Raw genomic sequence first — 72,089 nt, forward strand, 5'->3', positions numbered from 1 at the left:
TCCCGTGAAAGATTAATAAAAAACCCTCCACTACTGTTGGAGGTGGATTCCTCCATCCTCTCCACTGTTATGGAGAGTGTGTGTGGCTCGTCTGCCAGTACCTTGCAAAGGTGCAGCTGTACCTCAACCATTCTCATTCCCAACAATAGCCCCCAGGGTTCAGCACCTGCGTCCAGCTCAGCAGAGCCTGGAGAGGAGAGCGCCCACCAATGCGGACTCTCCACAGCTGCCCCTGCCAACAGTGTCTATTCGTGCTCACATGTGACTTGTGAATCACCAGGTAAAACCTGTATAAGTGGACCCAATGAAGTGTGTGTTTTTGGGCTGGTGCATGGTTGTATGTCCTGTGACGGTGTACCCTCAGAAGGAATGAGGTCCTCTGTGGAACCATCATCAGGCATGTCCACAGACTGTTGCTCTGTGGATGAAGGCCCTGGAAGACAAAAGGAAAGAATTAGTCCTGGCAAAATAACAATCTTGACAATCACCATACTCAGGTTTCTCATAGTTCAGTCATTGATGAAATAAAGGCAGCCTGTGTGTCAGAGATATTTTTGATTCTGTCACCAGACATCTGCAAGTTCCCAGTCTCTCCATCTCTGATTGAGAGGGAAGCAGATGTGCCACTTATCTCCATGGCCTCCTCCTCTGCATCAGTGAGCTGCATAATTGGTGGTGGGTCACCTCCACTCCTCTCCATCTCCCTTACATTTTGCGTTCTCTTCTCCTACAAGGAGTGAAAGAACAGTCCTGATTGAAGGCCGTGTATTCACGTGATGGATGCAGTGCATTCAGTGAGGGTGACTATCAGATCGATGCATCAAACTTCATAAGGACTGGGGAGAGTGGCAGTGGTGGATGGATACATGGGGAGGTGAGGATGTGAAGGATGGGTGCTGCTGAAACTTAAGTGGGTGTGAGGAGTGATGTGATGGAGTAGGCTTGGCAAGACAGAGTGTGGGGGGGTGGGGGGTGGGTGTTGTACACCACAGGATGTGGGTGAATCAGCAACTCTACTCACCTTTCCTGACCTGGTTAGGTCATTAAAACCCTTCTTGCTCTGCATCCAATACAATGCTCCTGCTACCTCCAACCACGCCTTCTTGGTGAGAGCAGTGGGTTTCCTCCTCCCGTTCCTGGGGAAAATTATCTCCCTCCTGCTCCTGACTGCACCCAGCAGTATGTTGAGGGAAGCATTGTTAAATCTGGGTGCTGGCCTTGCTCGTCCTGAATCCACGTTCACTCACTCTCACCCTCTCCCTCCAAAACCTCCTCGCTCCTCAAAATTCCATTTTTAAATTGGCCCTTTAAATAGTAGAGTTGAGATCATGACATGTGGGTGTGCATCACACTTGCTGTCGCAGCTTTGAGACCCGAAAGCCGGAAAGAAAAATTTATTTAGGCGATCACGTTAAAATTGGACAGTCCCAGCTGCTAAATGTTCTTCCACGTTTCACGCACGCAATTCCTCGCCCCTCGCTCGGAACCCGTCTTCGCATTAATATCGGGGCCCGCGTGTCCCTCCTGAATTTACACTGCATGGATTGATATTTCTCATTATTATTGAATGGCCATTTCTGAACCTGCTGTTTTCTAGGGTCTAGAGATTGTGCAGAAAGCAGAGGAACTGGCTGAGGCTGTGGGAAATAAGGTAAGAGATATTGTGGAAATCAGACAGTGAAGATTGTGATTAATGATTGTACACTGCTCATTCAAATATCCCATTCCAGTATTATGGCAGCAAGAATCTGTTACTGATTCAAGAGAGGAAGAGAGAAGAGACTTGGATTGGTCCAAAATCATCACAAAAGCTGTCTGCAATGTCGAATATGATTCAGACTGAACATCATCTCAACATCTAGGAGTAACACACAATCTACATCTAGGACTACCATATACTTTAGACCTAGGAGTAACACGCACTCTAGACCTAGGCATAACATCAACTCTACATCTAGGAATAATACACACTCTACATATTGGAGTAACATTAACTTGACAACTAGGAATAACATCAACTCAACATCTAGGAGTAACACACACTCTACATCTAGAAATAACACTCACTCTACATCTAGGAGTAACGTTCACTCTAAATCACGGTGTAACATCATCTCGATATCTCAGAGTGACATCAACACTACACCTAGGATTAACATGAATTTTACATCTAGGATTAATATCTCTACACTCTGGACTAACAACAACTCTTCATCTAGGAGTAAAGTCAACTCTATATCTAGGAGTATCTACATCTAAGAGTAACATCTACTCTGCATCTTGGAGTAAAGACAACTCTATATCTAGGAGTAACTCAATCTCTACATTTAGAAGTAATATTAAATCTACATCTAGGAGTAACATCAAATCTATATTTAGGAGTAACACCAACCCTACATCCAGGAGTAATGTCAAATTGACATCTAGGTGTAACAGCAACTCTACATCTAAGAGTAACAACAACTCTACATCTAAGACTAGCTTCACCTTTATACCTTAGAGTAACATCAACCCTCCATCTAGGAGTAACATCAATTCTACACTGAGGAGTAACACACACTCTACATCTAGGAGTAGCACACATGCTACATCTAAGATTAACATGAACTCTACATCTAGGAGTAACATCAACTCTACAACTAGGAGCAACATCAAATTTACATATAGGAGTAACGTCAAATCTACATCTAGGATTAACATCAGCTCTATATCTAGGAGTAACTCCAAATCTACATCCAGGAGTATCATTAAATCAATATCTTGGAGTAACTTCAATCCTCCATCTAAGAGTAACATCAACTTTACATCTAAGAGTAACATCAACTCTACATATAGGAGTATCATCAGCTCTACACGTAGATGTAACATCAAATCTACATCTAGGAGTAGCATCAACTTTACATCCAGGAGTAACATTTAATCAGCATTTAGGAGTAACATCAACTCTACATCCAAGAGTAACATCAACTCTACATCTAGGAGTAACAAACACTCTACACCTAGGAGTAACATCAACTCTACATCTAGGATTGACATGAACTCTACATCAAGGATTAATACCTCTACACTCGGGAGTAACATTAACTCTACATATAAAAATAGAAACATAGAAAATAGGAGCAAGAGTAGGCCATTCGGCCCTTCGGGCCTGCTCCGCCATTCAAAATGATCATGGCTGATCGTCTAACTCAGTAGCCTGTTCCCACTTTTTCCCCATATCCCTTGATCCATTTAGCATTAAGAAATATATCGATCTCCTTGAATACATCTAATGACTTGGCCTCCACTGCCTTCTGTGGTAGAGAATTCCACAGGTTCACCACCCTCTGAGTGAAGAAATTTCTCCTCATCTCGGTTCTAAATGCCATACCCCGTATCCTGAGACTGTGACCCCTGGTTCTGGACTCCCCATCCATCGGGAACATCCCCCCTGCTTCTAGTCTGTCTAGTCCTGTTAGAATTTTATATGTTTCAATGAGATCACCTCTCATTCTTCTAAACTCTAGTGAATATAGGCCTAGTCGACCCAATCTCTCCTCATACGTCAGTCCTGCCATCCCAGGAATCAGTCTGGTAAACCTTTGTTGCGCTCCCTCCATGGCAAGGACATCCTTCCTCAGATAAGGAGACCAAAACTGCACACAATACTCCAGGTGTGGTCTCACCAAGGCCCCATACAACTGCAGTAAGACATCCCTGCTCCTGTACTCAAATCCTCTTGCAATGAAGGCCAACATACCATTCGCCTTCCTAACTGCTTGCTGCACCTGAATGCTCGCTTTCAGCGACTGGTGTACAAGGACACCCAGGTCTCGTTGCACCTCCCCTTTTCCCAATCTGTCACCATTCAGATAATCTGTCTTTCTGTTTTTACAACCAAAGTGGATAACCTCACATTTATCCACGTTATACTGCATCTGTCATGTTCTTGCCCACTCACCCTCTCGGAGTAACATCATTTCACCATGTAGGAGTAGCATCAACTTTACATCTAGGAGTAATAACAAATCCACATCTAGCAGTAACATCAACTTTACATGGAGGAGTAACATCAACTCACCATCTAGGAGTAACATCAAATTGACTTCTAGGATTAAAATCAACTCTACATCTCGGAATTACATCATCTCTACATCAAGGAATCGCATCAACGTTCACATCTAGGAGTAACAGCAAATCAAGGTCTAGGATTAACAACAACTCTACATCTCGGTGTAACATCATCTCCACATCTACACTCAGGAGTAACATCAACTCTACATCCAGGAATGACATCAATTCCACATCTCGGTGTAACATCAAAGCTACATCTAGGAGTAACATACAATCTACTTCTAGGAGTATCATCAACTTCACATCTAAAAGTAACATCAACTCGACATCTTAGAGAAACGTCAACTCTACATCTTAGAGAAACGTCAACTCTACATCTTAGAGAAACGTCAACTCTACATCTAAGAGTAACATCATCTCTACATCTTAGAGTAACATCAACTCTACATCCAAGAGTAACATCAACTCTATATCTAGGAGTAACATCAACCCTACATTTAGGAGTAATGCACACTCTACATCTTAGAATAATATCAAATCTACATCTCAGACGAACAACATCTCGACATCTAGGAGTAACATAAACCCTACATCTAGGAGTAACATCCACTCTACTTCGAGGAGGAACATCAAATCCACATGTAGGAGAAATACCAGCTCTACATCTAGGAGTAACACACGCTTTACCTATAGCAGTAACATCCAATCTACATCTAGGAGTAACATACACTCTATGTCTAGGAGTAACATCATATCTCCATCTAGGAGTAACATCAAATCTACATCTGGGAGTAACAACAAATTGACATCAAGGAGCAGCATCAAATTTACATCTGGTCTAACATCATCTCTACATCTACGGGTAATGCACACATTACACCCAGGATTAACATGATCTCTACATCTGGGGGTAACATCAACCCAACACCAAAGAGTAACATCAACTCTACATCTAGGAGTAAAATCAACTCTACATCTAGGTGGATGATCAACTCTACATCTAGGAGTAACACACACACTACATCTAAGAGTAACATCAACTCTACATCTAGGAGTAAAATCAACTCTACACCTAGGAGTAACACACGCTCTACATCTAAGAGTAACATCAGCTCTACATCTAGGAGTATCAACAAATCTACATCTAGGTGTAAGATCAACACTACGTCTAGGAGTAACACACACTCTACATCCAAGAGTAACACACACTCTACATCTTGGAGTAACGTCAACTCTACATCTAAGAGTAACATTAACCCTACAACTAGGATTATCATGAACTCTACATCTGGAATTAATACCTCTGCACTCTGGAGTAACATCAACCCTACATCTAGGAGTAGCACACAATCTACCTCTAGGAATAACATCAACCCTACATCTCAGAGTTACATCATCTCTACATCAAGGAATCACATCAACATTCAAATCTAGGAGTAACAGCAATTCAAGGTCTAGGATTAACAACTCTACATCTCAGTGTAACATCATCTCCACATCTACACTCAGGAGTAACATCAACTCTACATCTAGGAATGATATCAATTCTACATCTCGGTGTAACATCAAAGCTACATCTAGGAGTAACATACAATCTACTTCTAGGAGTATCATCAACTTTACATCTAAAAGTAACATCAACTCTACATCTAAAAGTAACATCAACTCTACATCTTAGAGTAACATCAACTCTACATCTTAGAGTAACATCAACTCGACATCTAAAGTAACATCAACTCGACATCTAAAGTAACATCAACTCGACATCTAAAGTAACATCAACTTTACATCTAAAGTAACATCAACTTTACATCTAAAAGTAACATCAACTCTACATCTTAGAGTAACATCAACTCTACATCTAAGAGTAACATCAACTCTACATCTAAAAGTACATCAATTCTACATCTGGGAGTAACATCAATTCTACATCTTAGAATAACATCAAATCTACATCTCAGACTAACAACATCTCGACATTTAGGAGTAACATAAACCCTACATCTAGAAGTAACATCCACTCTACTTCTCGGAGAAACATCAAATCCACATGTAGGAGAAATATCAGCTCTACATCTAGGAGTAACACACACTTTACCTATAACAGTAACATCAAATCTACATCTCAGAGTAACATCGTATCTACATCTAGGAGTAACATCGATTCTGCATCTAGGAGTAATATCAAATCTATATCTAGGAGTAACATGCACTCTATGTCGAGGAGTAACATAATATCTACATTGAGGAGTAACACACACTCTACATCTTGGAGTAACTTTATCTCTGCATCGAAGAGTAACATCAACCCTACAACTAGGTTTATCATGAACTCTACATCTGGAATTAATGCCTCTACACTCTGGAGTAACATCAACACTACATCTAGGAGTAACACACCATCTACTTCAAGAATAACATCAACCCTACATCTCGGAGTTACATCATCTCTACATCAAGGAATCATATCAACATTCACATCTAGGAGTAACAGCAAATCAAGGCCTAGGATTAACAACAAATCTATATCTCGGTGTAACATCATCTCCACATCTACACTCAGGAGTAACATCAACTCTACCTCAAGGAATTACATCAATTCTACATCTCGTGTAACATCAAAGCTACATCTAGGAGTAACACACACTCTACTTTTAGGAGTATCATCAACTTTACATCTAAAAGTAATGTCAATTCTACAGGTTAGAGTAACATCAACTCTACATCTAAAAGTAACATCAATTCTACATCTTAGAGTAACATCAAATCTGCATCTCAGGCGAACAACATCTTGACATCTAGGAGTAACATAAAACCCTACATCTAGAAGTAACATCCACTCTACTTCTAGGAGAAACATCAAATCCACATGTAGGAGTAACACCAGCTCTTCATCTAGGAGTAACACACACTTTACCTATAGCAGTAACACCAAATCTACATCTGGGAGTAACACACACTCTACATCTAGGAGTAATATCTTATCTACATCTAGGTGTAACTTTTAGTCTACATCTAGGAGTTACATCAAATCTACATCTAGGAGTAATGTTTAGGCTAAATCTAGGAGTAACATCATATCTACATCTAGGAGTAACATTTAGTCTACATCTAGGAGTAACATCAAATCTACATCTAGGAGTAACATACTCTCTACATCTAGGAATGGCATCGAGTCTACATCTAAGAGTAACAACAAATCTTCATCTGGGAGTAACAGCAAATCGACATCATGGAGTAGCATCAACTTTACATCTGGATCTAACATCAACTCTACATCTAAAAGTAACATCAACTCTACATCTAAGAATAACATCAACTCTACATCTAAGAATAACATCAACTCTACATCTAAGAGTAATGTCAACTCTACATCTAAAAGTAACATCAACTCTACATCTTAGAGTAACATCAACTCTACATCGAAATATAACATCAACTCTACATCTAAGAGTAACGTCAACTCTACATCTAAGAGTAACGTCAACTCTACATCTAAGAGTAACATCAACTCTACATCTAAAAGTAACATCAACTCTACATCTAAGAGTAACATCAACTCTACATCTAAAAGTAACATCAACTCTACATCTAAAAGTAACATCAACTCTACATCTAAAGTAACATCAACTCTACATCTAAAAGTAACATCAACTCTACATCTAAGAGTAACGTCATCTCTACATATTAGAGTAACAGCAACTGAACATCTAAGAGTAACATCAACTCTACATCTTAGAGTAACATCAAATTTACAACTGAAAGTAACATCAACTCTACATCTCACAGTAACATCAACTCTACATCTAAGAGTAATATCAACTCTACATCTTAGAGTAACATCAACTCTACATCTAAGAGTAACATCAACTCTACATCTTTGAGTAACATCAACTCGACATCCAAGAGTAACATCAACTCTATATCTAGGAGTAACATCAACTCGACATCCAAGAGTAACATCAACCCTACATTTAGGATAAACACACACTCTACATCTTCTACATCAAGGAATCACATCAACATTCAAATCTAGGAGTAACAGCAAATCAAGGTCTAGGATTAACAACAACTCTACATCTCGGTGTAACAGCATCTCTACGTCTACACTCAGGAGTAACATCAATTCTACATCCAGGAATGACATCAACTCTACATCGCGGTGTAACATCAAAGCAATATCTTGGAGTAACACACACTCTACTTTCATCAAATTCACATCTAAAGGTAACGTCAACTCTACATGTTAGAGTAACATCAACTCCACATCTTAGAGTAACATCGACTCTACATCTAGAAGTAACATGCACTCTACATCTTAGAGTAACATTAACTCTACATCTTAGAGTAAAATCAACTTTACAACTATAAGTAACATCAACTCTACATCTAAGAGTAACATGAACTCTACATCTAAAAGTAACATCAACCCTACATATAAGAGTAACATCAACTCTACATCTTAGAGTAACAGCAACAATACATCTAAGAGTAACATCAACTTTACATCTAAAAGTAACATGAACTCTATATCTTAGAGTAACATCAAATTTACAACTAAAAGTAACTTCAACTCTACATCTTAGAGTAACATCAACTCGACATCTAAGAGTAACATCAAATTTACAACTAAAAGTAACATCAACTCTAGATCTTAGAGTAACATCATATTTACAACTAAAAGTAACATCAACTCTGCATCTCAGAGTAACATCAACACTAAATCTTAGAGTGACATCCACTATACATCTAGGAGTAACATCAACGCAACATCCAAGAGTAACAAAAACTCTACATCTTACAGTAGCATCAACTCCACTTCTAAGAGTAACATTCACTTTATATCTTAGAGTAACTTCAACTCTACATCTTAGAGTAACATCAACTCTACATCTAAAGTAACATCAACTCTACATCTAAGAATAACATCAACTCTACATCTAAGAATAACATCAACTCTACATCTAAGAGTAACGTCAACTCTCCATCTAAAAGTAACATCAACTCTACATCTTAGAGTAACATCAACTCTACATCTAAAGTAACATCAACTCTACATCTAAGAGTAACGTCAACTCTACATCTAAGAGTAACGTCAACTCTACATCTAAGAGTAACATCAACTCTACATCTAAGAGTAACATCAACTCTACATCTAAAAGTAACATCAACTCTACATCTTAGAGTAACATCAACTCTACATCTAAAGTAACATCAAATCTACATCTGGGAGTAACAAAAAATTGACATCAAGGAGCAGCATCAAATTTACATCTGGTCTAACATCATCTCTACATCTACGGGTAATGCACACATTACACCCAGGATTAACATGATCTCTACATCTGGGGCTAACATCAACCCTACATCTAGGTGTAACATCAAAGCTACATCTAGGAGTAACACACACTCTACTTCTAGGAGTATCATCAACTGGACATCTAAAAGGAACATCAACTCTACATCTAAGAGTAACATCAACTCTACATCTAAGAGTATCAACAATTCGACATCTAAGAGTAACATCAACTCTAAATCTGAGAGTAACATCAACTCTATATCTAAAAGTAACATCAACTCTACATCTTAGAGTAACATCAACTCTAAATCTGAGAGTAACATCAACTCTAAATCTTAGAGTAACATCAACTCTACATCTAAAAGTAACATCAACTCTACATCTAAGAGTATCAACAATTCTACATCTAAGAGTAACATCAACTCTAAATCTTAGAGTAACATCAACTCTACATCTTAGAGTAACATCAGCTCCACATCTAGGAGTAACATTAACTCTACATCCAAGAGTAACACCAACTCTCTATTTAGGAGTAACATCAACCCTACATTTAGCAGCAACACACACTATACATCTTAGAATAACATCAAATCTACATCTCAGACTAACAACATCTCGACATCTAGGAGTAACATCCACTCTACTTCTCAGAGAAACATCAAATCCACATGTAGGAGAAATACCAGCTCTACATCTAGGAGTAACACACACTTTACCTATAGCAGTAACATCCAATCTACATCTAGGAGTAACATCATATCTACATCTAAGAGTAACATCTAGTCTACATCTAGGAGTAACATCAAATCTACAACTAGGAGTAACATCTTATCTACATCTAGGAGTAACATCTTATCTACATCTAGGAGTAACATCAAATCTACATCTGGGAGTAACAACAAATTGACATCAAGGAGCAGCATCAACTTAACATCTAGGTCTAACATCATCTCTACATCGATGGGTAATGCACACATTACACCCAGGATTAACATGATCTCTACATCTGGGGGTAACATCAACCCAACACCAAGGAGTAACATCAACTCCACATCTAGGTGTAGGGTCAACACTACATCTAGGTGTAGGGTCAACACTACATCTAGGAGTAACACGCACTTTACATCTGGGAGTAACTTCATCTCTACATCTAAGAGTAATACCAGCTCTGCATCTAGGAGTAACACACGCTTTACCTATAGCAGTAACATCAAATCTACATCTAGGAGTAGCATACACTCTACATCTAGGAGTAACATCATATCTACATCTAGGAATAAAATCAACTCTACATCTAGGTGCAAGACCAACTCTACACCTAGGAGTAACAGACACTCTACATCTAAGAGTAACACCAGCTCGACAACTAGGAGTATTATCAACTCTACATCTAAGAGTAACATCAACCCTACAACTAGGATTATCATGAACTCTACATCTGGAATTAATGCCTCTACACTCTGGAGTAACATCAACCCTACATCTAGGAGTAACACACATTCTACTTCTCAGAATAACATCAACCCTGCATCTCGGAGTTACATCATCTCTACATCAAGAAATCGCATCAACATGGACATCTAGGAGTAACAGCAAATCAAGGCCTAGGGTTAACAACAACTCTACATCTCAGTGTAACATCATCTCTACATCTACACTCAGGAGTAACGTCAACTCTACATCTAAGAGTAACATCAACTCTACATCTGAAAGTAACATCAACTCTACTTCTAAGAGTAACATCAACTCTACATCTAAGATTAACAATAACTCTACATCTAAAAGTAACAACAACTCTACATCTAAATGTAACATCAACTCTACATAGGAACAGGAGTAGGCCATTCAGCCCCTCGTGTCTGCTCTGCCATTTGATAAGATCATGGCTGATCTGTGATCTGACTCCATATACCTGCCCATATCCCTTAATACCTTTGGTTGCCGAAAAGCTATCTATCTCAGATTTAAATTTAGAAATTGAGCTAGTATCAATTGCCATTTGCGGAAGAGAGTTCCAAACTTCTACCACCCTTTGTGTGTAGAAATGTTTTCAAACTCGCTCCTGAAAGGTCTGGCTCTAATTTTTAGACTGTGCCCCCTACTCCTAAAATCCCCAACCAGCGGAAATAGTTTCTCTCTATCCACCCTATCTGTTCCCCTTAATATCTTATAAACTTCGATCAGATCACCCCTTAACCTTCGAAACTCCAGAGAATACAACCCAATTTGTGTAATCTCTCCTCGTAACTTAACCCTTGAAGTCCGGGTATCATTCTAGTAAACCTATGCTGCACTCCCTCCAAGGCCAGTATGTCCTTCCGAAGGTGCGGTGCCCAGAACTGCTCACAGTACTCCAGGTGCGGTCTAACCATGGTTTTGTATAGCTGCAGCATAACTTCTGCCCCCTTGTACTCCAGTCCTCTAGATATAAAGGCTAGCATTCCATTTGCCTTATTGATTATTTTCTGCACCTGTTCATGACACTTCAATGATCTATGTACCTGTACCCCAAAGTCCCTTTGGACATCCACTGTTTTTAACTTTTTACCATTTAGAAAGTACCCTGTTCTATCCTTTTTGATCCAAAGTGGATGACCTCACATTTGTCTACATTGAATTCCATTTGCCACAGTTTTGCCCATTCACCTAATCTATCAATATCGCTTTGTAATTTTATGTTTTCATATACACTGCTTACAATGCCACCAATCTTTGTGTCATCGGCAAACTTAGGTATGAGACTTTCTATGCCTTCATCGTTAATAAATATTGTGAATAATTGAGGCCCCAAGACAGATCCCTGCGGGACTCCACTAGTCACATCCTGCCAATGTGAGCACCTACCCATTATCCCTACTCTCTCTGTCGCCTTTCGCTCAGTCAACTTCCTAACCAAGTCCGTACTTTTCCCTCGATTCCATGGGCTTCTATCTTAGCTAACAGTCTCTTATGTGGGACCTTATCAAATGCCTTCTGGAAGTCCATATAAATAACATCCATTGACATTCCCCTGTCCACTACTTTAGTCACCTCTTCAAAAAATCCAATCAGGTTTGTCAGGCACGACCTACCTTTCACAAATCCATGCTGGCTCTCTCTGATTAACTGAAAATTCTCGAGGTGTTCAGTCACCCTATCCTTAAATAGACTCCAGCATTTTCCCCACAACAGATGTTAGGCTAACTGGTTTATAATTCCTTGGTTTCCCTCTCTCTCCTATCTTAAAAAGCGGAGTGACATGTGCCATCTCAGAGTAACATCAACTCTACATCTAAGAGAGAGTCTAACCACCTCCCCTTGACATTCAACGGCATTACCATCGCCGAATCCCCCACCATCAACATCCTGGGGGTCACCATTGACCAGAAACACACACAAGTTGTTGTTACTTTTAGATGTAGAGTTATTGTTAATCTTAGATGTAGAGTTGATGTTACTCTTAGAAGTAGAGTTGATGTTACTTTCAGATGTAGAGTTGATGTTACTCTTAGATGTAGAGTTGATGTTACTCTTAGATGTAGAGTTGATGTTACTCTTAGATGTAGAGTTGATGTTACTCTTAGATGTAGAGTTGACGTTACTCCTGAGTGTAGATGTAGAGATGATGTTACACTGAGATGTAGAGTTGTTGTTAACCCTAGGCCTTGATTTGCTGTTACTCCTAGATGTCCATGTTGATGCGATTTCTTGATGTTGACCAGAAACTTAACTGGACCAGCCATATAAATACTGTGGCTACGAGAGCAGGTCAGAGGCTGGGTATTCTGCAGCGAGTGACTCACCTTCTGACTCCCCAAAGCCTTTCCACCATCTACAAGGCACAAGTCAGGAGTGTGATGGAATACTCTCCACTTGCCTGGATGAGTGCAGCTCCAACAACACTCAAGAAGCTCGACACCATCCAGGACAAAGCAGCCCGCTTGATTGACACCCCATCCACCACCCTAAACATTCACTCCCTTCACCACCGGCGCACTGTGGCTGCAGTACCATCCACAGGATGCACTGCAGCAACTCGCCAAGGCTTCTTCGACAGCACCTCCCAAACCCGCGACCTCTACCACCTAGAAGGACAAGGGCAGCAGGCGCATGGGAACAACACCACCTGCACGTTCCCCTCCAATTCACGCTCCATCCCGACTTGGAAATATATCGCCGTTCCTTCATTGTCGCTGGGTCAAAATCCTGGAATTCCCTTCCTAACAGCACTGTGGGAGAACCTTCACCACACGGACTGCAGTGGTTCAAGAAGGCGGCTCACCACCACCTTCTCAAGGGCAATTAGGGATGGGCAATAAATTCTGCCCTCGCCAGCGACGCCCACATCCCGTGAACGAATTTAAAAAAGTAACATCAGCTCTACATCTAAGAGTAATATCAACTCTACATCTAAGAGTAAAATCAGCTCTACATCTAAGAGTAACATCAACTCTACATCTAAGAGTAACATCAACTCTACATCTTAGAGTAAAATCAACTCTACGTCTCAGAGTAACATCAACTCTGTGTCTGTGTGTATGCCTGTCTGTTTTTCTCTGTATATGTCAGTGTGTCTATATGTGTGTCTATGTATATGTATCTGTGTCTAGGTGTCTGTGTGCGTGTCTGTGTGTATGTATGTGTGTCTAGGTGTGTGTCTGTGTGTGTGTCTGTGTGTATGTATGTGTGTCTAGGTGTCTGTGTGCGTGTCTGTGTGTATGTATGTGTGTCTAGGTGTGTGTGTGTGTGTGTATGTACGTGTGTCTAGGTGTGTGTGTCTGTGTGTATGTACGTGTGTCTAGGTGTCTGTGTGTGTGTCTGTGTGTATGTACGTGTGTCTAGTGTCTGTGTGTGTGTCTGTGTGTATGTACGTGTGTCTAGGTGTCTGTGTGTGTCTGTGTGTATGTATGTGTGTCTAGGTGTCTGTGTGTGTGTCTGTGTGTATACATGTGTGTCTAGGTGTCTGTGTGCGTGTCTGTGTGTATGTACGTGTGTCTGGGTGTCTGTGTGTGTGTATGTATGTGTGTCTAGGTGTCTGGGTGTCTGTGTGTGTGTCTGTGTGTATGTACGTGTGTCTGGGTGTCTGTGTGTGTGTATGTATGTGTGTCTAGGTGTCTGTGTGTGTGTCTGTGTCTAGGTGTCTGTGTGTGTGTCTGTGTGTATGTACGTGTGTCTAGGTGTCTGTGTGCATGTCTGTGTGTGTGTGTGTGTCTGTGTGTATGTATGTGTGTCTAGGTGTGTGTGTGTGTCTGTGTGTATGTACGTGTGTCTAGGTGTGTGTGTGTGTCTGTGTGTATGTATGTGTGTCTAGGTGTGTGTGTGTGTCTGTGTGTATGTACGTGTGTCTAGGTGTGTGTGTGTGTGTCTGTGTGTATGTATGTGTGTCTAGGTGTGTGTGTGTGTGTGTCTGTGTGTATGTACGTGTGTCGAGGTGTCTGTGTGTGTGTATCTGTGTGTCTGTATGTGTGTCTAGGTGTCTGTGTGCGTGTCTGTGTGTATGTACGTGTGTCTAGGTGTCTGTGTGTGTGTCTGTGTCTAGGTGTCTGTGTGTGTGTGTGCCTGTGTGTATGTACGTAGGGTAATAATAGTGGGGGATTTCAACTTCCCCAATATTAACTGGGATACTCAGAGTGTAAAAGGCTTAGAGGGTACAAAATTCTTAACGTGCATCCAGGAGAGCTTTTTGAGCCAGCATGTAGAAAGTCCTACAAGAGATGGGGCGGTACTGGACCTAATTCTAGGGAATGTGGCCGGCCAAGTGGAAGAAGTGCTAGTAGGTGAGCACTTTGGTGACAGTGACCATAATTCGGTGAGATTTAAGGTGGTCATGGAAAAGGACAGGGAGGGGCCGGAAATAAAGGTTCTAAATTGGGGGAAGGCCGATTTTAATAGGATAAGGCAGGATCTGGCCAAAATGGACTGGGATCAGCTGCTTGTAGGAAAATCCGCATCGGAGCAATGGGAGTCTTTCAGAAGGGAGATTGAGACCATACAATGGCAACATGTTCCCGTAAAGGTCAAGGGTGGTTCCAAGAACTCCAGGGAACCTTGGATGTCAGGGGATATACGAGAATGGATTCGGAAAAAAAGGAGGGCTTTTGGCAGATACAAAAGGCTAAAGACGGAGGAAGCCCTAGAGGAGTACAAAAAGTGCAGGGGGATACTTAAAAAAGAAATTAGGAGATCAAGGAGGGGCCATGAAATAACACTGGCGAGCAAAATAAAGGAAAATCCTAAGATGTTTTATAAGTATATTAAGGGTAAGAGGATAACTAGGGAAAAAATAGGGCCCATTAGGGACAAAAATGGCAATCTGTGTGTGGAGCCGGCAGATGTAGGAGGGGTTCTAAATGAATTTTTTGCATCTGTTTTCACTGTGGAGAAGGACGATGTAGACATAGAAATACGGCAGGGGGACTGTGATATACTCGAACATATTAACATTGAGCGCGAGGAGGTATTGGCGGTTTTAGCAGGCCTAAAAATGGATAAATCCCCAGGCCCGGACGAAATGTATCCCAGGCTACTGTGTGAGGCAAAGGAGGAGATTGCGGGGGCTCTAACACATATATTCAGAACCTCTCTGGCCACAGGGGATGTGCCAGAGGACTGGAGAACTGCTAATGTAGTACCATTATTCAAGAAGGGGAGTAGGGAAAAACCGGGGAACTACAGGCCAGTGAGCCTAACATCAGTGGTAGGAAAATTATTGGAAAAAATTCTGAAGGACAAAATTAGTCTCCACTTGGAGAAGCAAGGATTAATCAGGGATAGTCAACATGGCTTTGTCAAGGGAAGATCATGTCTGACTAATTTGATTGAATTTTTTGAGGGGGTGACTAGGCGTGTGGATGAGGGTAACGCAGTGGATGTGGTATACATGGATTTCAGTAAGGCCTTCGATAAAGTCCTGCACAGGAGACTGGTCAAGAAGGTACGAGCCCATGGAATCCAGGGTGCCTTGGCACTTTGGATACAAAACTGGCTTAGTGGCAGAAGGCAGAGGGTGATGGTCGAAGGTTGTTTTTGTGACTGGAAGCCTGTGGCCAGTGGGGTACCACAGGGATCGGTGCTGGGTCCCTTGCTGTTTGTGGTCTACATTAATGACTTGGATATGAATGTAAAAGGTATGATCAGTAAGTTCGCTGATGATACAAAAATTGGTAGGGTGGTAAATAGCGAGGAGGATAGCCTCAGTCTGCAGGACGATATAGATGGGTTGGTCAGATGGGCGGAACAGTGGCAAATGGAATTTAACCCGGAAAAGTGCGAGGTGATGCACTTTGGAGGGACTAACAAGGCACGGGAATACACAATGAATGGGAGGACCCTGGGCAAGACAGAGGGTCAGAGGGATCTTGGTGTGCAAGTTCACAGATCCCTGAAGGCGGCGGAACAGGTTGATAAGGTGGTAAAGAAGGCATATGGGATACTTGCCTTTATTAGCCGAGGCATAGAATATAAGAGCAAGGAGGTTATGATGGAGCTGTATAAAACACTGGTTAGGCCACAGCTGGAGTACTGTGTGCAGTTCTGGTCGCCACACTACAGGAAGGATGTGATCGCTTTGGAGAGGGTGCAGAGGAGATTCACCAGGATGTTACCAGGGCTGGAGCGCTTCAGCTATGAAGAGAGACTGGGAAGATTGGGTTTGTTTTCCTTGGAGCAGAGGAGGCTGAGGGGGGACATGATTGAGGTGTACAAAATTATGAGGGGCACAGATAGGATGGATACTAAGGAGCTTTTTCCCTTCATTGAAGGTTCTATAACAAGGGGACATAGATTCAAGGTAAAATGCGGGAGGTTTAGAGGGGATTTGAGAAGGAACTTTTTCACCCAGAGGGTGGTTGGAGTCTGGAACTCACTGCCTGAAAGGGTTGTGGAGGCAGGAACCCTCACAACATTCAAGAAGCATTTGGATGAGCACTTGAAATGCCATAGCATACAAGGCTACGGACCAAATGCTGGAATATGGGATTAGAGTAGACTGGGCTTGATGGCCGGCGCGGACACGATGGGCCGAAGGGCCTCTATCCGTGCTGTATAACTCTATGACTCTCTATGACGTGTGTCTAGGTGTCTGTGTGTATGCCTTTATCTGTGTGTCTGGTTGTGTGTATCTATGTATCGGTGTGCACCTATGTGTGTCCATGACTGTGTGTGTCTGAGTATGTGTGTATGTGGGTGGGTATGTTGGGCTGTGTTTGTCTCTGTGTGTATCTGTATGTGTGTTTCTGTGTATCCGTGTGTCTGTGTGTGTGTCTCTCTATGTGTATGTGTCAGTGTGTATGTGTGTGTATCTGTGTATGTCTGTCTGTGTGTTTCTGTTTGATTGTGTGTATTTGTGTGATAATGTGTGTGTCTGTGTGTGCCTGTCTGAGTGTCTGAGCATCTGTGTGTGACTGTCTGAGTGTCTGTGTGTGACTGTCTGAGTGTCTGTGTGTGCCTGTTTGAGTGTCTGTGTGTGACTGTCTGAGTGTCTGTGTGTGCCTGTCTGAGTGTCTGTGTGTGACTGTCTGAGTGTCTGTGTGTGCCTGTCTGAGTGTCTGTGTGTGCCTGTCTGAGTGTCTGTGTGTGACTGTCTGAGTGTCTGTGTGTGCCTGTCTGAGTGTCTGTGTGTGCCTGTCTGAGTGTCTGTGTGTGACTGTCTGAGTGTCTGTGTGTGCCTGTCTGAGTGTCTGTGTGTGCCTGTCTGTGTGTCTGAGCATCTGTTTGTGTCTGTCTGAGTGTCTGTGTGTGCCTGTCTGAGTGTCTGTGTGTGCCTGTCTGAGTGTCTGTGTGTGCCTGTCTGAGTGTCTGTGTGTGCCTGTCTGAGTGTCTGTGTGTGCCTGTCTGTGTGTCTGAGCATCTGTTTGTGTCTGTCTGAGTGTCTGTGTGTGTCAGTCTGAGCATCTGTGCGTCTCTATGTGTTAGCCTGAGTGTCTGTGTGTGTCAGTCTGAGTGTCTTTGTATGTGCCTGTCTGAGTGTCTGTCTGTGTCAGTCTGAGTGTCTGTGTGTCTGTGTGTGCCTGTCTCGGTGTCCGTGTGTGTGCCTGTCTGAGTGTCTTTGTGTGTGCCTGTCTCAGTGTCTGTTTGTACCTGTCTGTGTGTCTGTGTGTGTCAGTCTGAGTGTCTGTGTGTCTGTGTGTGCCTGTCTGAGTGTCTGTACCTGTCTGTGTGTCTGTACCTGTCTGTGTGTCTGTGTGTGTCAGTCTGAGTGTCTGTGTGTGCCTGTCTGAGTGTCTGTTTGTACCTGTCTGTGTATCTGTGTGTGTCAGTCTGAGTGTCTGTGTGTCTGTGTGTGTCAGTCTGAGTGTCTGTGTGTCTGTGTGTGTCAGTCTGTGTGTCTGTGTGTCTGTGTGTGTCAGTCTGTGTATCTGTGTGTGTCAGTCTGAGTGTCTGTGTGTCTGTGTGTGTCAGTCTGTGTGTCTGTGTGTGCCTGTCTGAGTGTCTGAGTGTCTGTGTGTGCCTGTCTGAGTGTTTGAGTGTCTGTGTGTCTGTGTGTGCCTGTCTGAGTGTTTGAGTGTCCGTGTGTGTATCTGTGTGTGTCAGTCTGAGTGTCTGTGTGTCTGTGTGTGCCTGTCTGAGTGTTTGAGTGTCTGTGTGTGCCTGTCTGAGTGTCTGTGTGTCTGTGTGTGCCTGTCTGAGTGTCTGTGTGTCTGTGTGTGCCTGTCTGAGTGTTTGAGTGTCCGTGTGTGTATCTGTGTGTGTCAGTCTGAGTGTCTGTGTGTCTGTGTGTGCCTGTCTGAGTGTTTGAGTGTCTGTGTGTGCCTGTCTGAGTGTCTGTGTGTCTGTGTGTGCCTGTCTGAGTGTCTGTGTGTCTGTGTGTGCCTGTCTGAGTGTTTGAGTGTCCGTGTGTGTATCTGTGTGTGTCAGTCTGAGTGTCTGTGTGTCTGTGTGTGCCTGTCTGAGTGTCTGTGTGTCTGTGTGTGCCTGTCTGAGTGTTTGAGTGTCTGTGTGTGCCTGTCTGAGTGTCTGTGTGTCTGTGTGTGCCTGTCTGAGTGTCTGTGTGTCTGTGTGTGCCTGTCTGAGTGTTTGAGTGTCCGTGTGTGTATCTGTGTGTGTCAGTCTGAGTGTCTGTGTGTCTGTGTGTGCCTGTCTGAGTGTTTGTGTGTCTGTGTGTGTGTTTTCAGCCTGCTCTCTGTTCCTGTTGATGCCTGTGTGTTCTGTGCCCTCTCTCCAGCTCCACATGTTGAAGGCACACTGTTTGAGTGAGACCATTTATCGAGTGAAGGGCTGCCAGCAGCTCCTCCGAGAGCACGTGGTGAAGTTCCATGAGTGTATGGAAGACATGGAGTTATACTGCGGGATGTGTGGAGAGTCGATTGGAGATAAGAACTCGCAGCTCCAGGCACTGCCGTGTTCCCACCTTTTCCATCTAAAGTAAGTGGACGAGGAGGTTGAGAAGGTGAAACGTGGGAATAGAGTCTCTGATCAGAGTGTTTAGAATGGGCCCTTTATTGTCCAACAAGATTAATATCAGCTCAGGCAATGGATGTATCAGATTCAGGCTGTGTGACCGAGACAGAGGGTCAGGACTGAGGGAGCGCTGCACTGTCGGAGGGTCAGTACTGAGGGAGAGCTGCACTGTCGGAGGGTCAGTACTGAGGGAGAGCTGCACTGTCGGAGGGTCAGGACTGAGGGAGCGCTGCACTGTCGGAGGGTCAGTACTGAGGGAGAGCTGCACTGTCGGAGGGTCAGTACTGAGGGAGTGCTGCACTGTCGGAGGGGCAGTACTGAGGGAGCGCCGCACTGTCGGAGGGTCAGTACTGAGGGAGCGCTGCACTGTCGGAGGGTCAGTACTGAGGGAGCGCCGCACTGTCGGAGGGTCAGTACTGAGGGAGCGCTGCACTGTCGGAGGGTCAGTACTGAGGGAGCGCTGCACTGTCGGAGGGGCAGTACTGAGGGAGCACTGCACTGTCGGAGGGTCAGTACTGAGGGAGCGCTGCACTGTCGGAGGGTCAGTACTGAGGGAGCACTGCACTGTCGGAGGGTCAGGACTGAGGGAGCACCGCACTGTCGGAGGGTCAGTACTGAGGGAGCGCTGTACTGTCGGAGGGTCAGTACTGAGGGAGCGCCGCACTGTCGGAGGGTCAGTACTGAGGGAGTGCTGCACTGTCGGAGGGTCAGTACTGAGGGAGCGCTGTACTGTCGGAGGGTCAGTACTGAGGGAGAGCTGCACTGTCGGAGGGTCAGTACTGAGGGAGAGCTGCACTGTCGGAGGGTCAGGACTGAGGGAGCGCTGCACTGTCGGAGGGTCAGTACTGAGGGAGAGCTGCACTGTCGGAGGGTCAGTACTGAGGGAGTGCTGCACTGTCGGAGGGGCAGTACTGAGGGAGCGCCGCACTGTCGGAGGGTCAGTACTGAGGGAGCGCTGCACTGTCGGAGGGTCAGTACTGAGGGAGCGCCGCACTGTCGGAGGGTCAGTACTGAGGGAGCGCTGCACTGTCGGAGGGTCAGTACTGAGGGAGCGCTGCACTGTCGGAGGGGCAGTACTGAGGGAGCACTGCACTGTCGGAGGGTCAGTACTGAGGGAGCGCTGCACTGTCGGAGGGTCAGTACTGAGGGAGCACTGCACTGTCGGAGGGTCAGGACTGAGGGAGCACCGCACTGTCGGAGGGTCAGTACTGAGGGAGCGCTGTACTGTCGGAGGGTCAGTACTGAGGGAGCGCCGCACTGTCGGAGGGTCAGTACTGAGGGAGTGCTGCACTGTCGGAGGGTCAGTACTGAGAGAGTCCTGCACTGTCGGAGGGTCAGTACTGAGGGAGCGCTGCACTGTCGGAGGGACAGTACTGAGGGAGTGCTGCACTGTCGGAGGGTCAGTACTGAGAGAGTCCTGCACTGTCGGAGGGTCAGTACTGAGAGAGTCCTGCACTGTCGGAGGGTCAGTACTGAGGGAGCGCTGCACTGTCGGAGGATCAGTACTGAGGGAGTGCTGCACTGTCGGAGGGTCAGTACTGAGGGAGAGCTGCACTGTCGGAGGGTCAGTACTGAGGGAGAGCTGCACTGTCGGAGGGTCAGTACTGAGGGAGCGCTGCACTGTCGGAGGGTCAGTACTGAGGGAGCGCTGCCCTGTCGGAGGGTCAGTACTGAGGGAGCGCTGCACTGTCGGAGGGACAGTACTGAGGGAGCGCTGCACTGTCGGAGGGTCAGTACTGAGGGAGCGCTGCACTGTCGGAGGGTCAGTACTGAGGGAGTGCTGCACTGTCGGAGGGTCAGTACTGAGGGAGCGCTGCACTGTCGGAGGGTCAGTACTGAGGGAGCGCTGCACTGTCGGAGGGTCAGTACTGAGGGAGCGCTGCACTGTCGGAGGGTCAGTACTGAGGGAGCGCTGCACTGTCGGAGGGGCAGTACTGAGGGAGTGCTGCACTGTCGGAGGGTCAGTACTGAGGGAGTGCTGCACTGTCGGAGGGTCAGTAGTGAGGGAGTGCTGAATAATTCCAGTAATAACAGGCCAATCAGTCCACTGTCAGTGGTGAGAAAACTGGTAGTAACAATTTCAAGAAAAAAATTAATTCTCACTTGGAGAAGCACAGGTTAATAAGGGTCAGCTCATCACAGGTTAATAAGGGTCAGCTCATCACAGGTTAATAAGGGTCAGCTCATCACAGGTTAATAAGGGTCAGCTCATCACAGGTTAATAAGGGTCAGCTCAGGACGGGTTAATAAGGGTCAGCTCATCACAGGTTAATAAGGGTCAGCTCAGGACGGGTTAATAAGGGTCAGCTCAGGACGGGGTTAATAAGGGTCAGCTCAGGACGGGTTAATAAGGGTCAGCTCAGCACGGGGTTAATAAGGGTCAGCTCAGGACGGGTTAATAAGGGTCAGCTCAGGACGGGGTTAATAACGGTCAGCTCAGGACGGGTTAATAAGGGTCAGCTCAGGAAAGGTTAATAAGGGTCAGCTCAGGACGGATTAATAAGGGTCAGCTCAGGACGGGGTTAATAAGGGTCAGGTCAGCACGGGGTTAATAAGTGTCAGCTCAGCACGGGGTTAATAAGGGGCAGCTCAGGACGGGGTTAATAATGGTCAGCTCAGGACGGGGTTAATAAGGGTCAGGTCAGCACGGGGTTAATAAGTGTCAGCTCAGCACGGGGTTAATAAGGGGCAGCTCAGGACGGGTTAATAAGGGTCAGCTCAGCACGGGGTTAATAAGGGGCAGCTCAGGACGGGTTAATAAGGGTCAGGTCAGCATGGGTTAATAAGGGTCAGGTCAGCACGGGGTTAATAAGGGTCAGCTCAGTACGGGGTTAATAAGGGTCAGCTCAGGACGGGTTAATAAGGGTCAGGTCAGCATGGGTTAATAAGGGTCAGGTCAGCACGGGGTTAATAAGGGTCAGCTCAGTACGGGGTTAATAAGGGTCAGCTCAGGACGGGTTAATAAGGGTCAGGTCAGCACGGGGTTAATAAGGGTCAGGTCAGCACGGGGTTAATAAGGGTCCGGTCAGCACGGGGTTAATAAGGGTCAGGTCAGCACGGGGTTAATAAGGGTCAGGTCAGCACGGGGTTAATAAGGGTCAGCTCAGTACGGGGTTAATAAGGGTCAGCTCAGGACGGGGTTAATAAGAGTCAGGTCAGCATGGGATTAATAAGGGTCAGCTCAGCACGGGGTTAATAAGGGTCAGCTCAGTACGGGGTTAATAAGGGTCAGCTCAGGACGGGGTTAATAAGAGTCAGGTCAGCACGGGGTTAATAAGGGTCAGCTCAGGACGGGGTTAATAAGAGTCAGGTCAGCACGGGGTTAATAAGGGTCAGCTCAGGACGGGTTAATGAGGGTCAGCTCAGCACGGGGTTAATAAGGGTCAGCTCAGGACGGGGTTAATAAGAGTCAGGTCAGCACGGGGTTAATAAGGGTCAGCTCAGGACGGGGTTAATAAGGGTCAGCTCAGCACGGGGTTAATAAGAGTCAGCTCAGGACGGGGTTAATAAGGGTCAGCTCAGGACGGGTTAATAAGGGTCAGCTCAGGACGGGGTTAATAAGGGTCAGCTCTGGACGGGGTTAATAAGAGTCAGCTCAGGACGGGTTAATAAGAGTCAGCTCAGGACGGGTTAATAAGGGTCAGCTCAGGACAGGTTAATAAGGGTCAGCTCAGGACGGGTTAATAAGGGTCAGCTCAGGACAGGTTAATAAGGGTCAGCTCAGGACGGGTTAATAACGGTCAGCTCAGGACGGGTTAATAAGGGTCAGTTCAGGACGGTTTAATAACGGTCAGCTCAGGACGGGTTAATAAGGGTCAGCTCAGGACAGGTTAATAAGGGTCAGCTCAGGACGGATTAATAAGGGTCAGCTCAGGACGGGGTTAATAATGGTCAGCTCAGGACAGGTTAATAAGGGTCAGCTCAGGACGGATTAATAAGGGTCAGCTCAGCACGGGGTTAATAAGGGTCAGCTCAGCACGGGGTTAATAAGCGTCAACTCAGGACGGGGTTTATAAGAGTCAGGTCAGCACGGGGTTAATAAGCGTCAGCTCAGGACGGGTTAATAAGGGTCAGCTCAGCACCGGGTTAATAAGGGTCAGCTCAGGACGGGTTAATAAGGGTCAGCTCAGGACGGGGTTAATAAGGGTCAGCTCAGGACGGGGTTAATAAGGGTCAGCTCAGGACGGGTTAATAAGGGTCAGCTCAGGACGGGGTTAATAAGGGTCAGCTCAGGACGGGTTAATAAGGGTCAGCTCAGGACGGGGTTAATAAGGGTCAGCTCAGGACGGGTTAATAAGGGTCAGCTCAGGACGGGGTTAATAAGGGTCAGCTCAGGACGGGTTAATAAGGGTCAGCTCAGGACGGGGATAATAAGGGTCAGCTCAGCACAGGTTAATAAGGGTCAGCTCAGGACGGGTTAATAAGGGTCAGCTCAGGACGGGGTTAATAAGGGTCAGCTCAGGACGGGTTAATAAGGGTCAGCTCAGCACAGGTTAATAAGGGTCAGCTCAGGACGGGTTAATAAGGGTCAGCTCAGGACGGGGTTAATAAGGGTCAGCTCAGGACGGGGTTAATAAGGGTCAGCTCAGGACGGGTTAATAAGGGTCAGCTCAGGACGGGGTTAATAAGGATCAGCTCAGGACAGGTTAATAAGGGTCAGCTCAGGACGGGTTAATAAGGGTCAGCTCAGGACAGGTTAATAAGGGTCAGCTCAGGACGGGTTAATAACGGTCAGCTCAGGACGGGTTAATAAGGGTCAGTTCAGGACGGGTTAATAACGGTCAGCTCAGGACGGGTTAATAAGGGTCAGCTCAGGACAGGTTAATAAGGGTCAGCTCAGGACGGATTAATAAGGGTCAGCTCAGGACGGGGTTAATAATGGTCAGCTCAGGACAGGTTAATAAGGGTCAGCTCAGGACGGATTAATAAGGGTCAGCTCAGCACGGGGTTAATAAGGGTCAGCTCAGCACGGGGTTAATAAGCGTCAACTCAGGACGGGGTTAATAAGAGTCAGGTCAGCACGGGGCTAATAAGCGTCAGCTCAGGACGGGTTAATAAGGGTCAGCTCAGCACCGGGTTAATAAGGGTAAGCTCAGGACGGGTTAATAAGGGTCAGCTCATGACGGGGTTAATAAGGGTCAGCTCAGGACGGGGTTAATAAGGGTCAGCTCAGGACGGGTTAATAAGGGTCAGCTCAGGACGGGGTTAATAAGGGTCAGCTCAGCACAGGTTAATAAGGGTCAGCTCAGGACGGGTTAATAAGGGTCAGCTCAGGACGGGGTTAATAAGGGTCAGCTCAGGACGGGTTAATAAGGGTCAGCTCAGCACAGGTTAATAAGGGTCAGCTCAGGACGGGTTAATAAGGGTCAGCTCAGGACGGGGTTAATAAGGGTCAGCTCAGGACGGGGTTAATAATGGTCAGCTCAGGACGGGTTAATAAGGGTCAGCTCAGGACGGGGTTAATAAGGGTCAGCTCAGGACGGGTTAATAAGGGTCAGCTCAGGACGGGTTAATAAGGATCAGCTCAGGACGGGGTTAATAAGGGTCAGCTCAGCACAGGTTAATAAGGGTCAGCTCAGGACGGGTTAATAAGGGTCAGCTCAGGACGGGGTTAATAAGGGTCAGCTCAGGACGGGTTAATAAGGGTCAGCTCAGGACGGGGTTAATAAGGGTCAGCTCAGGACGGGGTTAATAAGGGTCAGCTCAGGACGGGTTAATAAGGGTCAGCTCAGGACGGGGTTAATAAGGGTCAGCTCAGGACGGGTTAATAAGGGTCAGCTCAGGACGGGGTTAATAAGGGTCAGCTCAGGACGGGTTAATAAGGGTCAGCTCAGGACGGGGTTAATAAGGGTCAGCTCAGGACGGGTTAATAAGGGTCAGCTCAGGACGGGGATAATAAGGGTCAGCTCATCACAGGTTAATAAGGGTCAGCTCAGGACGGGTTAATAAGGGTCAGCTCAGGACGGGGTTAATAAGGGTCAGCTCAGGACGGGTTAATAAGGGTCAGCTCAGCACAGGTTAATAAGGGTCAGCTCAGGACGGGTTAATAAGGGTCAGCTCAGGACGGGGTTAATAAGGGTCAGCTCAGGACGGGGTTAATAAGGGTCAGCTCAGGACGGGTTAATAAGGGTCAGCTCAGGACGGGGTTAATAAGGATCAGCTCAGGACAGGTTAATAAGGGTCAGCTCAGGACGGGTTAATAAGGGTCAGCTCAGGACAGGTTAATAAGGGTCAGCTCAGGACGGGTTAATAACGGTCAGCTCAGGACGGGTTAATAAGGGTCAGTTCAGGACGGGTTAATAACGGTCAGCTCAGGACGGGTTAATAAGGGTCAGCTCAGGACAGGTTAATAAGGGTCAGCTCAGGACGGATTAATAAGGGTCAGCTCAGGACGGGGTTAATAATGGTCAGCTCAGGACAGGTTAATAAGGGTCAGCTCAGGACGGATTAATAAGGGTCAGCTCAGCACGGGGTTAATAAGGGTCAGCTCAGCACGGGGTTAATAAGCGTCAACTCAGGACGGGGTTAATAAGAGTCAGGTCAGCACGGGGTTAATAAGCGTCAGCTCAGGACGGGTTAATAAGGGTCAGCTCAGCACCGGGTTAATAAGGGTAAGCTCAGGACGGGTTAATAAGGGTCAGCTCAGGACGGGGTTAATAAGGGTCAGCTCAGGACGGGGTTAATAAGGGTCAGCTCAGGACGGGTTAATAAGGGTCAGCTCAGGACGGGGTTAATAAGGGTCAGCTCAGGACGGGTTAATAAGGGTCAGCTCAGGACGGGGTTAATAAGGGTCAGCTCAGGACGGGTTAATAAGGGTCAGCTCAGGACGGGGTTAATAAGGGTCAGCTCAGGATGGGTTAATAAGGGTCAGCTCAGGACGGGGTTAATAAGGGTCAGCTCAGCACAGGTTAATAAGGGTCAGCTCAGGACGGGTTAATAAGGGTCAGCTCAGGACGGGGTTAATAAGGGTCAGCTCAGGACGGGTTAATAAGGGTCAGCTCAGCACAGGTTAATAAGGGTCAGCTCAGGACGGGTTAATAAGGGTCAGCTCAGGACGGGGTTAATAAGGGTCAGCTCAGGACGGGGTTAATAATGGTCAGCTCAGGACGGGTTAATAAGGGTCAGCTCAGGACGGGGTTAATAAGGGTCAGCTCAGGACGGGTTAATAAGGGTCAGCTCAGGACGGGTTAATAAGGATCAGCTCAGGACGGGGTTAATAAGGGTCAGCTCAGCACAGGTTAATAAGGGTCAGCTCAGGACGGGTTAATAAGGGTCAGCTCAGGACGGGGTTAATAAGGGTCAGCTCAGGACGGGTTAATAAGGGTCAGCTCAGGACGGGGTTAATAAGGGTCAGCTCAGCACGGGGTTAATAAGGGTCAGCTGAGGACGGGGTTAATAAGGGTCAGCTGAGGACGGGATTAATAAGGGTCAGCTCAGCACGGGGTTAATAAGGGTCAGCTCAGGACGGGTTAATAAGGGTCAGCTCAGGACGGGGTTAATAAGGGTCAGCTCAGGACGGGGTTAATAAGGGTCAGCTCAGGACGGGTTAATAAGGGTCAGCTCAGGACGGGGTTAATAAGGGTCAGCTCAGGACGGGTTAATAAGGGTCAGCTGAGGACGGGGTTAATAAGGGTCAGCTCAGGACGGGGTTAATAAGGGTCAGCTCAGGACGGGGTTAATAAGTGTCAGCTCAGGACGGGTTAATAAGGGTCAGCTCAGGACGGGTTAATAAGGGTCAGCTCAGGACGGGGTTAATAAGGGTCAGCTCAGGACGGGGTTAATAAGGGTCAGCTCAGGACGGGGTTAATAAGGGTCAGCTCAGGACGGGGTTAATAAGGGTCAGCTCAGGACGGGTTAATAACGGTCAGCTCAGGACGGGTTAATAAGGGTCAGTTCAGGACGGGTTAATAACGGTCAGCTCAGGACGGGTTAATAAGGGTCAGCTCAGGACAGGTTAATAAGGGTCAGCTCAGGACGGATTAATAAGGGTCAGCTCAGGACGGGGTTAATAATGGTCAGCTCAGGACAGGTTAATAAGGGTCAGCTCAGGACGGATTAATAAGGGTCAGCTCAGCACGGGGTTAATAAGGGTCAGCTCAGCACGGGGTTAATAAGCGTCAACTCAGGACGGGGTTAATAAGAGTCAGGTCAGCACGGGGCTAATAAGCGTCAGCTCAGGACGGGTTAATAAGGGTCAGCTCAGCACCGGGTTAATAAGGGTAAGCTCAGGACGGGTTAATAAGGGTCAGCTCATGACGGGGTTAATAAGGGTCAGCTCAGGACGGGGTTAATAAGGGTCAGCTCAGGACGGGTTAATAAGGGTCAGCTCAGGACGGGGTTAATAAGGGTCAGCTCAGCACAGGTTAATAAGGGTCAGCTCAGGACGGGTTAATAAGGGTCAGCTCAGGACGGGGTTAATAAGGGTCAGCTCAGGACGGGTTAATAAGGGTCAGCTCAGCACAGGTTAATAAGGGTCAGCTCAGGACGGGTTAATAAGGGTCAGCTCAGGACGGGGTTAATAAGGGTCAGCTCAGGACGGGGTTAATAATGGTCAGCTCAGGACGGGTTAATAAGGGTCAGCTCAGGACGGGGTTAATAAGGGTCAGCTCAGGACGGGTTAATAAGGGTCAGCTCAGGACGGGTTAATAAGGATCAGCACAGGACGGGGTTAATAAGGGTCAGCTCAGGACGGGTTAATAAGGGTCAGCTCAGGACGGGGTTAATAAGGGTCAGCTCAGGACGGGTTAATAAGGGTCAGCTCAGGACGGGGATAATAAGGGTCAGCTCATCACAGGTTAATAAGGGTCAGCTCAGGACGGGTTAATAAGGGTCAGCTCAGGACGGGGTTAATAAGGGTCAGCTCAGGACGGGTTAATAAGGGTCAGCTCAGCACAGGTTAATAAGGGTCAGCTCAGGACGGGTTAATAAGGGTCAGCTCAGGACGGGGTTAATAAGGGTCAGCTCAGGACGGGGTTAATAAGGGTCAGCTCAGGACGGGTTAATAAGGGTCAGCTCAGGACGGGGTTAATAAGGATCAGCTCAGGACAGGTTAATAAGGGTCAGCTCAGGACGGGTTAATAAGGGTCAGCTCAGGACAGGTTAATAAGGGTCAGCTCAGGACGGGTTAATAACGGTCAGCTCAGGACGGGTTAATAAGGGTCAGTTCAGGACGGGTTAATAACGGTCAGCTCAGGACGGGTTAATAAGGGTCAGCTCAGGACAGGTTAATAAGGGTCAGCTCAGGACGGATTAATAAGGGTCAGCTCAGGACGGGGTTAATAATGGTCAGCTCAGGACAGGTTAATAAGGGTCAGCTCAGGACGGATTAATAAGGGTCAGCTCAGCACGGGGTTAATAAGGGTCAGCTCAGCACGGGGTTAATAAGCGTCAACTCAGGACGGGGTTAATAAGAGTCAGGTCAGCACGGGGTTAATAAGCGTCAGCTCAGGACGGGTTAATAAGGGTCAGCTCAGCACCGGGTTAATAAGGGTAAGCTCAGGACGGGTTAATAAGGGTCAGCTCAGGACGGGGTTAATAAGGGTCAGCTCAGGACGGGGTTAATAAGGGTCAGCTCAGGACGGGTTAATAAGGGTCAGCTCAGGACGGGGTTAATAAGGGTCAGCTCAGGACGGGTTAATAAGGGTCAGCTCAGGACGGGGTTAATAAGGGTCAGCTCAGGACGGGTTAATAAGGGTCAGCTCAGGACGGGGTTAATAAGGGTCAGCTCAGGATGGGTTAATAAGGGTCAGCTCAGGACGGGGTTAATAAGGGTCAGCTCAGCACAGGTTAATAAGGGTCAGCTCAGGACGGGTTAATAAGGGTCAGCTCAGGACGGGGTTAATAAGGGTCAGCTCAGGACGGGTTAATAAGGGTCAGCTCAGCACCGGGTTAATAAGGGTAAGCTCAGGACGGGTTAATAAGGGTCAGCTCAGGACGGGGTTAATAAGGGTCAGCTCAGGACGGGGTTAATAAGGGTCAGCTCAGGACGGGTTAATAAGGGTCAGCTCAGGACGGGGTTAATAAGGGTCAGCTCAGGACGGGTTAATAAGGGTCAGCTCAGGACGGGGTTAATAAGGGTCAGCTCAGGACGGGTTAATAAGGGTCAGCTCAGGACGGGGTTAATAAGGGTCAGCTCAGGATGGGTTAATAAGGGTCAGCTCAGGACGGGGTTAATAAGGGTCAGCTCAGCACAGGTTAATAAGGGTCAGCTCAGGACGGGTTAATAAGGGTCAGCTCAGGACGGGGTTAATAAGGGTCAGCTCAGGACGGGTTAATAAGGGTCAGCTCAGCACAGGTTAATAAGGGTCAGCTCAGGACGGGTTAATAAGGGTCAGCTCAGGACGGGGTTAATAAGGGTCAGCTCAGGACGGGGTTAATAATGGTCAGCTCAGGACGGGTTAATAAGGGTCAGCTCAGGACGGGGTTAATAAGGGTCAGCTCAGGACGGGTTAATAAGGGTCAGCTCAGGACGGGTTAATAAGGATCAGCTCAGGACGGGGTTAATAAGGGTCAGCTCAGCACAGGTTAATAAGGGTCAGCTCAGGACGGGTTAATAAGGGTCAGCTCAGGACGGGGTTAATAAGGGTCAGCTCAGGACGGGTTAATAAGGGTCAGCTCAGGACGGGGTTAATAAGGGTCAGCTCAGCACGGGGTTAATAAGGGTCAGCTGAGGACGGGGTTAATAAGGGTCAGCTGAGGACGGGGTTAATAAGGGTCAGCTCAGCACGGGGTTAATAAGGGTCAGCTCAGGACGGGTTAATAAGGGTCAGCTCAGGACGGGGTTAATAAGGGTCAGCTCAGGACGGGGTTAATAAGGGTCAGCTCAGGACGGGTTAATAAGGGTCAGCTCAGGACGGGGTTAATAAGGGTCAGCTCAGGACGGGTTAATAAGGGTCAGCTGAGGACGGGGTTAATAAGGGTCAGCTCAGGACGGGGTTAATAAGGGTCAGCTCAGGACAGGGTTAATAAGTGTCAGCTCAGGACGGGTTAATAAGGGTCAGCTCAGGACGGGTTAATAAGGGTCAGCTCAGGACGGGGTTAATAAGGGTCAGCTCAGGACGGGGTTAATAAGGGTCAGCTCAGGACGGGGTTAATAAGGGTCAGCTCAGGACGGGGTTAATAAGGGTCAGCTCAGGACGGGGTTAATAAGGGTCAGCTCAGGACGGGTTAATAAGGGTCAGCTCAGGACGGGGTTAATAAGGGTCAGCTCAGGACGGGTTAATAAGGGTCAGCTCAGCACGGGGTTAATAAGGGTCAGCTCAGGACGGGGTTAATAAGGGTCAGCTCAGGACGGGTTAATAAGGGTCAGCACAGGACGGGGTTAATAAGGGTCAGCTCAGGACGGGTTAATAAGGGTCAGCTCAGGACGGGGTTAATAAGGGTCAGCTCAGGACGGGGTTAATAAGGGTCAGCTGTCCTCAGGACGGGGTTAATAAGGGTCAGCTCAGGACGGGTTAATAAGGGTCAGCTCAGGACGGGTTAATAAGGGTCAGCTCAGGACGGGTTAATAAGGGTCAGCTGTCCTCAGGACGGGGTTAATAAGGGTCAGCTCAGGACGGGGTTAATAAGGGTCAGCTCAGGACGGGGTTAATAAGGGTCAGCACAGGACGGGTTAATAAGGGTCAGCACAGGACGGGTTAATAAGGGTCAGCACAGGACGGGTTAATAAGGGTCAGGTCAGGACGGGGTTAATAAGGGTCAGCTCAGGACGGGTTAATAAGGGTCAGCTCAGGACGGGTTAATAAGGGTCAGCTCAGGACGGGGTTAATAAGGGTCAGCTCAGGACGGGGTTAATAAGGGTCAGCTCAGGACGGGGTTATTAAGGGTCAGCTCAGGACGGGGTTAATAAGGGTCAGCTCAGGACGGGGTTAATAAGGGTCAGCTCAGGACGGGGTTAATAAGGGTCAGCTGTCCTCAGGACGGGGTTAATAAGGGTCAGCTGTCCTCAGGACGGGTTTGTGTGGGGAGGATGGACATGGACTTCAGGAGGCCAGAGACAGACTGGTGAAATGGGCAGACACATGGTCGATGCAATTCCATGGGTATAAGTGTGATGTGATGCACCTTGGGGGCAACAACATGGAGAGGCAGGATCGTCTCAATGGGACTATTTTGAGAGAGGTGCAAGAGCAGAGTGACCTGGGGGGGCAGATTCACAAATCTCTGACGGTGGCAGGGCAAGTTGATAAGACGTTTAAGAAAGTGTATGGGATACTTGTCTTTGTAAATAGGGGCATTGAATACAAAAACAAGGACGTCATACTGAACCTTTCCAAACCACTGGTTCGGCCCCAGCTGGAGTATTGTGTCCAATTCTGGGCACCACACTTTAGGAAGGACGTCAGGGTCAAGGGGAGGGTACTGGGGAGGTTTACCAGGATGATACAGGGACGAGGGACTTCAGTTATGTGGAGAGACTGGAGAAGCTGGGATTGTTCTCCTTTGAGCAGAGAAGGTTAAGGGGAGATTTGATAGAGGTGTTCAAAATCATGAAGGGTTTCGATAGAGTAAATAAGAAGAAACTGGGTCAGTAACCAGAGGACCCAGATATAAAATAATTCACACAAGAACTAGAGGGGAAATGAGAAGACATTTTTTCACACAGAGGGTTGTTAAGATCTGGAACGCACTCCCTGAAAGGGGAGCAGATTCGATGGGAACTTTCAAAAGGCAATTAGAACCATAGAACCATAGAAAAGATACAGCACAGAAGGGGCCATTCAGCCCATCGTGTCCGTGCCGGCTCGATGAACAACGCGGTGCCCATTCTAATCCCACCTTCCAGCACCCGGTCCGTAGCCCTGCAGCTTACAGCACTTTAGGTGCAGGTCCAGGTACTTTTTAAAAGAGTTGAGGGTCCCTGCCTCTACCACCAATTCGGGCAGTGAATTCCATACACCCACCACCCTCTGGGTAAAAAAGTTTTTCCTCATGTCCCCTCTAATCCTTCCACCAATCAGCTTAAATCTATGTCCTCTAGTTCTTGAACTCTCCGCTAGGGGAAACAGGTACTTCCTGTCTACTCTATCTGGGCCCCTCATAATTTTGTACACCTCAATCAAGTCTCCCCTCAGCCTCCTCTGCTCCAAGGAAAACAACCCCAGCCTATCCAATCTCTCCTCGTAGCTGCAATTTTCAAGCCCTGGCAACATTCTTGTAAATCTTCTCTGCACTCTCTCCAGAGCAATTACATCCTTCCTGTAATGTGGTGACCAGAACTGCACACAATACTCCAGCTGTGGCCTTACCAGCGTTTTATACAGTTCCATCATTACATCCCTGCTTTTGTATTCTTTGCCTCGGCTAATAATGGAGAGCATTCCGTATGCCTTCTTCACAACCTTATCTACCTGTACTGCCACCTTCAGGGACCTGTGCACATGCACTCCAAGGTCTCTCACTTCCTCTACCCCTCTCAATATATTCCCGTTCACTGCGTGTTCCCTTTTACTGTTTGCCCTCCCTAAGTGCATTACCTCACACTTCTGCGGGTTGAACTCCATTTGTCACTTTTCCGCCCACTCCACCAACCCATTGATATCTTCTTGGACTCTACAACTATCCTCTTCACTATCAACTACACGGCCAATTTTTGTGTCGTCTGCAAATTTGTCAATCATGCCCCCTACATTCAAGTCCAAATCATTAATATATACCACAAACAGCAAGGGACCCAACACTGAGCCCTGTGGCACACCACTGGAAACAGATTTCCATTCGCAAAGACATCCATTGACCTTTACCCTTTGTTTCCTGTTACTGAGCCAATTTTGGATCCAATTCACCACATTTCCCTGTATCCCATAGGCTTTTACCTTTCTGACCAGTCTGCCATGTGGGACCTTGTCAAATGTCTTACTAAAATCCATGTAGACAACATTCACTGCACTACCCTCATCAAACCTCCTCGTCACTTCCTCAAGAATTTAATCAGATTTGTGAGGCATGAAACAAATCCTTGCTGACTATCCCTGATTAAACCATGCCTTTCCAAGTGACAGTTTATCCTATCTCTCAGTATTGATTCTAATAGTTTGCCCACCACCGAGGTAAGACTGACCGGCCTATAACTGTTCGGCCTTTCCCTCGTACCCTTTTTAAACAATGGTACTACGTTTTCAGTCTTCCAGTCCTCCGGTACCTCCCCTGTATCTAGTGAGGATTGGAAAATGATCCTCAGAGCATCCGCTATTTCCTCCCTGGCTTCCTTCAATAGCCTAGGAAACAATCCATCCGGCCCTGGTGACTTATCAACTTTCAAGGATTCCAGTCCCTCTAGTACTTCCTCTCTCGTTATGTTTACCTTATCCAATATTTCACACCTCTCCTCTTTAACTACTACTTCTGGATCATCCCTTTCCGGAGACAAAATATTCATTTAAAACCCTACCCACATCCTCTGCTTCAACACACAAGTTACCTTTATCATCCCTGATAGGTCCCACCTTTTCCTTAGCTATCCTCTTGTTCTTAATGTACTGATAAAACATCTTTGGGTTTTCTTTAATCTTTCTAGCTAATATTTTTTCATGCCGTCTCTTTGCTTTCCTTATTTCCTTTTTTACATCATCCCTGTACTTTCTATAATCCTCTTGGCTTTCTGCAGTATTTCGTTTTCTGTGACAGTCATGAGCTTTCTTTTTCTGCTTTATCTTGCCCCGTATACTTCTAGACAACCAGGGGGCTCTAAATTTGGCAGTGCCACTCTTTATCTTTGAGGGGACGTGTCTGCATTGTACCCGTAGAATTTCACTTTTTATGCCTCCCACTGGCTTGCCACTGATTTCTCCTCAAGTAGTTGTGTCCAGTCCACTTCTGCCAAATCACCTTAGTTCTGTAAAATTTGCCTTCCCCCAATTTAAAATGTTTACTCCTGATTTAACTCTGTCCTTTTCTATAATAATACTAAAACTAACTGAATTGTGGTCACTATCCCACTAACAATTGGACGTGTAGAGGTGACTTGTGAAGAGGACCAATTTGCAGGGTTATGGGTAAAAGCAGGGGGTGTTGGACTAAATTGGACAGCTTTCAAAGAGCCAGCACAGGCACGACAGGCCGAATGGCCTCGTTCTGTGCTGTAAGATTCTATGACTCGACGGTACTGGTTGTTCCACTCCCTCTGGCGGTTGGTCAAGTGTTGCCCCGGTAACTGGTCTGAGAGCGATTTTGACCCAGGCCATTCCCACATTTGGGGGTCAGTGCAGCACGCAGGGAGACCGAAGGAGGAGGAGATCGGACTGAAATCCAGAGACTGTCACCTGAGAGAGGGGCAGGGGGTGGGGGGAGTGCTGGGAAAGAGAATGCTTCTAATGATCTGCACTTCTGTTCCAGATGTTTACAAACCAATGGAACCAGGGGTTGTCCGAACTGCAGGCGATCATCTGTAAAACCGGGCTACGTGTGAGAGGGGAGCCCAGCAGGGACAACGTGTGAAAGTCATTCTTTATTCAATCACTAACCAAGAGTCATGGATTCAGATGGTGGAATGACTGGAACCCAGAAAAATAGACACTTGTAGGAGAATCGGCCTGACTGTACCTCCTGACTCCACGGAGGATCAGAGGGACAGCTCACTCCCAGTGGGTGACCAAAGACCCAGCTGAAGATAATGGTGGAGGTGGTAATCACAGGACCCATTGATGGACTTTGAGTGTTGGCCTTGTACAGAGAGGGGCCCACTCAGTGCTAGTTGAGATCACGTGTGTCAGATAGTAGTGTATGTGACTGTGTAGTTTATTGGGGACACTGTCTGACCATCTATTGCCTGTTGTACTCTTCCTAGTGGCTGTGTTAACCTGGGCTCAGCATGAAATCAGGGAGCAAGTCTTCCAGTCCCAGCCCAACTTGTGTTGTTAAAATATCCTTTTTCTTATTTTACCTTGAGTTTCAAATTCTTTTAGTCCCTGGGGGGAAAATGCCAGAAGCTCCTCAGAGAGGAGTCGAATTCCGTGAAAGAAATCTCAGAGCGGGTGGGAAAGCAGAGTGCTTGGGACAGCTCCATTCTAACCCCTGACCCCGTCGCGAGCCTAACCTCCTGCTAACCCCTGACCCCGTCCCGAGCCTAACCTCCTGCTAACCCCTGACCCCGTCCCGAGCCTAACTTCCTGCTAATCCCTGACCCCGTCCCGAGCCTAACCTCCTGCTAACCCCTGACCCTGTCTCGAGCCTAACCTCCTGCTAACCCCTGACCCCGTCGCGAGCCTAACCTCCTGCTAACCCCTGACCCCGTCCCGAGCCTAACCTCCTGCTAACCCCTGACCCCGTCCCGAGCCTAACTTCCTGCTAATCCCTGACCCCGTCCCGAGCCTAACCTCCTGCTAACCCCTGACCCTGTCTCGAGCCTAACCTCCTGCTAACCCCTGACCCCGTCCCGAGCCTAACCTCCTGCTAACCCCTGACCCCGTCCCGAGCCTAACCTCCTGCTAACCCCTGACCCCGTCCCGAGCCTAACCTCCTGCTAACCCCTGACCCCGTCCCGAGCCTAACCTCCTGCTAACCCCTGACCCCGTCCCGAGCCTAACCTCGTGTTAACCCCTGACCCCTTCCCGAGCCTAACCTCGTGCTAACCCCTGACCCCGTCCCGAGCCTAACCTCGTGCTAACCCCTGACCCCGTCCCGAGCCTAACCTCCTGCTAACCCCTGACCCTGTCTCGAGCCTAACCTCCTGCTAACCCCTGACCCCGTCGCGAGCCTAACCTCCTGCTAACCCCTGACCCCGTCCCGAGCCTAACCTCCTGCTAACCCCTGACCCCGTCCCGAGCCTAACTTCCTGCTAATCCCTGACCCCGTCCCGAGCCTAACCTCCTGCTAACCCCTGACCCTGTCTCGAGCCTAACCTCCTGCTAACCCCTGACCCCGTCCCGAGCCTAACCTCCTGCTAACCCCTGACCCCGTCCCGAGCCTAACCTCCTGCTAACCCCTGACCCCGTCCCGAGCCTAACCTCCTGCTAACCCCTGACCCCGTCCCGAGCCTAACCTCCTGCTAACCCCTGACCCCGTCCCGAGCCTAACCTCGTGTTAACCCCTGACCCCTTCCCGAGCCTAACCTCGTGCTAACCCCTGACCCCGTCCCGAGCCTAACCTCGTGCTAACCCCTGACCCCGTCCCGAGCCTAACCTCCTGCTAACCCCTGACCCCGACCCGAGCCTAACCTCCTGCTAACCTCTGACCCCGTCCCGCGCCTAACCTCGTGTTAACCCCTGACCCCTTCCCGAGCCTAACCTCGTGTTAACCCCTGACCCCATCCCGAGCCTAACCTCGTGCTAACCCCTGACCCCGTCCCGAGCCTAACCTCGTGCTAACTCCTGACCCTGTTCTGAGCCTAACCTCGTGCTAACCCCTGACCCCGTCCCGAGCCTAACCTCGTGTTAACCCCTGACCCCGTCCCGAGCCTAACCTTGTGCTAAACCCTGACCCCGTCCTAATGCTCTGACCTCATTTTAACCACCCTCTCCATCCTATCCCCAACCCTATCCTAAGATATGACCCCATCCTAACCATCGCAACCATCAACCCCATCATAAATTCGACCCCATCGTAACCCCTGACCCCATCCCAACCCTGGCATCCTGAATCACGGGCCAATCATTACCCCTGACCTCACCTTAAACCCCCGACCCCATCCTAAATCCCACCCTGTCCTACCCCCAACCTCATCCTAAAATCTGATCCCATCGTAGACTCTTTCCTGATCTAAACCACCGACCGCATCCAAAATCCAAACCCCCAACTCCTTTTAATTTACGACCCCATCTGGACCCCTGACCTCATTCTAACCCCGACCCCGTTCTAATCTGGACTCCATCAAAACCCATGACCCCATTCCAACCCCAGACCTCATCCTAGCCTGATCTGTCCCGACCCCCGATCCATGACCAACTCTGACCTCTTCCCATTTCCTGACCTTATTCTAACCCTGACATCTCCCTCAATTTTTATCCATACCACAATCTCATACTCACTCCCTCCACACAGCACTGACCTCAACCTCAGCCCCAACTTCATCGTTACTCCAACTTAAACCCCTGACTTCATCCTCATTCCACTCATCCTCATCACCCACTTAACCCAAACTCTTGTCCTCACCTCATCTCAACCCAACCTCATCTTCACCCTGATTTAATCACCAACTTCACTCTCACCCCAACTTAACACCGGGCTCATCCTCAACCAACTCATCCCCAACTTTACTTCTACCTCAACTGTATCCTCAAACTGATCCCCACCCCTAAAGGACCAACTACAAAATCACCCCAACTCACCCCCAAATCACCCTCACCCCCAAATCACCCTCACCCCCAAATCACCCCAAATCACCCTCACCCCCAAATCACCCTCACCCCCAAATCACTCCCAAATCATCCCCAAATCACCCCCAAATCACCCTCACCCCCAAATCACCTCCAAATCACCCCCAAATCACCCTCACCTCCAAATCACCCCCAAATCACCCTCACCTCCAAATCACCCCCAAATCACCCTCACCTCCAAATCACCCCCAAATCACCCTCACCTCCAAATCACCCCCAAATCACCCTCACCCCCAAATCACCCCAAATCACCCTCACCTCCAAATCACCCCAAATCACCCTCACCCCCAAATCACCCCAAATCACCCTCACCTCCAAATCACCCCAAATCACCCTCCCCCCAAATCACCCTCCCCTCCAAATCACCCCAAATCACCATCACCCCCAAATCACCCTCACCCCCAAATCAACCCCAACCTCACCCTCACCCCCAAATCACCCTGACCCCCAAATCAACCCCAACTTCACCCACAAAGCAACCCCAATCCTGACCTCAACCCTGACCTTATCCTGACCCTTGACCTCACCCTGAGCTCTGAGCACATTGTAATCACCTGGACTCAATCCCTGGTCTTATTCTCGCTCCCAACTCAACTCTGACTTCATCCTCACCATGATTCAGCCCCAATCTCATCCTCAATCTAATTCAAGCCCCAATCTCATCCTCATCCCCTCACTCAGTAGTAACTTCATCCTCACCTCCAATCTAGGGCCTTATCCTTACCCCCAAATCATACTGATGTCATACTCACCCTGATTCAAGTCCCTGACCTCACCGTCAACCCCTGACCCCACCCTTAAACCCTGATCCCACCCTCAACCTCTGAACCAACCCTCAACCTCTGACCCCCAACCCCTGACCCCACCCTCCCCAATTTCTCGCATTCTCTCCACATTCTATGTGTGGCTGATTGTTGTGGTAATGTTGCTGTACTTTGTATTATTATATGATTTGCTGTAGAAAGCTCAAAGTTAACCCATGCTGTGTATGTACGGTGGGAATTGTGTGCCTTGTCCAGACTGAATAAATCAGTGAGCATGATGTGAGTGTTTTCAATAACTCTATGCGGATAGTCTTAACATACTCCATGAATCAGGATGGTCCTCCAACTCGGGCACCCAGCAACACCCAGGACCGATCTGAAACTCGGGACTTAACACTAACGGCTCCAAGTCTTACATGGGAACAGGACGAGGCCATTCAGCCCCTCAAGCCTGTTCCACCATTCAATGAGATCACAGCTGATCTGTATCCTAATTCCATTTACCCTCCTTGGCTCTGTGCCCCTTAACACCCTTGGCTAACAAAAATCTATTGATCTCAGATTTAAGATTATTAATTGAGCATCTACTGCTTTTTGTGGGAGAGAGTTCCACACTTCAACCACCCTTTGTGTGAAGACGTGTTTCCTAACTTCACTCCTCAACGGCCTGGCTCTGATTTTAAGGTTATTTCCCCTTGTCCTAGACTCCCCCACCAGCGGAAAAAGTTTCTCTCTGTCTATTCCTTTCAAAATCATAAAAACCTCCATCAATTCACCCCTCAACCTTCTATATTCCAGGGAATACAAACCAAGTTTATGTAATCTCTCCTCATAATCTAACCCTTGGAACCCAGTGAATCTGTGCTACACTCCCTCCAATGGCCTTTATATCCTTTGTAGGATGCGGCGCCCACAACTCTACAAAGTGCTCCAGATGTGGTCTAACCAGGTCTTTGTACAGCTGTAGCAAAACTTCCTCCCCTTTATATTCTAGCCCTCTAGTTATAAAGGCTAACATTCCCTTAGCCTTTTTGATTATTTTTTGTACCTGACCACTGCATTTTAGTGATCTGTGTCCATGGACCTCGAAATCTCTTTGGGCCTCATCTGTTCCGAGCTTTTCATACGTGTCAAACTTATCCTCAACTTGTTTACATTAAAATCATCTTCAGTTTGGGTCTGCCTGAGAGGTTTCAGCCTGTTACTTTTTTGGTTTTAAGCCGACTTTGAATGGTTGAAGTCTGTGCCCTCGGCCCGAAGGGGTCTCAGTGGGCTTGTTCTGTCCAAGGGGTCCCAAAGGTTGGGGGGGGGTGGAGAGTTGGGCAGGGTGAGCAGTCCAGGTGGACTACAGAGGGGGCTCTTTGCTTTTTCAAATATTTTTCTGCAGAAAATGGGAGAGAATTAAGAATCACCATCAAATCATAGAATGATACAGCACATAGGAGGCCACTCGGCCCACCCTGCCTGTCCTGGCTCTTCGGAAGAGCTATCCAATTAGCCCCATTCCCCTGCTCTTTCCCCAGAGCCCTGTAGATTTCTCTCCCCCCCCCAAGTATTTATCCAATTCCATTTTGAAAGTTATTATTGAACCTGCTTCCACCGCCCTTTCAGGCAGTGAATTCCAGATCATCACAACTCACAATGAATGAGGACTAATTCAATGCAAATGTTCTGCAACAGGATGAGATAGTGACTGCAGTGTGAGGGCCATCTCCCACCCTGCTATAGGGACAAGCACAGCCAGCCTGGGGCTTAGTGCAATGGGGAACCGACACTCCCTTTGGCCTGTTTGATACATGCTGGTGAATTTGTTGAAGAACTTTCATTATACTGGTGGTGCTGAACCATGAAGTGAGATGCTGCCCCTCGGGCCCTCACCTGCTGGGCTGAAAGTGCTCCCTGTGCTGTTCGACCCGAGTTATTAACTCAATCTTCTCAGGGGATTGACTCCTCTGTGGTTATCAGAGCTTGGAAAAGGTGTTCAGTGTTGGTCATCAGTGTGTCACAGTGTTGGTCACTAGTGTGTCACAGTGTGTCACAGTGTTGGTTACAGTGTTGGTCACCAGTGCGTCACAGTGTTGGTCACTAGTGTGTCACAGTGTGTCACAGTGTTGGTTACAGTGTTGGTCACCAGTGTGTCACAGTGTTGGTCACTAGTGTGTCACAGTGTGTCACAGTGTTGGTTACAGTGTGTCACAGTGTTGGTCACAGTGTTGGTCACTAGTGTGTCACAGTGTTGGTCACCAGTGTGTCACAGTGTGTCACAGTGTTGGTCACCAGTGTGTCACAGTGTGTCACAGTGTTGGTCACCAGTGTGTCACAGTGTGTCACAGTGTTGGTCACTAGTGTGTCACAGTGTTGGTCACCAGTGTGTCACAGTGTGTCACAGTGTTGGTCACCAGCGTGTCACAGTGTTGGTCACTAGTGTGTCACAGTGTTGGTCACCAGTGTGTCACAGTGTGTCACAGTGTTGGTCACCAGTGTGTCACAGTGTTGGTCACCAGTGTGTCACAGTGTTGGTCACAGTGTGTCACAATGTGTCACAGTGTTGGTCACAGTGTGTCACAGTGTTGGTCACCAGTGTGTCACAGTGTTGGTCACCAGTGTGTCACAGTGTGTCACAGTGTTGGTCACAGTGTTGGTCACTAGTGTGTCACAGTGTTGGTCACCAGTGTGTCACAGTGTGTCACAGTGTTGGTCACTAGTGTGTCACAGTGTTGGTCACCAGTGTGTCACAGTGTGTCACAGTGTTGGTCACCAGCGTGTCACAGTGTTGGTCACTAGTGTGTCACAGTGTTGGTCACCAGTGTGTCACAGTGTGTCACAGTGTTGGTCACCAGTGTGTCACAGTGTTGGTCACTAGTGTGTCACAGTGTTGGTCACCAGTGTGTTACAGTGTGTCACAGTGTTGGTCACCAGTGTGTCACAGTGTTGGTCACCAGTGTGTCACAGTGTTGGTCACCAGTGTGTCACAGTGTGTCACAGCGTGATAAAGGTATTCAGTGTTGGTCACCAGTGTGTCACAGTGTTGGTCACAGTGTGTCACAATGTGTCACAGTGTTGGTCACCAGTGTGTCACAGTGTTGGTCACCAGTGTGTCACAGTGTTGGTCACCAGTGTGTCACAGTGTGTCACAGTGTTGGTCACAGTGTTGGTCACCAGTGTGTCACAGTGTTGGTCACCAGTGTGTCACAGTGTGTCACAGTGTTGGTCACCAGTGTGTCACAGTGTGTCACAGTGTTGGTCACTAGTGTGTCACAGTGTTGGTCACCAGTGTGTCACAGTGTGTCACAGTGTTGGTCACCAGTGTGTCACAGTGTTGGTCACTAGTGTGTCACAGTGTTGGTCACCAGTGTGTTACAGTGTGTCACAGTGTTGGTCACCAGTGTGTCACAGTGTTGGTCACCAGTGTGTCACAGTGTTGGTCACCAGTGTGTCACAGTGTGTCACAGCGTGATAAAGGTATTCAGTGTTGGTCACCAGTGTGTCACATTGTTGGTCACAGTGTGTCACAGTGTTGGTCACTAGTGTGTCACAGTGTGTCACAGTGTTGGTCACTAGTGTGTCACAGTTTATCACCGTGTTGGTCACCAGTGTGTCACAGTGTTGGTCACAGTGTTGGTCACTAGTGTGTCACAGTGTGTCACAGTGTTGGTCACCAGTGTGTCACAGTGTTGGTCACTAGTGTGTCACAGTGTGTCACAGTGTTGGTCACCAGTGTGTCACAGTGTTGGTCACTAGTGTGTCACAGTGTTGGTCACCAGTGTGTCACAGTGTGTCACAGCATGATAAAGGTATTCAGTGTTGGTCACCAGTGTGTCACAGTGTTGGTCACAGTGTGTCACAATGTGTCACAGTGTTGGTCACAGTGTGTCACAGTGTTGGTCACTAGTGTGTCACAGTGTGTCACAGTGTTGCTCACTAGTGTGTCACGGTGTTGGTCACCAGTGTGTCACAGTGTGTGTCACAGTGTTGGTCACCAGTGTGTCACAGTGTTGGTCACCAATGTGTCACAGTATGTCACGGTGTTGGTCACCAGTGTGTCACGGTGTTGGTCACTAGTGTGTCACAGTGTGTCACAGTGTTGGTCACCAGTGTGTCACAGTGTTGGTCACAGTGTTGGTCACCAATGTGTCACAGTATGTCACGGTGTTGGTCACCAGTGTGTCACGGTGTTGGTCACTAGTGTGTCACAGTGTGTCACAGTGTTGGTCACCAGTGTGTCACAGTGTTGGTCACAGTGTTGGTCACCAGTGTGTCACAGTGTGTCACTAGTGTGTCACAGTGTGTCACGGTGTTGGTCACCAGTGTGTCACAGTGTTGGTCACAGTGTTGGTCACCAGTGTGTCACAGTGTGTCACAGTGTGTCACAGTGTTGGTCACTAGTGTGTCACAGTGTGTCACAGTGTTGGTCACCAGTGTGTCACAGTGTTGGTCACTAGTGTGTCACAGTGTTGGTCACCAGTGTGTCACAGTGTGTCACAGCATGATAAAGGTATTCAGTATTGGTCACCAGTGTGTCACAGTGTTGGTCACCAGTGTGTCACAGTGTTGGTCACTAGTGTGTCACAGTGTTGGTCACCAGTGTGTCACAGTGTGTCACAGCATGATAAAGGTATTCAGTGTTGGTCACCAGTGTGTCACAGTGTTGGTCACAGTGTGTCACAATGTGTCACAGTGTTGGTCACAGTGTGTCACAGTGTTGGTCACTAGTGTGTCACAGTGTGTCACGATGTCGGTTACCAGTGTGTCACAGTGTGTCACAGTGCCGGTCACCAGTGTGTCACAGTGTGTCACGATGTCGGTTACCAGTGTGTCACAGTGTGTCACAGTGCCGGTCACCAGTGTGTCACAGTGTGTCACAGTGTCGGTTACCAGTGTGTCACAGTGTTGGTCACAGTGTGTCACAATGTGTCACAGTGTTGGTCACAGTGTGTCACAGTGTTGGTCACCAGTGTGTCACAGTGTTGGTCACAGTGTTGGTCACCAGTGTGTCACAGTGTGTCACAGTGTGTCACAGTGTTGGTCACTAGTGTGTCACAGTGTGTCACAGTGTTGGTCACCAGTGTGTCACAGTGTTGGTCACTAGTGTGTCACAGTGTTGGTCACCAGTGTGTCACAGTGTGTCACAGCATGATAAAGGTATTCAGTGTTGGTCACCAGTGTGTCACAGTGTTGGTCACAGTGTGTCACAATGTGTCACAGTGTTGGTCACAGTGTGTCACAGTGTTGGTCACTAGTGTGTCACAGTGTGTCACGATGTCGGTTACCATTGTGTCACAGTGTGTCACAGTGTTGCTCACCAGTGTGTCACAGTGTGTCACGATGTCGGTTACCATTGTGTCACAGTGTGTCACAGTGCCGGTCACCAGTGTGTCACAGTGTGTCACGATGTCGGTTACCAGTGTGTCACAGTGTTGGTCACAGTGTGTCACAATGTGTCACAGTGTTGGTCACAGTGTGTCACAGTGTTGGTCACTAGTGTGTCACAGTGTGTCACAGTGTTGCTCACCAGTGTGTCACAGTGTGTCACGATGTCGGTTACCAGTGTGTCACAGTGTGTCACAGTGTCGGTTACCAGTGTGTCACAGTGTGTCACGATGTCGGTTACCAGTGTGTCACAGTGTGTCACGATGTCGGTTACCAGTGTGTCACAGTGTGTCACAGTGCCGGTCACCAGTGTGTCACAGTGTGTCACAGTGTTGGTCACCAGTGTGTCACAGTGTGTCACGATGTCGGTTACCAGTGTGTCACAGTGTGTCACAGTGTCGGTCACCAGTGTGTCACAGTGTGTCACAGTGCCGGTCACCAGTGTGTCACAGTGTGTCACAGTGTTGCTCACCAGTGTGTCACAGTGTGCCACGATGTCGGTTACCAGTGTGTCACAGTGTGTCACAGTGTTGCTCACCAGTGTGTCACAGTGTGTCACAGTGTTGCTCACCAGTGTGTCACAGTGTGCCACGATGTCGGTCACCAGTGTGTCACAGTGTGTCACAGTGTTGCTCACCAGTGTGTCACAGTGTGTCACGATGTCGGTTACCAGTGTGTCACAGTGTGTCACAGTGCCGGTCACCAGTGTGTCACAGTGTGTCACAGTGTCGGTCACCAGTGTGTCACAGTGTGTCACGATGTCGGTTACCAGTGTGTCAGTGTGTCACAGTGTTGCTCACCAGTGTGTCACAGTGTGTCACGATGTCGGTTACCAGTGTGTCAGTGTGTCACAGTGTTGCTCACCAGTGTGTCACAGTGTGTCACGATGTCGGTTACCAGTGTGTCACAGTGTGTCACAGTGCCGGTCACCAGTGTGTCACAGTGTGTCACAGTGTCGGTCACCAGTGTGTCACAGTGTGTCACGATGTCGGTTACCAGTGTGTCAGTGTGTCACAGTGTCGTTCACCAGTGTGTCAGTGTGTCAAAGTGTAATCTCAGGAGCAGGAGTAACGAGGGACAGCAAAAAGGTCACTCAGCACAACAAACCCGTCCTTACTCCTTCTCTCACCTTCACCCCATATCCCCACCCACCTTCACCCCATATCCCCCCACTCACCTTCACCCCATATCCCCACCCACCGTCACCCCATATCCCCACCCACCTTCACCCCATATCCCCACCCACCGTCACCCCATATCCCCACCCACCTTCACCCCATATCCCCCCACTCACCTTCACCCCATATCCCCACCCACCGTCACCCCATATCCCCCACACCCACCCATCCTCAGCCCATATGTCCACCCACTCACCTTCACCCCATACCCCCACCCACCTTTTCACTATACTCCTCAACCCCACCTACCCACCTTCTCCCTAATTGCCCCTTGACCACATTCACACTGTTCCCTTTCTGTAGCTCATTCCACAATGTGATTATCTCGGCGTGTAAAGGATGCCAATGACATATCGTCTTACTTCGAACATCCTCAGATTTCTCGCAGGCTCAGCATCACCGCTCTCTCTCATAAGGTGACGGAAGGTCCTTTCAAATCAGAAGCACACGTTCATTGTCTAATATCTAGTAGACTGTACTGTCCCCAGACCTGTACTGTACTGTCCCCAGACCTGTACTGTACTGTCCCCAGACCTGTACTGTACTGTCCCCAGGACCTGTACTGTACTGTCCCCAGGACCTGTACTGTCCCCAGGACCTGTACTGTACTGTCCCCAGGACCTGTACTGTACTGTCCCCAGGACCTGTACTGTCCCCAGGACCTGTACTGTACTGTCCCCAGGACCTGTACTGTACTGTCCCCAGGACCTGTACTGTACTGTCCCCAGGACCTGTACTGTACTGTCCCCAGGACCTGTACTGTACTGTCCCCAGGACCTGTACTGTCCCCAGGACCTGTACTGTACTGTCCCCAGGACCTGTACTGTACTGTCCCCAGGACCTGTACTGTACTGTCCACAGGACCTGTACTGTCCCCAGGATCTGTACTGTACTGTCCCCAGGACCTGTACTGTACTGTCCACAGGACCTGTACTGTCCGCAGGACCTGTACTGTCCCCAGTACCTGTACTGTCCCCAGACGTGTACTGTCCCCAGGACCTGTACTGTCCCCAGGACCTGTACTGTACTGTCCCCAGGACCTGTACTGTACTGTCCCCAGACCTGTACTGTACTGTCCCCAGGACCTGTACTGTACTGTCCCGAGGACCTGTACTGTCCCCAGGACCTGTACTGTACTGTCCCCAGGACCTGTACTGTACTGTACCCAGGACCTGTACTGTACTGTCCCCAGGACCTGTACTGTCCCCAGGACCTGTACTGTACTGTCCCCAGGACCTGTACTGTCCCCAGGACCTGTACTGTACTGTCCCCAGGACCTGTACTGGACTGTCCCCAGGACCTGTACTGGACTGTCCCCAGGACGTGTACTGTCCCCAGGACCTGTACTGTACTGTCCCCAGGACCTGTACTGTACTGTCCCCAGGACCTGTACTGTACTGTCCCCAGGACCTGTACTGTACTGTCCCCAGGACCTGTACTGTCCCCAGGACCTGTACTGTCCCCAGGACCTGTACTGTACTGTCCCCAGGACCTGTACTGTCAGCAGGACCTGTACTGTACTGTCCCCAGGACCTGTACTGTACTGTCCCCAGGACCTGTACTGTCCCCAGGACCTGTACTGTCCCCAGGACCTGTACTGTCCCCAGGACCTGTACTGTGCTGTCCCCAGGACCTGTACTGTACTGTCCCCAGGACCTGTATTGTCCCCAGGACCTGTACTGTCCCCAGGACCTGTACTGTACTGTCCCCAGCACCTGTACTGTCCCCAGGACCTGTACTGTCCCCAGGACCTGTACTGTACTGTCCCCAGGACCTGTACTGTACTGTCCCCAGGACCTGTTCTGTGCTGTCCCCAGGACCTGTACTGTCCCCAGTACCTGTACTGTCCCCAGGACCTGTGCTGTCCCCAGGACCTGTTCTGTGCTGTCCCCAGGACCTGTACTGTACTGTCCCCAGACCTGTACTGTACTGTCCCCAGACCTGTACTGTACTGTCCCCAGACCTGTACTGTACTGTCCCCAGGACCTGTACTGTCCCCAGGACCTGTACTGTACTGTCCCCAGGACCTGTACTGTACTGTCCCCAGGACCTGTACTGTCCCCAGGACCTGTACTGTACTGTCCCCAGGACCTGTACTGTACTGTCCCCAGGACCTGTACTGTACTGTCCCCAGGACCTGTACTGTACTGTCCCCAGGACCTGTACTGTACTGTCCCCAGGACCTGTACTGTCCCCAGGACCTGTACTGTACTGTCCCCAGGACCTGTACTGTACTGTCCCCAGGACCTGTACTGTACTGTCCACAGGACCTGTACTGTCCCCAGGATCTGTACTGTACTGTCCCCAGGACCTGTACTGTACTGTCCACAGGACCTGTACTGTCCGCAGGACCTGTACTGTCCCCAGTACCTGTACTGTCCCCAGACGTGTACTGTCCCCAGGACCTGTACTGTCCCCAGGACCTGTACTGTACTGTCCCCAGGACCTGTACTGTACTGTCCCCAGACCTGTACTGTACTGTCCCCAGGACCTGTACTGTACTGTCCCGAGGACCTGTACTGTCCCCAGGACCTGTACTGTACTGTCCCCAGGACCTGTACTGTACTGTACCCAGGACCTGTACTGTACTGTCCCCAGGACCTGTACTGTCCCCAGGACCTGTACTGTACTGTCCCCAGGACCTGTACTGTCCCCAGGACCTGTACTGTCCCCAGGACCTGTACTGTACTGTCCCCAGGACCTGTACTGGACTGTCCCCAGGACCTGTACTGGACTGTCCCCAGGACGTGTACTGTCCCCAGGACCTGTACTGTACTGTCCCCAGGACCTGTACTGTACTGTCCCCAGGACCTGTACTGTACTGTCCCCAGGACCTGTACTGTACTGTCCCCAGGACCTGTACTGTACTGTCCCCAGGACCTGTACTGTCCCCAGGACCTGTACTGTCCCCAGGACCTGTACTGTACTGTCCCCAGGACCTGTACTGTCCCCAGGACCTGTACTGTACTGTCCCCAGGACCTGTACTGTACTGTCCCCAGGACCTGTACTGTCCCCAGGACCTGTACTGTCCCCAGGACCTGTACTGTCCCCAGGACCTGTACTGTGCTGTCCCCAGGACCTGTACTGTACTGTCCCCAGGACCTGTACTGTCCCCAGGACCTGTACTGTACTGTCCCCAGCACCTGTACTGTCCCCAGGACCTGTACTGTCCCCAGGACCTGTACTGTACTGTCCCCAGGACCTGTACTGTACTGTCCCCAGGACCTGTTCTGTGCTGTCCCCAGGACCTGTACTGTCCCCAGTACCTGTACTGTCCCCAGGACCTGTGCTGTCCCCAGGACCTGTTCTGTGCTGTCCCCAGGACCTGTACTGTCCCCAGGACCTGTACTGTACTGTCCCCAGGACCTGTTCTGTCCCCAGGACCTGTTCTGTGCTGTCCCCAGGACCTGTACTGTCCCCAGTACCTGTGCTGTCCCCAGGACCTGTTCTGTGCTGTCCCCAGTACCTGTACTGTCCCCAGGACCTGTACTGTCCCCAGGACCTGTACTGTACTGTCCCCAGGACCTGTTCTGTGCTGTCCCCAGGACCTGTACTGTCCCCAGTACCTGTACTGTCCCCAGGACCTGTGCTGTCCCCAGGACCTGTTCTGTGCTGTCCCCAGGACCTGTACTGTCCCCAGGACCTGTGCTGTCCCCAGGACCTGTACTGTCCCCAGTACCTGTACTGTCCCCAGGACCTGTACTGTCCCCAGGACCTGTTCTGTGCTGTCCCCAGGACCTGTACTGTCCCCAGGACCTGAACTGTCCGCAGGACCTGTACTGTCCCCAGTACCTGTACTGTACTGTCCACAGGACCTGTACTGTACTGTCCCGAGGACCTGTACTGTACTGTCCCCAGGACCTGTACTGTACTGTCCCCAGGATCTGTACTGTGCTGTCCCCAGGACCTGTACTGTCCCCAGGACCTGTACTGTGCTGTCCCCAGGACCTGTACTGTACTGTCCCCAGGATCTGTACTGTACTGTCCCCAGGACCTATACTGTACTGTCCCCAGGACCTGTACTGTCCCCAGGACCTGTACTGTGCTGTCCCCAGGACCTGTACTGTACTGTCCCCAGGACCTGTACTGTACTGTCCCCAGGACCTGTACTGTGCTGTCCCCAGGACCTGTACTGCCCCCAGGACCTGTACTGTACTGTCCCCAGGACCTGTACTGTCCCCAGGACCTGTACTGTCCCCAGGACCTGTACTGTCCCCAGGACCTGTACTGTACTGTCCCGAGGACCTGTACTGTCCCCAGGACCTGTACTGTCCCCAGGACCTGTACTGTACAGTCCCCAGGACCTGTACTGTACTGTCCCCAGGACCTGTACTGTACTGTCCCCAGACCTGTACTGTCCCCAGGACCTGTACTGTACTGTCCCCAGGACCTGTTCTGTGCTGTCCCCAGGACCTGTACTGTACTGTCCCCAGGACCTGTACTGTACTGTCCCCAGGACCTGTACTGTACTGTCCCCAGGACCTGTACTGTGCTGTCCCCAGGACCTGTACTGTCCCCAGGACCTGTACTGTACTGTCCCCAGGACCTGTACTGTCCCCAGGACCTGTACTGTACTGTCCCCAGGACCTGTACTGTCCCCAGGACCTGTACTGTACTGTCCCCAGGACCTGTACTGTCCCCAGGACCTGTACTGTACTGTCCCGAGGACCTGTACTGTCCCCAGGACCTGTACTGTGCTGTCCCCAGGACTTGTACTGTACTGTCCCCAGGACCTGTACTGTACTGTCCCCAGGACCTGTACTGTCCCCAGGACCTGTACTGTACTGTCCCCAGGACCTGTACTGTACTGTCCCCAGGACCTGTACTGTCCCCAGGACCTGTACTGTCCCCAGGACCTGTACTGTCCCCAGGACCTGTACTGTACTGTCCCGAGGACCTGTACTGTCCCCAGGACCTGTACTGTCCCCAGGACCTGTACTGTACTGTCCCCAGGACCTGTACTGTACTGTCCCCAGGACCTGTACTGTACTGTCCCCAGACCTGTACTGTCCCCAGGACCTGTACTGTACTGTCCCCAGGACCTGTTCTGTGCTGTCCCCAGGACCTGTACTGTACTGTCCCCAGGACCTGTACTGTACTGTCCTCAGACCTGTACTGTCCCCAGGACCTGTACTGTACTGTCCCCAGGACCTGTTCTGTGCTGTCCCCAGGACCTGTACTGTACTGTCCCCAGGACCTGTTCTGTGCTGTCCCCAGGACCTGTACTGTACCATCCCCAGGACCTGTACTGTACTGTCCCCAGGACCTGTACTGTCCCCAGACCTGTACTGTACTGTCCCCAGACCTGTACTGTCCCTAGACCTGTGCTGTCCTGTCCCCAGGACCTGTACTGTCCCCAGATCTGTACTGTCCCCAGGACCTGTACTGTACTGTCCCCAGACCTGTACTGTCCCCAGGACCTGTCCTGTACTGTCCCCAGGACCTGTGCTGTACAGGTCTGGGGACAGGGAGAGGTTAGACAGACTGTGACTTTTTTCCCTGGAGAGTAGGAGGTTAAGGGGTGATCTTATAGAAGTCTATAAAATAATGAGGGGCATAGATAAGGTCGATAGTCAAAATCTTTTCCCAAAGGTAGGGGAGTCTATAACGAGGGGGCACAGATTTAAGGTGAGAGGGGAGAGATACAAAAGGGTCCAGAGGGGCAATTTTTTCACTCAAAGGGTGGTGAGTGTCTGGAACGAGCTGCCAGAGGCAGTAGTAGAGGCGGGTACAATTTTGTCTTTTAAAAAGCATTTGGACAGTTACATGGGTAAGATGGGTATAGAGGGATATGGGCCAAGTGCAGGCAATTGGGACTAGCTTAGTGGTATAAACTGGGCGACATGGACATGTTGGGCCGAAGGGCCTGTTTCCATGTTGTAACTTCTATGATTCTATGATTCTATGTACTGTCCCCAGGACCTATACTGTCCCCAGGACCTGTACTGTCACCAGGACTGTGCTGTACTGTCCCCAGGACCTGTACTGTCCCCAGGACCTGTACTGTCCCCAGGACCTGTACTGTCCCCAGGACTGTGCTGTACTGTCCCCAGGACCTGTACTGTCCCCAGGACCTGTACTGTACTGTCCCCAGGACCTGTACTGTCCCCAGGACCTGTACTGTACTGTCCCCAGGACCTGTACTGTACTGTCCCCAGGACCTGTACTGTCCCCAGGATCTGTACTGTACTGTACCCAGGACCTGTACTGTACTGTCCCCAGGACCTGTACTGTCCCCAGGACCTGTACTGTACTGTCCCCAGGACCTGTACTGTACTGTCCCCAGGACCTGTACTGTCCCCAGGACCTGTACTGTACTGTCCCCAGGACCTGTACTGTACTGTCCCCAGGATCTGTACTGTACTGTACCCAGGACCTGTGCTGTACTGTCCCCAGGACCTGTACTGTACTGTCCCCAGGATCTGTACTGTACTGTACCCAGGACCTGTACTGTACTGTCCCCAGGACCTGTACTGTACTGTCCCCAGGACCTGTACTGTACTGTCCCCAGGACCTGTACTGTACTGTCCCCAGGACCTGTACTGTGCTGTCCCCAGGACCTGTACTGTACTGTCCCCAGGACCTGTTCTGTGCTGTCCCCAGGACCTGTACTGTACTGTCCCCAGGACCTGTTCTGTGCTGTCCCCAGGACCTGTACTGTACCATCCCCAGGACCTGTACTGTACTGTCCCCAGGACCTGTACTGTCCCCAGACCTGTACTGTACTGTCCCCAGACCTGTACTGTCCCTAGACCTGTGCTGTCCTGTCCCCAGGACCTGTACTGTCCCCAGATCTGTACTGTCCCCAGGACCTGTACTGTACTGTCCCCAGACCTGTACTGTCCCCAGGACCTGTCCTGTACTGTCCCCAGGACCTGTGCTGTACAGGTCTGGGGACAGGGAGAGGTTAGACAGACTGTGACTTTTTTCCCTGGAGAGTAGGAGGTTAAGGGGTGATCTTATAGAAGTCTATAAAATAATGAGGGGCATAGATAAGGTCGATAGTCAAAATCTTTTCCCAAAGGTAGGGGAGTCTATAACGAGGGGGCACAGATTTAAGGTGAGAGGGGAGAGATACAAAAGGGTCCAGAGGGGCAATTTTTTCACTCAAAGGGTGGTGAGTGTCTGGAACGAGCTGCCAGAGGCAGTAGTAGAGGCGGGTACAATTTTGTCTTTTAAAAAGCATTTGGACAGTTACATGGGTAAGATGGGTATAGAGGGATATGGGCCAAGTGCAGGCAATTGGGACTAGCTTAGTGGTATAAACTGGGCGACATGGACATGTTGGGCCGAAGGGCCTGTTTCCATGTTGTAACTTCTATGATTCTATGATTCTATGTACTGTCCCCAGGACCTATACTGTCCCCAGGACCTGTACTGTCACCAGGACTGTGCTGTACTGTCCCCAGGACCTGTACTGTCCCCAGGACCTGTACTGTCCCCAGGACCTGTACTGTCCCCAGGACTGTGCTGTACTGTCCCCAGGACCTGTACTGTCCCCAGGACCTGTACTGTACTGTCCCCAGGACCTGTACTGTCCCCAGGACCTGTACTGTACTGTCCCCAGGACCTGTACTGTACTGTCCCCAGGACCTGTACTGTCCCCAGGATCTGTACTGTACTGTACCCAGGACCTGTACTGTACTGTCCCCAGGACCTGTACTGTCCCCAGGACCTGTACTGTACTGTCCCCAGGACCTGTACTGTACTGTCCCCAGGACCTGTACTGTCCCCAGGACCTGTACTGTACTGTCCCCAGGACCTGTACTGTACTGTCCCCAGGATCTGTACTGTACTGTACCCAGGACCTGTGCTGTACTGTCCCCAGGACCTGTACTGTACTGTCCCCAGGATCTGTACTGTACTGTACCCAGGACCTGTACTGTACTGTCCCCAGGACCTGTACTGTACTGTCCCCAGGACCTGTACTGTACTGTCCCCAGGACCTGTACTGTACTGTCCCCAGGACCTGTACTGTGCTGTCCCCAGGACCTGTACTGTACTGTCCCCAGGACCTGTACTGTCCCCAGGACCTGTACTGTCCCCAGGACCTGTACTGTACTGTCCCCAGGACCTGTACTGTCCCCAGGACCTGTACTGTACTGTCCCCAGTACCTGTACTGTCCCCAGGACCTGTGCTGTACTGTCCCCAGGACCTGTACTGTCCGCAGGACCTGTACTGTCCCCAGGACCTGTACTGTCCCCAGGACCTGTACTGTCCCCAGGACCTGTACTGTACTGTCCCCAGGACCTGTACTGTACTGTCCCCAGGACCTGTACTGTACTGTCCCCAGGACCTGTACTGTACTGTCCCCAGGACCTGTACTGTACTGTCCCCAGGACCTGTACTGTACTGTCCCCAGGACCTGTACTGTACTGTCCCCAGGACCTGTACTGTACTGTCCCCAGGACCTGTACTGTACTGTCCCCAGGACCTGTACTGTACTGTCCCCAGGACCTGTACTGTACTGTCCCCAGGACCTGTACTGTACTGTCCCCAGGACCTGTACTGTACTGTCCCCAGGACCTGTACTGTACTGTCCCCAGGACCTGTACTGTACTCTCCCCAGGACCTGTACTGTACTGTCCCGAGGACCTGTACTGTACTGTCCCCAGGACCTGTACTGTACTGTCCCCAGGACCTGTACTGTACTGTCCCCAGGACCTGTACTGTACTGTCCCCAGGACCTGTACTGTACTGTCCCCAGGACCTGTACTGTACTGTCCCGAGGACCTGTACTGTACTGTCCCCAGGACCTGTACTGTACTGTCCCCAGGACCTGTACTGTACTGTCCCCAGGACCTGTACTGTACTGTCCCGAGGACCTGTACTGTACTGTCCCCAGGACCTGTACTGTACTGTCCCCAGGACCTGTACTGTACTGTCCCCAGGACCTGTACTGTACTGTCCCCAGGACCTGTACTGTACTGTCCCCAGGACCTGTACTGTACTGTCCCCAGGACCTGTACTGTACTGTCCCCAGGACCTGTACCGTACTGTCCCGAGGACCTGTACTGTACTGTCCCCAGGACCTGTACTGTACTGTCCCCAGGACCTGTACTGTACTGTCCCCAGGACCTGTACTGTACTCTCCCCAGACCTGTACTGTCCCCAGGACTGTTACTGTTACTGCCTGATGATGTTCATAGTTCAGCCTCTCCCTGACTGAGCAGACTGAGATCTCTCAGTGCCTCTTTTCGGCTGACCTTCAGAGAGAAAGAGACACACAGACTAATCTTTGACCCTTCCTTCTACTCTTGTGTGACATGGATTGGTCTGCCGAACGATCATTTATCAGGAGGTGATGATTGTCGTGTACCAGTTCAGCTACTCCAACCTGCTGAGCACAATCGAAGGAAATCATTCTCCCCTCAGGGTGCAAACTGCAGTGCAAGGTATTCAATTACTGCCCAGTGTCTCCACACTGATATCACCTGCAAAACTACAACATTTCATGCCGATTTCATTTGTTATTTCACCTAATCATGCCAATTTGAGGGTTCAGGTAGTGTAGTGGTTGTGATTGGACGAGTGATCCAGATACCTGGAATAATAATCCAGAGAGTGCGAGTTCAAATCCCAGCATTGGGCGACAGAATATCAATTCACTTTAAAAAAACATCGGCAGAAAGTCAGACATTGGAGAGAGAGTGAGACACAGTCAGAGTGAACTCATCACAGGGAGAAAGACTGAGAGTAGAGAGAGAGTGAGACACAGTCAGAGTGAACCCATCACAGGCAGAAAGACCGAGAGTAGAGAGAGAGTGAGACACAGTCAGAGTGAACCCATCACTGGGAGAAAGACCGAGAGTAGAGAGAGAGTGAGACACAGTCAGAGTGAACCCATCACAGGGAGAAAGACCGAGAGTAGAGAGAGAGTGAGACACAGTCAGAGTGAACCCATCACAGGCAGAAAGACCGAGAGTAGAGAGAGAGTGAGACACAGTCAGAGTGAACCCATCACAGGGAGAAAGACCGAGAGTAGAGAGAGAGTGAGACACAGTCAGAGTGAACCCATCACAGGGAGAAAGACCGAGAGTAGAGAGAGAGTGAGACACAGTCAGAGTGAACTCATCACAGGGAGAAAGACCGAGAGGAGAGAGAGAGTGAGACACAGTCAGAGTGAACCCATCACAGGGAGAAAGACCGAGAGTAGAGAGAGAGTGAGACACAGTCAGAGTGAACTCATCACAGGGAGAAAGACCGAGAGGAGAGAGAGAGTGAGACAGAGTCAGAGTGAACCCATCACAGGCAGAAAGACCGAGAGTAGAGCGAGAGTGAGACACAGTCAGAGTGAACCCATCACAGGGAGAAAGACCGAGAGTAGAGAGAGAGTGAGACACAGTCAGAGTGAACTCATCACAGGCAGAAAGTACGAGAGTAGTGAGAGAGTGAGACACAGTCAGAGTGAACTCAATCATCAGCAAAGTGATGGAAGGTGTCGTCGACAGTGCTATCAAGTGGCACTTACTCACCAATAACCTGCTCACCGATGCTCAGTTTGGGTTCCACCAGGACCACTCGGCTCCAGACCTCATTACAGCCATGGTCCAAACATGGACAAAAGAGCTGAATTCCAGAGGTGAGGTGAGAGTGACTGCCCTTGACATCAAGGCAACATTTGACCGAGTGTGGCACCAAGGAGCCCTAGTAAAATTGAAGTCAATGGAAATCAGGGGGAAAACTCTCCAGTGGCTGGAGTCATACCTAGCACAAAGGAAGATGGTAGTGGTTATTGGAGGCCAATCATCTCAGCCCCAGGGCATTGCTGCAGGAGTTCCTCAGGGCAGTGTCTTAGGCCCAACCATCTTCAGCTGCTTCATCAATGACCTTCCCTCCATCATAAGGTCAGAAATGGGGATGTTCGCTGATGATTGCACAGTGTTCAGTTCCATTCGCAACCCCTCAAATAATGAAGCAGTCCGAGCCCGCATGCAGCAAGACCTGGACAACATCCAGGCTTGGGCTCATAAGTGGCGAGTAACATTTGCGCCAGACAAGTGCCAGGCAATGACCATCTCCAACAAGAGAGAGTCTAACCACCTCCCCTTGACATTCAACGGCATTACCATCGCCGAATCCCCCACCATCAACATCCTGGGGGTCACCATTGACCAGAAACTTAACTGGACCAGCCATATAAATACTGTGGCTACGAGAGCAGGTCAGAGGCTGGGTATTCTGCGGCGAGTGACTCACCTCCTGACTCCCCAAAGCCTTTCCACCATCTACAAGGCACAAGTCAGGAGCGTGATGGAATACTCTCCACTTGCCTGGATGAGTGCAGCTCCAACAACACTCATGAAGCTCAACACCATCCAGGACAAAGCAGCCCGCTTGATTGGCACCCCATCCACCACCCTAAACATTCACTCCCTTCTCCACCGGCGCACCGTGGCTGCAGTGTGTACCATCCACAGGATGCACTGCAGCAACTCGCCAAGGCTTCTTCGACAGCACCTCCCAAACCCGCGACCTCTACCACCTAGAAGGACAAGGGCAGCAGGTACATGGGAACAACACCACCTGCACGTTCCCCTCCAAGTTACACACCATCCCGACTTGGAAATATATCGCCGTTCCTTCATTGTCGCTGGGTCAAAATCCTGGAACTCCCTTCCTAACAGCACTGTGGGAGAACCTTCACCACACGGACTGCAGCGGTTCAAGAAGGCGGCTCACCACCACCTTCTCAAGGGCAATTAGGGATGGGCAATAAATGCCGGCCTCACCAGCGACGCCCACATCCCATGAACGAATAAAAAAGTCAGAGTGAACTCATCACAGGCAGAAAGCCCGAGAGTAGAGAGAGAGTGAGACACAGTCAGAGTGAACCCATCACAGGGAGAAAGACCGAGAGCAGAGAGAGAGTGAGACACAGTCAGAGTGAACCCATCACAGGGAGAAAGACCGAGAGTAGAGAGTGAGACACAGTCAGAGTGAACCCATCACAGGGAGAAAAAACGAGAGTAGAGAGAGAGTGAGACACAGTCAGAGTGAACCCATCACAGGGAGAAAAACCGAGAGCAGAGAGAGAGTGAGACACAGTCAGAGTGAATCCATCACAGTGAGAAAGACCGAGAGCAGAGCAAGACTGAGACACAGTCAGAGTGAACCCATCACAGGGAGAAAGACCGAGAGTAGAGAGAGAGTGAGACACAGTCAGAGTGAACCCATCACAGGCAGAAAGACCGAGAGTAGAGAGAGAGTGAGACACAGTCAGAGTGAACCCATCACAGGGAGAAAGACCGAGAGGAGAGAGATTGAGACACAGTCAGAGTGAACCCATCACAGAGAGAAAGACCGAGAGCAGAGAGAGAGTGAGACACAGTCAGAGTGAACTCATCACAGGGAGAAAGACCGAGAGTAGAGAGAGAGTGAGACACAGTCAGAGTGAACCCATCACAGGGAGAAAGACCGAGAGTTGAGAATAAGTGAGACACAGTCAGAGTGAACCCATCACAGGGAGAAAGACCGAGAGTGGAGAGAGAGTGAGACACAGTCAGAGTGAACCCATCACAGGGAGAAAGACCGAGAGTAGAGAGAGAGTGAGACACAGTCAGAGTGAACCCATCACAGGGAGAAAGCCCGAGATTAGAGCCAGAGTGAGACACAGTCAGAGTGAACCCATCACAGGGAGAAAGACCAAGAGTAGAGAGAGAGTGAGACACAGTCAGAGTGAACCCATCACAGGGAGAAAGCCTGAGAGTAGAGCGAGAGTGAGACACAATCAGAGTGAACTCATCACAGGGAGAAAGACCAAGAGTAGAGCGAGAGTGAGACACAGTCAGAGTGAACCCATCACAGGGAGAAAGACCGAGAGCAGAGCGAGAGTGAGACACAGTCAGAGTGAACGCATCACAGGGAGAAAGACCGAGAGTGGAGAGAGAGTGAGACACAGTCAGAGTGAACCCATCACAGGGAGAAAGACCGAGAGCAGAGCGAGAGTGAGACACAGTCAGAGTGAACGCATCACAGGCAGAAAGACCGAGAGTAGTGAGAGAGTGAGACACAGTCAGAGTGAAAGCATCACAGGCAGATAGACGGAGAGTAGAGAGAGAGTGAGACACAGTCAGAGTGAACCCATCACAGGGAGAAAGACCGAGAGTAGAGCGAGAGTGAGACACAGTCAGAGTGAACCCATCACAGGCAGAAAGACCGAGAGTAGAGAGAGAGTGAGACACAGTCAGAATGAACCCATCACAGGGAGAAAGACCGAGAGCAGAGCGAGAGTGAGACACAGTCAGAGTGAACGCATCACAGGCAGAAAGACCGAGAGTAGTGAGAGAGTGAGACACAGTCAGAGTGAAAGCATCACAGGCAGATAGACGGAGAGTAGAGAGAGAGTGAGACACAGTCAGAATGAACCCATCACAGGGAGAAAGACCGAGAGGAGAGAGAGTGAGACACAGTCAGAGTGAACCCATCACAGAGAGAAACACCGAGAGCAGAGAGAAAGTGAGACACAGTCAGAGTGAACTCATCACAGGGAGAAAGACCGAGAGTAGAGAGAGAGTGAGACACAGTCAGAGTGAACCCATCACAGGGAGAAAGACCGAGAGTGGAGAATAAGTGAGACACAGTCAGAGTGAACCCATCACAGGGAGAAAGACCGAGAGTGGAGAGAGAGTGAGACACAGTCAGAGTGAACCCATCACAGGGAGAAAGACCGAGAGTAGAGAGAGAGTGAGACACAGTCAGAGTGAACCCATCACAGGGAGAAAGCCCGAGATTAGAGCCAGAGTGAGACACAGTCAGAGTGAACCCATCACAGGGAGAAAGACCAAGAGTAGAGAGAGAGAGAGAGACACAGTCAGAGTGAACCCATCACAGGGAGAAAGACCGAGAGTAGAGCGAGAGTGAGACACAATCAGAGTGAACTCATCACAGGGAGAAAGACCTAGAGTAGAGCGAGAGTGAGACACAGTCAGAGTGAACCCATCACAGGGAGAAAGACCGAGAGCAGAGCGAGAGTGAGACACAGTCAGAGTGAACGCATCACAGGCAGAAAGACCGAGAGTAGTGAGAGAGTGAGACACAGTCAGAGTGAAAGCATCACAGGCAGATAGACGGAGAGTAGAGAGAGAGTGAGACACAGTCAGAGTGAACCCATCACAGGGAGAAAGACCGAGAGTAGAGCGAGAGTGAGACACAGTCAGAGTGAACCCATCACAGGCAGAAAGACCGAGAGTAGAGAGAGAGTGAGACACAGTCAGAATGAACCCATCACAGGGAGAAAGACCGAGAGCAGAGCGAGAGTGAGACACAGTCAGAGTGAACGCATCACAGGCAGAAAGACCGAGAGTAGTGAGAGAGTGAGACACAGTCAGAGTGAAAGCATCACAGGCAGATAGACGGAGAGTAGAGAGAGAGTGAGACACAGTCAGAGTGAACCCATCACAGGGAGAAAGACCGAGATTCGAGAGAGAGTGAGACACAGTCAGAGTGAACGCATCACAGGCAGAAAGACCGAGAGTAGAGCGAGAGTGAGACACAGTCAGAGTGAACCCATCACAGCGAGAAAGACCGAGAGTAGAGAGAGAGTGAGACACAGTCAGAGTGAACTCATCACAGGGAGAAAGACCGAGAGCAGAGCGAGAGTGAGACACAGTCAGAGTGAACTCATCACAGGGAGAAAGACCGAGAGTAGAGAGAGAGTGAGACACAGTCAGAGTGAACCCATCACAGGGAGAAAGACCGAGAGTGGAGAGAGAGTGAGACACAGTCAGAGTGAACCCATCACAGGGAGAAAGACCGAGAGCAGAGCGAGAGTGAGAGACAGTCAGAGTGAACTCATCACAGGGAGAAAGACCGAGAGTAGAGAGAGAGTGAGACACAGTCAGAGTGAACCCATCACAGGGAGAAAGACCGAGAGCAGAGAGAGAGTGAGACACAGTCAGAGTGAACTCATCACAGGGAGAAAGACCGAGAGTAGAGAGAGAGTGAGACACAGTCAGAGTGAACCCATCACAGGGAGAAAGCCTGAGAGTAGAGAGAGAGTGAGACACAGTCAGAGTGAACCCATCACAGGGAGAAAGACCGAGAGTAGAGAGAGAGTGAGACACAGTCAGAGTGAACCCATCACAGGGAGAAAGACCGAGAGGAGAGAGAGTGAGACACAGTCAGAGTGAACCCATCACAGAGAGAAAGACCGAGAGCAGAGAGAAAGTGAGACACAGTCAGAGTGAACTCATCACAGGGAGAAAGACCGAGAGTAGAGAGAGAGTGAGACACAGTCAGAGTGAACCCATCACAGGGAGAAAGACCGAGAGTGGAGAATAAGTGAGACACAGTCAGAGTGAACTCATCACAGGGAGAAAGACCGAGAGTGGAGAGAGAGTGAGACACAGTCAGAGTGAACCCATCACAGGGAGAAAGACCGAGAGTAGAGAGAGAGTGAGACACAGTCAGAGTGAACCCATCACAGGGAGAAAGCCCGAGATTAGAGCCAGAGTGAGACACAGTCAGAGTGAACCCATCACAGGGAGAAAGACCAAGAGTAGAGAGAGAGAGAGAGACACAGTCAGAGTGAACCCATCACAGGGAGAAAGCCTGAGAGTAGAGAGAGAGTGAGACACAGTCAGAGTGAACCCATCACAGGGAGAAAGACCGAGAGCAGAGCGAGAGTGAGACACAGTCAGAGTGAACGCATCACAGGGAGAAAGACCGAGAGTGGAGAGAGAGTGAGACACAGTCAGAGTGAACCCATCACAGGGAGAAAGACCGAGAGCAGAGCGAGAGTGAGACACAGTCAGAGTGAACGCATCACAGGCAGAAAGACCGAGAGTAGTGAGAGAGTGAGACACAGTCAGAGTGAAAGCATCACAGGCAGATAGACGGAGAGTAGAGAGAGAGTGAGACACAGTCAGAGTGAACCCATCACAGGGAGAAAGACCGAGAGTAGAGCGAGAGTGAGACACAGTCAGAGTGAACCCATCACAGGCAGAAAGACCGAGAGTAGAGAGAGAGTGAGACACAGTCAGAGTGAACCCATCACAGGGAGAAAGACCGAGAGTGGAGAGAGAGTGAGACACAGTCAGAATGAACCCATCACAGGGAGAAAGACCGAGAGCAGAGCGAGAGTGAGACACAGTCAGAGTGAACGCATCACAGGCAGAAAGACCGAGAGTAGTGAGAGAGTGAGACACAGTCAGAGTGAAAGCAGCACAGGCAGATAGAAGGAGAGTAGAGAGAGAGTGAGACACAGTCAGAGTGAACCCATCACAGGGAGAAAGACCGAGAGTAGAGCGAGAGTGAGACACAGTCAGAGTGAACCCATCACAGGGAGAAAGGCCGAGAGTAGAGCGAGAGTGAGACACAGTCAGAGTGAACCCATCACAGGGAGAAAGACCGAGAGTAGAGCGAGAGTGAGACACAGTCAGAGTGAACCCATCACAGCGAGAAAGACCGAGAGTAGAGAGAGAGTGAGACACAGTCAGAGTGAACTCATCACAGGGAGAAAGACCGAGAGCAGAGCGAGAGTGAGACACAGTCAGAGTGAACTCATCACAGGGAGAAAGACCGAGAGTAGAGAGAGAGTGAGACACAGTCAGAGTGAACCCATCACAGGGAGAAAGACCGAGAGTGGAGAGAGAGTGAGACACAGTCAGAGTGAACCCATCACAGGGAGAAAGACCGAGAGCAGAGCGAGAGTGAGAGACAGTCAGAGTGAACCCATCACAGGGAGAAAGACGGAGAGTAGACAGAGAGTGAGACACAGTCAGAGTGAACTCATCACAGGGAGAAAGACCGAGAGTGGAGAGAGAGTGAGACACAGTCAGAGTGAACCCATCACAGGGAGAAAGCCTGAGAGTAGAGAGAGAGTGAGACACAGTCAGAGTGAACCCACCACAGGGAGAAAGACCGAGAGTAGAGCGAGAGTGAGACACAGTCAGAGTGAACCCATCACAGGGAGAAAGACCGAGAGTAGAGAGAGAGTGAGACACAGTCAGAGTGAACCCATCACAGGCAGAAAGACCGAGAGTAGAGAGAGAGTGAGACACAGTCAGAGTGAACCCATCACAGGGAGAAAGACCGAGAGCAGAGAGAGTGAGACACAGTCAGAGTGAACCCATCACAGGGAGAAAGACCGAGAGTAGAGAGAGAGTGAGACACAGTCAGAGTGAACCCATCACAGGGAGAAAGACCGAGAGTAGAGAGAGAGTGAGACACAGTCAGAGTGAACCCATCACAGGGAGAAAGACCGAGAGTGGAGAGAGAGTGAGACACAGTCAGAGTGAACCCATCACAGGGAGAAAGACTGAGAGTAGAGAGAGAGTGAGACACAGTCAGAGTGAACCCATCACAGGGAGAAAGACCGAGAGTAGAGAGAGAGTGAGACACAGTCAGAGTGAACCCATCACAGGGAGAAAGACCGAGAGTCGAGAGAGTGAGACACAGTCAGAGTGAACCCATCACAGAGAGAAACACCGAGAGCAGAGAGAAAGTGAGACACAGTCAGAGTGAACTCATCACAGGGAGAAAGACCGAGAGTAGAGAGAGAGTGAGACACAGTCAGAGTGAACCCATCACAGGGAGAAAGACCGAGAGTGGAGAATAAGTGAGACACAGTCAGAGTGAACCCATCACAGGGAGAAAGACCGAGAGTGGAGAGAGAGTGAGACACAGTCAGAGTGAACCCATCACAGGGAGAAAGACCGAGAGTAGAGAGAGAGTGAGACACAGTCAGAGTGAACCCATCACAGGGAGAAAGCCCGAGATTAGAGCCAGAGTGAGACACAGTCAGAGTGAACCCATCACAGGGAGAAAGACCAAGAGTAGAGAGAGAGAGAGAGACACAGTCAGAGTGAACCCATCACAGGGAGAAAGACCGAGAGCAGAGCGAGAGTGAGAGACAGTCAGAGTGAACTCATCACAGGGAGAAAGACCGAGAGCAGAGCGAGAGTGAGACACAGTCAGAGTGAACCCATCACAGGGAGAAAGCCTGAGAGTGGACAGAGAGTGAGACACAGTCAGAGTGAACCCATCACAGGGAGAAAGACGGAGAGTAGACAGAGAGTGAGACACAGTCAGAGTGAACTCATCACAGGGAGAAAGACCGAGAGTGGAGAGAGAGTGAGACACAGTCAGAGTGAACCCATCACAGGGAGAAAGCCTGAGAGTAGAGAGAGAGTGAGACACAGTCAGAGTGAACCCATCACAGGGAGAAAGACCGAGAGTAGAGCGAGAGTGAGACACAGTCAGAGTGAACCCATCACAGGGAGAAAGACCGAGAGTAGAGAGAGAGTGAGACACAGTCAGAGTGAACCCATCACAGGCAGAAAGACCGAGAGTAGAGAGAGAGTGAGACACAGTCAGAGTGAACCCATCACAGGGAGAAAGACCGAGAGCAGAGAGAGTGAGACACAGTCAGAGTGAACCCATCACAGGGAGAAAGACCGAGAGTAGAGAGAGAGTGAGACACAGTCAGAGTGAACCCATCACAGGGAGAAAGACCGAGAGTAGAGAGAGAGTGAGACACAGTCAGAGTGAACCCATCACAGGGAGAAAGACCGAGAGTGGAGAGAGAGTGAGACACAGTCAGAGTGAACCCATCACAGGGAGAAAGACCGAGAGTAGAGAGAGAGTGAGACACAGTCAGAGTGAACCCATCACAGGGAGAAAGACCGAGAGTCGAGAGAGTGAGACACAGTCAGAGTGAACCCATCACAGGGAGAAAGACCGAGAGTGGAGAGAGAGTGAGACACAGTCAGAGTGAACCCATCACAGGGAGAAAGACCGAGAGTAGAGAGAGAGTGAGACACAGTCAGAGTGAACCCATCACAGGGAGAAAGCCCGAGATTAGAGCCAGAGTGAGACACAGTCAGAGTGAACCCATCACAGGGAGAAAGACCAAGAGTAGAGAGAGAGAGAGAGACACAGTCAGAGTGAACCCATCACAGGGAGAAAGACCGAGAGTAGAGAGAGAGTGAGACACAGTCAGAGTGAACCCATCACAGGGAGAAAGACCGAGAGTAGAGAGAGAGTGAGACACAGTCAGAGTGAACCCATCACAGGGAGAAAGCCTGAGAGTAGAGCGAGAGTGAGACACAATCAGAGTGAACTCATCACAGGGAGAAAGACCTAGAGTAGAGCGAGAGTGAGACACAGTCAGAGTGAACCCATCACAGGGAGAAAGACCGAGAGCAGAGCGAGAGTGAGACACAGTCAGAGTGAACGCATCACAGGCAGAAAGACCGAGAGTAGTGAGAGAGTGAGACACAGTCAGAGTGAAAGCATCACAGGCAGATAGACGGAGAGTAGAGAGAGAGTGAGACACAGTCAGAGTGAACCCATCACAGGGAGAAAGACCGAGAGCAGAGCGAGAGTGAGACACAGTCAGAGTGAACCCATCACAGGCAGAAAGACCGAGAGTAGAGAGAGAGTGAGACACAGTCAGAATGAACCCATCACAGGGAGAAAGACCGAGAGTGGAGAGAGAGTGAGACACAGTCAGAGTGAACCCATCACAGGGAGAAAGACCGAGATTCGAGAGAGAGTGAGACACAGTCAGAGTGAACGCATCACAGGCAGAAAGACCGAGAGTAGAGCGAGAGTGAGACACAGTCAGAGTGAACCCATCACAGCGAGAAAGACCGAGAGAGGAGAGAGAGTGAGACACAGTCAGAGTGAACTCATCACAGGGAGAAAGACCGAGAGCAGAGCGAGAGTGAGACACAGTCAGAGTGAACTCATCACAGGGAGAAAGACCGAGAGTAGAGAGAGAGTGAGACACAGTCAGAGTGAACCCATCACAGGGAGAAAGACCGAGAGTGGAGAGAGAGTGAGACACAGTCAGAGTGAACCCATCACAGGGAGAAAGACCGAGAGCAGAGCGAGAGTGAGAGACAGTCAGAGTGAACTCATCACAGGGAGAAAGACCGAGAGTAGAGAGAGAGTGAGACACAGTCAGAGTGAACCCATCACAGGGAGAAAGACCGAGAGCAGAGAGAGAGTGAGACACAGTCAGAGTGAACTCATCACAGGGAGAAAGACCGAGAGTAGAGAGAGAGTGAGACACAGTCAGAGTGAACCCATCACAGGGAGAAAGCCTGAGAGTAGAGAGAGAGTGAGACACAGTCAGAGTGAACCCATCACAGGGAGAAAGACCGAGAGTAGAGAGAGAGTGAGACACAGTCAGAGTGAACCCATCACAGGGAGAAAGACCGAGAGGAGAGAGAGTGAGACACAGTCAGAGTGAACCCATCACAGAGAGAAAGACCGAGAGTAGAGAGAGAGTGAGACACAGTCAGAGTGAACTCATCACAGGGAGAAAGACCGAGAGTAGAGAGAGAGTGAGACACAGTCAGAGTGAACCCATCACAGGGAGAAAGACCGAGAGTGGAGAATAAGTGAGACACAGTCAGAGTGAACCCATCACAGGGAGAAAGACCGAGAGTGGAGAGAGAGTGAGACACAGTCAGAGTGAACCCATCACAGGGAGAAAGACCGAGAGTAGAGAGAGAGTGAGACACAGTCAGAGTGAACCCATCACAGGGAGAAAGCCCGAGATTAGAGCCAGAGTGAGACACAGTCAGAGTGAACCCATCACAGGGAGAAAGACCGAGAGCAGAGCGAGAGTGAGACACAGTCAGAGTGAACGCATCACAGGCAGAAAGACCGAGAGTAGTGAGAGAGTGAGACACAGTCAGAGTGAAAGCATCACAGGCAGATAGACGCAGAGTAGAGAGAGAGTGAGACACAGTCAGAGTGAACCCATCACAGGGAGAAAGACCGAGAGTGGAGAGAGAGTGAGACACAGTCAGAGTGAACCCATCACAGGGAGAAAGACCGAGAGTAGAGCGAGAGTGAGACACAGTCAGAGTGAACCCATCACAGGGAGAAAGACCGAGATTCGAGAGAGAGTGAGACACAGTCAGAGTGAACGCATCACAGGCAGAAAGACCGAGAGTAGAGCGAGAGTGAGACACAGTCAGAGTGAACCCATCACAGCGAGAAAGACCGAGAGTAGAGAGAGAGTGAGACACAGTCAGAGTGAACTCATCACAGGGAGAAAGACCGAGAGCAGAGCGAGAGTGAGACACAGTCAGAGTGAACTCATCACAGGGAGAAAGACCGAGAGTGGAGAGAGAGTGAGACACAGTCAGAGTGAACCCATCACAGGGAGAAAGACCGAGATTCGAGAGAGAGTGAGACACAGTCAGAGTGAACGCATCACAGGCAGAAAGACCGAGAGTAGAGCGAGAGTGAGACACAGTCAGAGTGAACCCATCACAGCGAGAAAGACCGAGAGTAGAGAGAGAGTGAGACACAGTCAGAGTGAACTCATCACAGGGAGAAAGACCGAGAGCAGAGCGAGAGTGAGACACAGTCAGAGTGAACTCATCACAGGGAGAAAGACCGAGAGTGGAGAGAGAGTGAGACACAGTCAGAGTGAACCCATCACAGGGAGAAAGACCGAGAGGAGAGAGAGAGTGAGACAGAGTCAGAGTGAACCCATCACAGGGAGAAAGACCGAGAGTGGAGAGAGAGTGAGACACAGTCAGAATGAACCCATCACAGGGAGAAAGACCGAGAGCAGAGCGAGAGTGAGAGACAGTCAGAGTGAACTCATCACAGGGAGAAAGACCGAGAGTAGAGAGAGAGTGAGACACAGTCAGAGTGAACCCATCACAGGGAGAAAGACCGAGAGCAGAGAGAGAGTGAGACACAGTCAGAGTGAACTCATCACAGGGAGAAAGAACGAGAGTAGAGAGAGAGTGAGACACAGTCAGAGTGAACCCATCACAGGGAGAAAGCCTGAGAGTAGAGAGAGAGTGAGACACAGTCAGAGTGAACCCATCACAGGGAGAAAGACGGAGAGTAGACAGAGAGTGAGACACAGTCAGAGTGAACCCATCACAGGGAGAAAGACGGAGAGTAGACAGAGAGTGAGACACAGTCAGAGTGAACTCATCACAGGGAGAAAGACCGAGAGTGGAGAGAGAGTGAGACACAGTCAGAGTGAACCCATCACAGGGAGAAAGACCGAGAGTGGAGAGAGAGTGAGACACAGTCAGAGTGAACCCATCACAGGGAGAAAGCCTGAGAGTGGAGAGAGAGTGAGACACAGTCAGAGTGAACTCATCACAGGGAGAAAGACCGAGAGTGGAGAGAGAGTGAGACACAGTCAGAGTGAACTCATCACAGGGAGAAAGACCGAGAGTAGAGCGAGAGTGAGACACAGTCAGAGTGAACTCATCACAGGGAGAAAGACCGAGAGTGGAGAGAGAGTGAGACACAGTCAGAGTGAACCCATCACAGGGAGAAAGACCGAGAGTAGCGAGAGAGTGAGACACAGTCAGAGTGAACCCATCACAGGGAGAAAGACCGAGAGTAGAGAGAGAGTGAGACACAGTCAGAGTGAACTCATCACAGGGAGAAAGACCGAGAGTAGAGAGAGAGTGAGACACAGTCAGAGTGAACCCATCACAGGGAGAAAGACCGAGATTCGAGAGAGAGTGAGACACAGTCAGAGTGAACTCATCACAGGGAGAAAGACCGAGAGTAGAGAGAGAGTGAGACACAGTCAGAGTGAACCCATCACAGGGAGAAAGACAGAGAGCAGAGAGAGAGTGAGACACAGTCAGAGTGAACTCATCACAGGGAGAAAGACCGAGAGTCGAGCGAGAGTGAGACACAGTCAGAGTGAACTCATCACAGGGAGAAAGACCGAGAGTGGAGAGAGAGTGAGACACAGTCAGAGTGAACCCATCACAGGGAGAAAGACCGAGAGTAGAGTGAGAGTGAGACACAGTCAGAGTGAACCCATCACAGGGAGAAAGACCGAGAGCAGAGAGAGGGTGAGACACAGTCAGAGTGAACTCATCACAGGGAGAAAGACCGAGAGTAGAGAGAGAGTGAGACACAGTCAGAGTGAACCCATCACAGGGAGAAAGCCTGAGAGCAGAGAGAGAGTGAGACACAGTCAGAGTGAACCCATCACAGGGAGAAAGACCGAGAGTAGAGAGAGAGTGAGACACAGTCAGAGTGAACCCATCACAGGGAGAAAGACCGAGAGTAGCGAGAGAGTGAGACACAGTCAGAGTGAACCCATCACAGGGAGAAAGACCGAGAGTAGAGAGAGAGTGAGACACAGTCAGAGTGAACCCATCACAGGGAGAAAGACCGAGATTCGAGAGATAGTGAGACACAGTCAGAGCAAATGCATCACAGGCAGAAAGCCTGAGAGTAGAGAGAGAGTGAGACACAGTGAGAGTGAACTCATCACAGGGAGAAAGACCGAGAGTGGAGTAAGAGTGAGACACAGTCAGAGTGAACCCATCACAGGGAGAAAGACCGAGAGTAGAGAGAGAGTGAGACACAGTCAGAGTGAACTCATCACAGGGAGAAAGACCGAGAGTGGAGAGAGAGTGAGACACAGTCAGAGTGAACCCATCACAGGGAGAAAGACCGAGAGTATAGAGAGAGTGAGTCTCAGTCAGAGTGAACTCATCACAGGGAGAAAGACCGAGAGTGGAGAGAGAGTGAGACACAGTCAGAGTGAACCCATCACAGGGAGAAAGACCGAGAGTAGAGAGAGAGTGAGACACAGTCAGAGTGAACCCATCACAGAGAGAAAGACCGAGAGTGGAGAGAGAGTGAGACACAGTCAGAGTGAACCCATCACAGGGAGAAAGACCGAGAGTGGCGAGAGAGTGAGACACAGTCAGAGTGAACCCATCACAGGGAGAAAGACCGAGAGTAGAGAGAGAGTGAGACACAGTCAGAGTGAACCCATCAGAGGGAGAAAGACCGAGAGTAGAGAGAGAGTGAGACACAGTCAGAGTGAACCCATCACAGGGAGAAAGACCGAGAGTGGAGAGAGAGTGAGACACAGTCAGAGTGAACCCATCACAGGGAGAAAGACCGAGAGTAGAGAGAGAGTGAGACACAGTCAGAGTCAACTCATCACAGGGAGAAAGCCCGAGATTAGAGCCAGAGTGAGACACAGTCAGAGTGAACCCATCACAGGGAGAAAGACCAAGAGTAGAGAGAGAGTGAGACACAGTCAGAGTGAACCCATCACAGGGAGAAAGACCGAGAGTGGAGAGAGAGTGAGACACAGTCAGAGTGAACTCATCACAGGGAGAAAGACCAAGAGTAGAGCGAGAGTGAGACACAGTCAGAGTGAACTCATCACAGGGAGAAAGACCGAGAGTGGAGAGAGAGTGAGACACAGTCAGAGTGAAAGCATCACAGGCAGATAGACGGAGAGTAGAGAGAGAGTGAGACACAGTCAGAGTGAACGCATCACAGGGAGAAAGACCGAGAGTGGAGAGAGAGTGAGACACAGTCAGAGTGAACTCATCACAGGGAGAAAGACCGAGAGCAGAGCGAGAGTGAGACACAGTCAGAGTGAACGCATCACAGGCAGAAAGACCGAGAGTAGTGAGAGAGTGAGACACAGTCAGAGTGAAAGCATCACAGGCAGATAGACGGAGAGTAGAGAGAGAGTGAGACACAGTCAGAGTGAACCCATCACAGGGAGAAAGACCGAGAGTAGAGCGAGAGTGAGACACAGTCAGAGTGAACCCATCACAGGCAGAAAGACCGAGAGTAGAGAGAGAGTCAGACACAGTCAGAATGAACCCATCACAGGGAGAAAGACCGAGAGCAGAGCGAGAGTGAGACACAGTCAGAGTGAACGCATCACAGGCAGAAAGACCGAGAGTAGTGAGAGAGTGAGACACAGTCAGAGTGAAAGCAGAACAGGCAGATAGACGGAGAGTAGAGAGAGAGTGAGACACAGTCAGAGTGAACCCATCACAGGGAGAAAGACCGAGAGTAGAGCGAGAGTGAGACACAGTCAGAGTGAACCCATCACAGGGAGAAAGACCGAGAGTGGAGAGAGAGTGAGACACAGTCAGAGTGAACCCATCACAGGGAGAAAGACCGAGATTCGAGAGAGAGTGAGACACAGTCAGAGTGAACGCATCACAGGCAGAAAGACCGAGAGTAGAGCGAGAGTGAGACACAGTCAGAGTGAACCCATCACAGCGAGAAAGACCGAGAGTAGAGAGAGAGTGAGACACAGTCAGAGTGAACTCATCACAGGGAGAAAGACCGAGAGCAGAGCGAGAGTGAGACACAGTCAGAGTGAACTCATCACAGGGAGAAAGACCGAGAGTAGAGAGAGAGTGAGACACAGTCAGAGTGAACCCATCACAGGGAGAAAGACCGAGAGTGGAGAGAGAGTGAGACACAGTCAGAGTGAACCCATCACAGGGAGAAAGACCGAGAGCAGAGCGAGAGTGAGAGACAGTCAGAGTGAACTCATCACAGGGAGAAAGACCGAGAGCAGAGAGAGAGTGAGACACAGTCAGAGTGAACCCATCACAGGGAGAAAGACCGAGAGTAGAGAGAGAGTGAGACACAGTCAGAGTGAACTCATCACAGGGAGAAAGAACGAGAGTAGAGAGAGAGTGAGACACAGTCAGAGTGAACCCATCACAGGGAGAAAGCCTGAGAGTAGAGAGAGAGTGAGACACAGTCAGAGTGAACCCATCACAGGGAGAAAGACGGAGAGTCGAGAGAGAGTGAGACACAGTCAGAGTGAACCCATCACAGGGAGAAAGACGGAGAGTAGACAGAGAGTGAGACACAGTCAGAGTGAACTCATCACAGGGAGAAAGACCGAGAGTGGAGAGAGAGTGAGACACAGTCAGAGTGAACCCATCACAGGGAGAAAGCCTGAGAGTGGAGAGAGAGTGAGACACAGTCAGAGTGAACTCATCACAGGGAGAAAGACCGAGAGTGGAGAGAGAGTGAGACACAGTCAGAGTGAACTCATCACAGGGAGAAAGACCGAGAGTAGAGCGAGAGTGAGACACAGTCAGAGTGAACTCATCACAGGGAGAAAGACCGAGAGTGGAGAGAGAGTGAGACACAGTCAGAGTGAACCCATCACAGGGAGAAAGACCGAGAGTAGCGAGAGAGTGAGACACAGTCAGAGTGAACCCATCACAGGGAGAAAGACCGAGAGTAGAGAGAGAGTGAGACACAGTCAGAGTGAACTCATCACAGGGAGAAAGACCGAGAGTAGAGCGAGAGTGAGACACAGTCAGAGTGAACCCATCACAGGGAGAAAGACCGAGATTCGAGAGAGAGTGAGACACAGTCAGAGTGAACTCATCACAGGGAGAAAGACCGAGAGTAGAGAGAGAGTGAGACACAGTCAGAGTGAACCCATCACAGGGAGAAAGACAGAGAGCAGAGAGAGAGTGAGACACAGTCAGAGTGAACTCATCACAGGGAGAAAGACCGAGAGTCGAGCGAGAGTGAGACACAGTCAGAGTGAACTCATCACAGGGAGAAAGACCGAGAGTGGAGAGAGAGTGAGACACAGTCAGAGTGAACCCATCACAGGGAGAAAGACCGAGAGTGGAGAGAGAGTGAGACACAGTCAGAGTGAACCCATCACAGGGAGAAAGACCGAGAGTAATGAGAAAGTGAGACACAGTCAGAGTGAACTCATCACAGGGAGAAAGACCGAGAGTAGAGAGAGAGTGAGACACAGTCAGAGTGAACTCATCACAGGGAGAAAGACTGAGAGCAGAGAGAGAGTGAGACACAGTCAGAGTGAACCCATCACAGGGAGAAAGACCGAGAGCAGAGAGAGGGTGAGACACAGTCAGAGTGAACTCATCACAGGGAGAAAGACCGAGAGTAGAGAGAGAGTGAGACACAGTCAGAGTGAACCCATCACAGGGAGAAAGACCGAGATTCGAGAGATA

At 49.6% G+C, this 72,089-nt stretch overlaps 1 protein-coding gene across 1 annotated transcript; it reads left to right on the forward strand.

Annotated features, from left to right (window-relative positions):
* Positions 1-1,597: 1,597 nt before the first annotated feature.
* On the forward strand, positions 1,598-39,977 carry LOC137319431 (43 kDa receptor-associated protein of the synapse-like; the record flags this gene model as incomplete). The annotated part of the gene is made up of 3 exons (XM_067981638.1): positions 1,598-1,651; positions 19,494-19,693; positions 35,063-39,977. Coding segments are annotated over 3 exons (327 nt in total), but the record flags the coding sequence as incomplete, so codon positions are not given.
* Between the last annotated feature and the right edge of the window lie 32,112 nt (positions 39,978-72,089).

The sequence above is a fragment of the Heptranchias perlo genome, unplaced genomic scaffold, assembly GCF_035084215.1.
Source record: "Heptranchias perlo isolate sHepPer1 unplaced genomic scaffold, sHepPer1.hap1 HAP1_SCAFFOLD_847, whole genome shotgun sequence".
In the NCBI taxonomy this organism is placed as follows: Eukaryota; Metazoa; Chordata; class Chondrichthyes; order Hexanchiformes; family Hexanchidae; genus Heptranchias; species Heptranchias perlo.